A 60,948-nucleotide genomic window follows, 5' to 3' on the forward strand; every position below is an offset into this window, starting at 1 on the left:
GGACCTGAAGATGATAAATCTGTTTAAGTCACTGTCTTTACCTGATGGTGGCCAGTACCAAATAATCGTGAGAAAGAAACAGTGGATAAGGTTACTCAATGCTGCAAGAAAATGTCCACTTAAATCCCAGGAGATCAAATCTAGCTCTTGTAGACAGCACAAGAAATACATGCTGTTCATCTATGACATTTTTTTCCATCTCATATTCCTGTCAACTTGACAATAAACCTCATCGGTTTCACCTTTGAGATTGATTTTCCTCTTTCAACTTTCCTTTTAATTCATTATAACCTCAGTAGCTTTTATGTTGGTGACGGTGCTTGCAGTTTGCTTTTGTAAAATACTAATAGTCAACAGCAGCTTTTAAAGCCTTATTTTTGTAAAACAGCATGAACCAAAACAACCACACTCCATGCAATCAACTGAAATAGAAAAGAAGGATTAGGGAAGCATGGAAGTACAAGTTGCTAAAGCACCACTTCCTCCCCCTCACAGGAGGTACTCAAGTGGGAAACCTTCATTACAGTACTTGCATTTGCACTGTTTTCCTGTTGATGCATATTACTTATTACATGAACTGATATAGAGAAAAGAAACTCATTAAACAGTGCGCTTTTAAATTTATTTGAATGTAGAAAAATAGGCAGCATTTCCATTCTTTTCTTCAGAACATGATCCAATTAAAAATTGGGGGTGGGGGTGGGGGGGTGCTGGAAGCAGCATTTTAAAGCATTGTTTCTCACTTTGAGATAGAAAGCCAGTTTCCCTGACTAAAACTGGCTGGATAATTCCAGGCTGGAGAGTCCCAGGCTGCCAGTCTGTGAAAATGTCTCCATCTACTGTGTTTCGATCAAAGTCCAGCTAAACATTCTGAAAAAGGAGTTTGAAGACCATCTTGTGAAGTGTTGCCATGGCAGTTTTGATTTCCAGCCAAATAAAAATAAGACTACTTTTTGGCTGTTCAAACACTGCTTTCATATCTCCCTGTTGTTTGGTTTTTAGCTTGCATCCATGAAAATATACATGTATGACCTTTAAGAAAAAAAGTTGCAGTGATTTCATTGACCATGTTTTATTGGCTTACCAAACAGCAGCTGCCCTGGACCCCAGCTTGAACACAATTCTGATTTGCCATTTCCTTCACGTGTTTAGGGGGCTATTTAGTAGTGTCAAGAGGGAAGCATGACTACAGTTCTGCCCCCTCATTGTTCACATCTGATGGAAAGCCATGGTACTAGTCAATATATATGAGAATAGCCAGACCAAAGAGAAACAAGGTCTTCAGTGAGCAATAAAGGAGATCTGTTTTCTTGCAGTTTTGTGTCTCGTGGTTGGATTCTCCTGTGTGTAAGAACAAACTCCCTCAGAAGCAGGAACACTGGTAATAGTGCTCTCCAAGGGGATTCCTAGCTATCCACTTGAACTCCTACTACAGCCTTTCTACTCCTACTACAGGCTTGCAGGGGCATTCATATGGTATCTCTCTCCATACAGCTGTGCATTTTCACAAAACATAACTTCATGTCCTTAAGCCTGCCACCCCTGTATTCGATTTGTTTGAAATTGGCCCAACAGTAATTGCAAAGGGACTGAGACACACAAATACAGAGACAGCAAGATCTCATAAGCTTTGTATCCTTAGGAAACAGGCAAACAAGACCTTTCTGGCTTGGGATTTGGCACAAAGCTGAGTTACTTGGACTACAGTCAAACTGACAACGTAACAAATGGAACACTTAGGGGCTGCAACCGTTATGACCTCACTAGTCTGGCATGTGCTTCTGGTTCAGCCCTGTTCTGCTACCAGTTTTCTAACTCTGGCCACCGTCACAGGAATTTTGGAACTTGAAACCCAGACTGCTAACCAAGACAAACCTGTCAAGGGCTGACTGTTAACAAAAAGCAGACAGTGGCTTGCCCTTTTCTCCTCCTCCTGTGTAGTTTAAATGCTAAAGTGACATGGATTGTTGTCAGTGGACAAAAGAACTTACTGGAACAGCTGCACAATAGCAAATACCAGCAACAATCCAGGCTCTAGATTCTTAGAATATACTGGAGCTAAAGCAAAAGACTGAGGAATCTGGAGATGAGTTTCTGTGAGAAGAATACAGATAACACGTGATTCACGCGAGAGAAGAGGGTTCTACTCTGAGGACCAGTTCTCAAATACAAACTCCTAAATTTCCCTTGGAAAATACCACAGCCACTTGAAGGAGGCATCTAAGGGCATGAGAGACAGCTGTGACATCAGGATAATTCAGAGGGGTTTTCCCCATATTTTACACTTCTAACAGTGGGACCATTTACAAAACTATGGCTCCAAAGCCTCCTCAAGAAGTGTCAGATAATGATGCCACATCATCAGCCTGAAGGAAAGCTCAGAACATCTAATATCAACCATTAGATGGCAATCCCCAAACCCCACATTTTCATCTTAATTTGGAGCCCTACACACACTTCCAATTGCTAATGTGGGAGAAAATAAGAAACCAAAAAAACCCCCAAGTAGCTCTGTAAAAGTGGAACTAATGAAGACTGCTTCCCTGGGGACATTTGTCTCACAGCTGATTGGTTTGAAAATTAAATGGTAATATTTTGGCAGCAGGAATTCACCCCTTTCTAGACATCAGTGAATCCACAACAAAGAGCAATATTGTGAATGCCCTAGGCACAGGAAAAGCCAAAATTTACTGCTTACTGGACAATGAAGAACCCTGAAAAGGGAACCTTGACCTCACCTGCTTTCCATTAAAGGTTGAGCTCAGCTTGCACTACGTTTTCAGGAGCAGTAACAATAAGGTCTCTCCTGTCATTTATTTTCAGGAAACTTGTATGAATTTTGCATACATTTGTAATTCATTTTGAGAACTAACCACCTCTGCCTCATGTAAGTGAAATGGTTCAACTCTTTCAAAAGATTGTGAGGAGACAGAATGAAATCCACAGTATGCCCACAGTATGGAATCAACCTTCATTTCTTCAGGCTAGAAAATAAAGCAGCATTAGGGCTGAATGCAGAACAGTGTTCACATTCAATACAGCCTCCCTGCGGGGACTTCCTGAAAAAAAATGCTAGTGTTATCTTGGCCGAAGAAGCTGTCTGAGTGGCAGAGTAGTGCTCCCAGCTTCTGAGGTAAGTCATCACCTTTGCCTGACACTCCCAGTCTTCCACAAGCATAACATGGGCAGCTGTAGCCTTGGCTCTAAAGCTTAAAATAGGATCATTTTTACTTCTTAAAAAACTTTGAAGAAGTTTGCTACCTACATTCCTTTATAGTGAATCAGACAGGTCCAGGACATACAATTGCTGTTAGTAAATGGGTGTAACACCTCAGTGTAGCGGGAAAGAGAGCAGTGTTAGGATGAATAAAGTTGGAACAGCATACATCACTGCAAGAGTTTCCTTTTCACTCTCTCCACAATTTCCAAAGGGGATGTTCACTGCCAGTATTCCCTGTTACTGCATGCACCCCAAGATTCCCTCCTTCTGATATGTGTGTGATAATGGGCTCAGGTGCTGAGTGGTGGAAACTTTACAGGCAGTTTTACAACCATGGAAGTGACAGGAAGATTCTGCCATTTTTACCAGAGGCAGAACCATTCTGTGGCAGAACAGGAAAAGAGATTCTGAAAGAGCCCACCTAGCAACCTTCTGTCTGTAACATGGTACATTTGTGTGTATGGGATGTGTTACAGAAAGACAGATCTGGATTTGGAGAGGCTGCAATTGTTCAGAAAAGCCTGGGATGTTAACCAGCCTACAGAGAACATTATTTCCATGTTACTTCTGCCCTATTGACTAATTCTTAGAACAAACAGACTTTACGAAATTCAGACTTCAGCTGCGTAAGTGGGTAAAAAGTGGAGCTTTATGAAATCATGAAAACAAATACAGCTTTAAATGAAAAGCTTGTCTCAGTCTGTGCCACTGCCTCCCTCTCCTGCACAATGTGATTGTACTTGACATTCCTCTTTCAACCTCTACATTTTAATTGTAAATTAATCACTGACTTGGACATCTCTCTACTGTGCATTAATATGGTTGATATTAACAACAATATTGCTCTCCAGGCATTTGGAATGTGCAAGACTTTTTGTGCACCAAATGGCTCATATTAACTTCTGGAATAGCCAGGTGCAAACTCTATTGCAGTGTTTCAAATTAGTTCAATTTCTCTAACTGCTTCTCCAGTAATTGATGGCTCAAATTATAATAAAGTACAGTTCCTCTACATGATATATGTTACAACTACTACCTGTTATGCTGAATATTGCATTGCTTTGAAACTGCATTACCATCTACCTACACCGATCAGATCTTTCCTTTAAAGGAACTACTTATGAACCAGAAAGTGTCTTCAAATCATTCAGAAATTATACATATGCTCACGCACTTTATCAGTTGCTGACAGAATGGGGATGGCAAAATTACTGTCAGTCATGTTGCATTCAATGTCACATAAAGACCTGCTTTTTACTATACCTTAAAATTGACAATAAATGCCAGTCGTCTCTCCTTGCCCCATTACTGCATCCAGACACAGCTAGTAATGCTTAAAAGATATGCACCTTCATCTTAACTGCTTTTAAATTCCAGTTTCATTCTTTCTTTCTTCTGCATACAGTTATTCTCCTATGCCTGCATCTAAAATACTCTCTACTATTCTCTTTTTCTGAAGTGCATGATTACAGTGGGTTGTATTTTTTTTCACATGGAAACAACATGTAAAAAACAAACAAATCAACCAAATCCTGATAGCTTACTGACCCTTAACTGTTTCAGTTCAAATGTCATGCCTGTTGGGAAAACAGGGAGGAATGGGTGGATTTGACTTTGGGGATATGGGCACCTTGAGGTGTGGCTAGAGTCTGGACCCTGTAAACTGCCTCTTGCAGCCCATCATGAATTGGCAGATCTGTTTGGGCACTCTGAACTCTGGGAGCTGCTTGCAGCTGCTCAAGGAAACCAGCACTAACAAGAGCACCAATTTCCTGCACCACAGCCAAATCTGCAGTTCATCAGAAATATATTTAGAACTTTGATTTTGATCCAATATGGACTGAAGCCAAATTTAAAAATAACAACATTTCTAGCAAATCAGGTAAGTTGTGTTTCTGCAAGCTCCAATTATAATACTTTATATTATTTCTTCTTTAAACAGAGATTATAAATGTCCTCTTCTACTCCTGAAACCAATGTCCTCAGTTTATTCACAGAAAAAAACTGAAGGGCAGACATCAAAGAGCAAGAGTCCTCACCCAGCTTGCTTTGCCAGGTGTTACAATATGAAATTAAGGATATCCATCCTCCCAGTCTGCAATGCAAAGGGCACACCCACATTTGTAGGGGTCACAAAACTGATGCTGAGTTCAGTTAAACAACCATAGTCACCATAGATGTTGTGCTGCAGATTAAAATGTCATCTCAGCATTCAGTAGCATTCAAAAAGGCAAACTGTGTTGAGAACTCTTGAGAGTAGCATTCAAAAAGGCAAACTCTTGTTGAGAACTGTGTTGGGAACTGAGAAAAAAAAACCCATAAAACATCACTAGGCTGTTCAGTGTCTTCACTACTGCATGCAGTGCCGGTTCTTCCCGGTCAGTTTCAAAAGCTACAGTAGAATTGGGATGGCACAACTTCTGAACAAGGAGAAACTGAGTATACTGCAAGTCTACAGTGTAGTAAGAAATCTACAGATTTCTGAATTCGCAGCTGACAAGGAATTGTTAATATACAACCTTTGAACTAGTAATGCTATTAAGCAAAGAATGTGAAACATACAAATTCAAATGGTTGTTATATCGCCGCATTCATTGTGTTGTGTAAGTTAATCTAAAAGGATTCAAAAAGCAATCAGTTAAACTCATAGAACAGAAGTCCATCCAGTGGTCCTAAAAAGAAAGCTTTAGCACCAATACTCCAGAACCAAGTCCCTAAGTTACAGAAAGCTGAAAATGGGGAAGATGTACCCAGGGACTGGTCCATCCACATTCACCAGTTCTTACATTCTTAACATGAACATTTAATACTTACCACTCTTGGGTGAGATGATGCTGGATTTGATGATGTGTCCAGGATGTTCTTATATTCAAATAGATTTCATTGAGATATTCAGGAGACAGAAGCCATGGAAATACCTATGTAAAAAGGTATAATGGGATGTCAGAAAACAGGCGGGTGATCAGCTGTTTAGCTTTCCTGAATAGTTCAGAGAACCACCAGCTTTTAAAAGAGGTGACTGTTATTTGAGCAGCAAGTGCAGTTGCAACTTGTCTTTCTCATGACATTTTTTGCTTGCTTAGGCTAAACAATTAAAAGGCAAAAAGTTCAAAGATATATGTTGCCTTTGGGTAAAAGTTTGCAGAGGTGTAGCATCTTCAGGCAAACATGTTCATTTATGACAGAAGCACACAAACAACAAATATATATCAAGAACATATTATGGACTAACTAATACCCAGGCACTCTGTTCATGTCCTTCAGCATGCAAAGAAATAGCCAACAGACTTTCACTTCTCTTGAGAAGAAAATCCCTCCATTATGACTGAACATTCCAAACTCACATTAAAAGCAAGTTGATAGAGGACAGAAGTAAATGTACATAATGAAACTGTCTGACAATCCTGATTATAAAATCACTTCACTGACTTCAGTTTTCATTATACCCAGGGAGCTGTGATTTCTGTTCAATACCCTGCATAGGCAATATTTGAAGATGGTCTTGAAATGCTTGTTGACAAGTATGTTAAACCATTAATGTTCTCCTGAGGCAGCTTTAATGTACGTAGCTGTTCCTTGGCATTTTGTCAATTGACTTGGTCTTTCCCAAGAAGCGAAGGCATGGTTCCCACACGTGCTGTGTCCTGATAAGGCTGTGCTACCTTAGTGCACATGCTGCACCCTTTCATGGGCTTTCATGCGTGGCATTTCTTGCAGAAATCCATCTCGACCTGCAGAAGGAATCCAGAAAGTCCACTGCAAATTCACTGTACTCTGTACACCATGATCAGCAAACAGGCAGTCATAAAGACAGAACGCTGCTCTTAAATGAGTTCTTTGCAATAAAGCAGGACATAAAACCATATTCTAGTCAGATATGAGTTTTACACCTGTGTTTTGCGCCTTAGCCAGCTATTTGCATAGACCTTTCTCCCTCCTGTGCCTCACCGCGCTGCTGGTCAAGCAATTCACCACAGGCTAGGTGCCACAGTGGCGTCAGGGTGGCTCAGAGCCAAGCTGTAACCTGCACCCCAAGCTGAGAAGGGCACAAAGCCTCGGTTCCACAGCTTGTGTGACAGTTTCCAGGGAGTCCCCTCGAAGCAGCCTGGCGAGGTGAGACCCACCCGCCCGCCTCCCGCTTCCGCTCAGGGACAGACGCAGCACTACAGCTCCCAGCAAGCATTGCGCGCGGAGGCGGCACCCTTCACTGGAGACTAAAATTCCCAGCAGGCCCCGCGCCCAGCTCCCAGCAGGCTTTGCGCCTCCCCGCCCCGCCGGCGGGAAGACTACACCTCCCAGCAGGCCGCGCGGCCACGAGACCCTCCATTTCCGGGAGCGGTGCCGCGTCCCTCGCTTGGCAGAGGCGGCGGCGAGCCGGAGCGGGCCTGGCGCGGCGGCGGCTGCCCGGAGCGCGGCGAGCGGGGCCTCCTGGGCCGGCGGCGGAGGGCAGCGAGGCCGGGGGGGTCTCCAGACGGTCGGCGCCATGTTGAACATGTGGAAAGTGCGGGAGCTGGTGGACAAGGCGTGAGTACGACAGGGCGCGGGCAGGCGGGCGGGGCGGGGGGCCGGGGGCTGCTTGGTCGTGGCCCCTCGGCCGGGCCCGTGCTCCCCCCACCCCCCTCACAACATGGCCGCTGCCCCTCCCCCTGCTGAGGTGGCTGTCTCACACCCATTCCGTGCCCAGCTGACCCCTTTCCCCGCTCCTCTCCCCGCCTCTGTCCCTGCTTCCCGGGTGACTGCCCGGTCTGGCCCCTGCTCGTCCTCCCGGGCGGCTTTGGTCCCTTCAGCAGGCGGGGGCCGCTTTCCAGGTAGCCTGTGGCCTTTCCATTATGGCTGGCTGCTCTCCCGCCCCTCTTGGGCTTATCTGGGCCCTCCCAGCTCTTGGCGAGCTGCACCACTTATGTGGGTACCCTGTTCTCTGCCAGGGTCCCAGGGTGTGTGTGCCCGTTTTGGTACATGAGCCCTTAAAATCTGTCTGTGCTGGATTGGCTCCTGCCATTGGCCCCTAGGCCCCTTAGGAAGAAACAGAGAAGTCACTCGGAGAGAAGAGCCACCTGTACAGCAGTGAATTTTCAGAGTGCTTCTAAAGTCACCACATACTCCCTAAGTGTTTTTCCCTCCTCCCTAAGGACAGGTTCCTGCTGTAACTGCCATTGATTCACCACCCCTGGGCCTTGCAGAGGGAGCATGACAGAGGACTGAAAGGCGCTGTCCCACCCCTTAAACATTTAAATAACTCAGTTACTTGCAACTTTGCTTCCTTGACTAGAACCACCTCCCACTGCAAACTTGGCTGCAATCTTGGTTATCATGATCACTGTGATGTAGCCTGAGTATGTGATGTTATGTTTCTCAGCCACTCCTTTATTATTTGGTATGGTGGAGAACTTAACAAAGATTATGTTTTGCTCCCTTAAATAAAAAAAATCTAGGGGGCAAACTTCGAGCACTTTTCCATGAATTGTGGACCACTTAGAGGAATAACTGGCTGAAGGTCTGTGCATTAGTATGTGCCAAATAAATTACATGAACTAAGAAGTCAAAGGGTGAGCCTTTCAAAATTTAGGTTCCATTTTCAACATTTTTTTTATTTTTGGCCCTCTAAATAGTTCTTAAACTGGCCTGCTTTATATATAGACTTAAAGACAGCAAACTGAAGGGGAATGACAGCTTATTCATGATAATCAAGTATTTTGCTTATGGCGCTGTATACCAGCTTGAGACTTTTTCTAGGCCAAGAATCAGATGACATTTAAAAACTGCTGTGAATAAGACACTTCCTGAGAAGGTTGTTTACTTTTTACAGCTTCTTGCATGCAGAGTCAATCCTTGCTAAAGTGGTCTTAATAATGGGCAAATGGGGTGTATAGTAGGACAACCCAAATAGGCCTGTCTTGAGTTCCAGGACCTAAAAGGACACTTTGAGGGAAATCGAGTTGTTGTAAGTTTAGCTTGTGTATGTTTGTTTGTATAGGATTAATGATCACTATTGCATTATAATATTGTAACTCTTTTTAAAATGTTTACTTGTAATGGTATTTCGTAAGTTACTAAGCCAAACAGTACATCAAAATCTTGTTTGGACAAGGCATTCAATTTCCAGAGCAGGTGCAAGAAGTGGAGGTGTTTTGTTTAAACTTCAATTTCTGAGAATAACAATATCAAAATAAAACAGATTGTTTATGTAAACAAAAAACCCAAACAAACAAAAAAAGGGGAGGGGGCCGGGCAGGGGGAAAGTGGAGCTTGCAGAGTAAATAGTATTTAGAGACCTCAAAATCAATAGTCCTATTGTGTGTGGTGCAGATTTGTCATAATGTCTTCTGTCTTAAGGCCATGACTTACACAATTCTCTGAAGAAGAGACTGACTGATATTATCTACCTCATAAATATCTGCTGATGCTGTCAGGAACATACTGAACTTCAACAAGAAAGTCCCTTTCCTTAAAAAAGGAATATGGTTATATGGGGATTTTTAAAATGTGCAGATTGCTTGCAATTTTGCTAGTTCAAACTTTAATTGCTTTGTAGTGGTGGTTAGCACTGCAGCTTGGTTCCATATTCAGCTGATACTTATCATCTTAGAATTTCAACTTATCTGGGGTTTTTGAACCTCATCTGGGCTTCAGGTGGCTGAGAGCTTGGTTAGGTTAGAGGTATTTCATGGTGGAGGACTTCTGTTAAACAATTTTCAGTTTTTTTGGTGTATTGAAGATCAACAAGCGATGATACATAGTTAAGCTATTATTGTTTTTTCAGTGTCTGTGGACTACTTTAACAGCAAAAATACTAAGTAAAAATGATAACCTATTAAAATTCTTCAAAGTTTTAGAACTAAAAGTACGTTAACTGCAAAATGCACAGGAAAAAATCAAGTTTATATTTATTACAGAAGTACTTGGTATTTGTGTTTTCCTCGGTTTCATAGCAATTGAGCAATCAAGTTCATTAGGTCAGTTCTGCTCTGTAGTTCTCTTCATGCTAATTGACCTCTATTATTTGTATTGTAGCGTTTTCTTGTCACTAAAAAGTATGGCTCTACATACTTTCGTGCGTAAGACAGGTATTTTTAATACTGAATGGTGGTCCTATTTTCTATGGAATCTAGGAAGAGTATGTGATAGAGTAATAGATTTAGACTGTTCTAAGATGTGGCAAGATACTTTGTGTGTTGTTCTCCTCTTTAACCTGATTGTTCTTAGTTCTAATATAACTACCTGCCCTTAAAATTTGAGTGCCTCAATTAGTTGAACAGTAATACCTTGTTTCTAACTGGACGTTGTGAAGAAGTTTGGAGCTTAAACCGAATAATAAAGCCTGTCTATGCCTAGTAAAATTTGCTTGTCCTAAGCTTTATTCTTGCAGTTTCTAAATGAATGTTGATCTTCTTCCACCGCTCAGTTTCTTCCCAGGTGCTACAACATGTGTGAGTTCTTCAAATGTGTGGAATTATATTGAATTTCTGTTTCTCATTAACTTGTACTTTAGAAAGTGTAGGTCTGCATTTTCTTATTTCTTCTGGAATAATTCTATTTCACATTATTATGTGAATAAATTAACTTCACAAGGCAGCATTTCACTTTTTTTTTTAGATGTTCACTTGTTATGGGTTCCTTTTACCCAGTAGGTCAAAACTGAATTGGAAAGTAAACAAAAGAATTAGAAAATAAACGCAGCCCTCTGTGCACAACTTGTTTGCTCGGTAACAGTAAACTCAGTTGAAAGCCAGAGGTTTCTGACGGCTCAAGATCAGGGTGGTGCTTGATGCAAAGCTAGTGAGTCAGGTGGCAGTTCTGAGTCACTCCTGAAGTAATGCAGTAGACTTTTTTTTTTTTGTTAGATTCTCTTTTGTCATAGACTTAGGTTAGATCTGCGGCATTACTATATGCAAGAGGTAGCCAGTTTTTCTCACCTAATGAGCTGCATACCAGCATCTTAACGTGACGGTCTGCAGAGGCATACATCATGTGCTTCAGTAGCTGGTGGGAGTGTGAGCTCTAGGAACATTTGGCAGGTGGAAAGTGTGCTTGTCACCAGCTTTCCTACTGTACTACGAGTTCTGCAGCATTGTCTCTGGATGACCTGGTGACAGTAGTCCCAGCTGTTCTGCAGCTTCCCATAGCAGCGGATTCAGGTTACCTCGTGCCTGTTCGGAAACACCCTTGTAGTTGTGATGAAACTCGAGGGCAAGCATTGCATTTGAACTGCTTGTGAGCTGTATGAGACAAAGGATCTGTAGGCTGGCCAGTACTGTGTAGAAGCAGCCTTACAAGAAATGATGTGGTTTTATTGGTATAGGTGCATCTGTACTTTGATAATCAAACCATCAAAGGCTCCAACCAAGTATTTCCTTACTGCTTGATAACAGAACTGGCAAAAGCTAGTGTAGTCCCTAAGATATGGTTCTGGAGTCCTGGCAACGGAGATCTAGAGAATTATGCAACTCTAACTTCCTTTATTAATCTTCATAGACAAATATATGTTGTGTTTTGTGTTCCCTGTGAAATTTCTAGGGGAGTTCTACTAAGAAAACCCCATAGCTTTTTCAAAAGAAGGAATATTAAGAAACCCTGTTAAAAGATTTTTTAGTTTGGCAGAAGGAGGAAGGTGTTAACCTGGTCTTGTGGCCAAGTTCAAAAGCCAGGCCATATCTCTCTCTCTAGTTTTGTTGAATTCTTTTTTCTTGAAGCAGAATCTGCTGATTATTTTCCTGACATGTTGCTCTATGTCGTTAACCTAGCACAAGGTTTAGCACAGCATTGCTAAATATATAGTTAGCAAGGCTAGTTGGACTTCTCATAGCAGTAATTCCTCTCTTAATATGTCATTGTAACTTAATGTTTTTGCTAACTGGTTTGTCACAGACATGTAGGACATGCAGTAAGCAGGATGGAAGACTTTTGGGCCCATTGAGATGAGATCACTGCATGTTTCACAATGTGATGAGACTTTATGGCCACTTTCTTTAGAATTTCATTACCATTCTTAGTTTTTGTGATCTTCTACATGCATCAGGAGAGCTCCTTTTAAGTACCTTCCACATGTCAAAGAGTAAGAAACAGTCTAATTAAGAATTTGGTGGTGTCAGATCTGTGTGTAGTAAGGACAATATATTCCAGATGTTCATCTGAATTACTGAAGTTGGGTGAGAATTGTCACTGAATTTTTGAGCTTCTTGGATGTATACTTAAAAAGGAGAGGGCCTGTGACTTTCTTGCCAGGATTAGGAACATGAGAGCACAACCCTCCTGTTTTTTCCATGCTGCTTTCAGTTCAGTTGTTTGTCCACCTAGTTGAGTCGTAACTTCTTTGCTAGTACTGCGCTTAGCCACACCTTTCTAGTGACCAAGCAGGAATGTATTTGCACTCCCTCATGTTGCAGAGTGGAAGTGTTACAGAGCTATGTTTTCATACGTTTTGCAAGCTTGATGAATTGCCCAAGTGTGTAATATTTTAAGCTGTTTTTAAACGGAGAGCAAATTATCTTGTTTAGAACCGATTGTAATGCTCATATGGATACTAAATGTTGGAAGCATTTGTAATACTTGAGAATTTATTTGTAGAGTTAAGCAGTAGAGTCCTCTCTTATTTGTTCTGATGTTACATCTCTGCAAGGAGGAAGGATTTTTAATGTTAGTGGAAAATGAGGGATTAAAGGAGCTGCTGTTATCTGCTCCAGTGTGACTAGATAGGGGAGAAGTTCTCTTAGTTAATAAACCATGTTTTCTTGAGTACTTCTAATTGTAAAAGCTGTAAGAAGAAGGGTAAATTATTGGTAAAATAGACTGAATTACAGCTTTGATTGTCATTGCAATTCCTAGCTGTTAGTAGCCTGAAGCATGGCATGTAAATTAGACCTTCAGCTGATGAGTAGAGGTTTCTGGACTACCCTCACCTCATGGATGAGGAAAACTAAAAAGATAATTGTGTTGAGTAAACCCAAATCACAGTGAGTTTATAACAGTTAAAACTCTGGATTTGCTTACTTTCAGTCTCATGATGTTGTGTGCTAGCTCACGCTATGTCTGCATTATGCTTATTAATACAGTAAATGCATACCAGTAATTTACCCTACAATTATGTGGCTTACAGTTCACTTTCAGTTGCTTATTGCCTGTAGTATGCCCATGTTTGACTAACACATAAGCAGGATCCTGTGTATGCTTAGCTGGGAGTTTAAATCCTCTTGCCTAACTAATTTCTTTCTTTTTTCGTGTGCCTGTAATCGTTCTTGTTTACAGGCGATTTTCTTATGGTTCATGGATTTGTCCACCCAGACTATTGAGCTCTTCTGTAATGAAGTGCTGTTTGCTGGTTTAATAATAGCAGGTATTATGGTAAATGATCCATCATATGATATATCCAATGAAAGGGTAAATAACTGTCTAACAAAAGTCCATTGCTATCTGACCTTCCCATAAACTCCCTTGCTCCAGTTCCAGGATCATTTAGTTTTCTTTATATTTAAGATTTATTTTAGTTTGCATAAGCAAGATCTTCAGAGCAGTGAATACTTCCATCATTTTATGTAAGGGACAGTTAACCCTCACTGCATGAGTTATCCTCCTATTGCTGCTTAAGAGATGTCCTGCTGATAACTGCTTTAAGAACAGCATTTTGTATCATTATTACAAGCAAGGTGATGATTATTATCTCCAGCCCTGTAAGGACTTGTCCTCTGCCTGGTTACCAGAGAGAGAGAAGAAATAGTCTTTGCAAAGGAAGACTGTATTTGAAAATATTTGGCTCAGCAGCAGTGTGTGGTGGTGTCTGCCAAGCACTTGTCACAGCACTTATTTCTTAGGGCCTTCTTCCTTTCTTTAAAAAAGCCTCCAAAAAGTTGCTGTTCTTAATAAGGATTAGAAATAGCAATAGTCTTTGGGCCATATAATCTAGTATTCATGATAAGCATCTTTGAAAGCATTATGCTCTCTTTTCTCCTGTTTGAATATTCAGCTGGTGGAGTAATCCAAAGAAGGCAAATGTTACAAGCTGAAGTATATACTAATAGTTAGAATAAGGTAGTTGTGACCAAACATGCAAGTTCGATCAACACACTCCTTGAAGTGTTGTTTCGTTACTGCTCTTCCAAATGTCTTACTGCCTTTTTACACCCTATGGAAGCTAAGGATAGTTTGTGTTACATAGTATAAGACCAGCTAAGGTGTTGACCTTATGTATTTTCAGGGAATCTAAATGATGTGTGTATGTGTGACAACAGCTATGTCCTTGAAGTATTTTAAAACATAGCTTCGCCTCACCTTGCCAGAAATAAGACTAGGCTTCTGCTTGTAAGTAGAAAGGGAAGTAAATGAAGCTGGTCAAAGATAAGAGCCTTACCTACATCACTGTGTGCCACTGTGGTCAAAAAGATCAAGGTGCTTAATTCAGTTCATGCTAATTCCTCTTGGTCATGTTGCCAGCTAGTGTATTATAAAATAGTAGCTGATTTGCATGATTATTTCATATACAAGGTATAATTACTTCCAAAGCATTGTGCAAATGTGGAATACACTATTGCTTTCTCTCCTCAGGCTTGCCTATTTCAAGATGCAAATCTGCATTGCAGTGGCTCTAAAATGCAATCTTGAAATTGCAATCTGATTCTTGCATCTCATATTTGCCTCTCTTAATTTCAGGTTTTAAATTAATTTCTGGATTTATGTGAAAATGATAAGCTTTTGTAAAAAGAGATGAGATGGTAGAGAATGAGTAAAGCATTGTCTTGTAGGATGGTAGGTTTAGAACCCAATATATGATGATCTTAAGAGTTACATGCTTCAGCTTGGAACTTCTGGAATTTTTCTCATTGGTTTGTTCTGAAGTTTGGAATATAGCTTGTCCACAAGTCATAATATAAGAAATCCCATCTGAAGCTGGGAAACTCATCTCCAACATGCAAAACGTGACCTGTTGCTTCAAGTATGTTTCAAATACTTTGCTGGCATGTGCTTGGTGTGAAACTTCAACTTCCAAATTATCACTGCGTATTCCAAATTAATCCTGAAACAGTATTTAAAAAAGGAGGGCAGGAGATTGAGACTCCTTGGTTTTGGAAAAGGTGGGAGAGCTGTTCCCTTTAAGTGCTTTATTACTAAAACAAGTTGTACAGTATCTGTTTAAATGCTTATCTCAATTTTTTTTTTATTCATAAGGCAAAACTAAGGGCAAGAAAATGAAGAACTAAATTAGTAGCCAACGTACCCAGTGAATAAAGTACTCAGTTTTGTGGTTGATTTTTTTCCCAGCTCCTTATAGTGTGCTGGATCTTACTGAAATTGGTCAAGTATGGGCCCAGTTATAGACAAAGATTGACAGCTGCTGTTGTCTTTCATTTTACATGTTCAATTAGGAATAAACGGCTGCAGTATAGCTAAAACTTTCTTTTCAGGGTGCTTGGTAGTCTCTTTAGAAAAGAACAGTTGTATAGGAGAGCATAGCTCTTTCATGACAAAACGATCCCTCTGTTCTGCCTTTCTGAAAAATAAGGTCTGATTCTAACTGGAGTGCACTTTTTTTTTTTTAAGGTACAAGTGTCTTTTAAGATAAGGTCATGGAAATTGTTACAAGTTGGTAGTTTGCTTCTTTCCAGAAAGCTGTGTAGACTGTGGTTCTCGGAGTATTTTTTCAATAACCATGTTAGAAAAAGTGTTCATTATTTATTGTATTGTGTGCTGTGTAGGTATGGTGGTTTGGGTTGCTGTGTAGTGAACTGGATAGAGGAACAGATCTAGTTGGAAGCATTCTCTCTTCCATTGTTTCTTCCTCCCAAGAGGACTTCGTAGGTTATTTGTTTTGAAGTTAGATTAGTTCCCTAGATTGGTTTGCCATACAAATGCACAAGTGTTTGTGTTTTACATCTGCAGAAGCAGTGTTGAGATGGGAAGGAAAGGGAGAGAAGGGACCGTTAAAGCTGGTGTAAGTGGAGGACAGAGCGACACGTGGCAGTCTTGCCTTGAAGTTGCCCTGAAGTCTCAAATGCCATCAGCACTATCACAAATATGAAAACATAGCCTAAGCCATGAAATCTTAGGTTGTAGTTTCACAGTCACTGTAAGCGTGGGCTGATGGTAAAAGAGGTTTCGCAGCCTTCCATCTGCCGCAGACTGCATGCTCTTCTCTCTCACTTTGGCTGGCACTAGCATACTTTCTACTTGATGAGAGAATGTCTTTCTGACTAACCAGTTGTTTTTGCCAGTTTAATTCTCTACTGGATCAGTTCCCTGGTGCAGTTAACTCCATGGTCACACAAATATTTGTACTGGCATAAAGGCAGGCATGGTATTTGGGTAAGAATAAGTGACTGGGGGCAAAGGAGGGCGAAGTACAGGTTTAGTGATTGAAGTACGCCCTTAGCATGTGGTTTCGCAAGCAGGTTGAGAAGCTCTAAGATTATTCTTCCACCACTAAAAGAGAATGTCCTGCTTTTAGACCTGGCCATTCACTGTCTTTGCCTTCCTTATGCTGCTGTTGTGTAGTTCAGTATTTGCTTGTGCTATGTTGCTGAAAGAGCTGAGAAAAACCCTGTTTTTATGGTTTATAACTGGTTTAGCAGTGTGCTGCATGAGCAGCTGCTTGTGGCACCACAAGCACTTGTGTTGATAGGGGAAAGGACGGGAAGATAGCCTGGCACTCTTGTTCGATGATGATATGTTTTATCATAACTTTATTATTTGAAACTTCACTTAGTGGATTGTTAGCTGCTAAACTGCTCTAAAAGTTAACAGTTTAATGTTCTAAGTTTAAATTTAAGGTTGCTCTTCTGTATTGTTTATCACTACTTCAAGCTCCCGAGCTAACCTTTCTGTGTTTGTATCATGTTGTGATGGGGGATATGCATCTATTTCTGGTTCCACTCTCAGGGCCCAAATTTGGGATAAAGAATATAAATTGAAATGTAGTTGTGTTCCTTGTATGGTGCTGCTTTGAATGATTCAGGCTGGAAGTGATGTCAGGATCCAGCAGATCTTCATATGAGATGCTTTCAATTAAATTTAAAAGTGCAGGTAATTATATTAGGAATACTGGTGGTATATATTTCAGTTATCACAAAGTGATGGGAATGGTATTCTGTGTAGACTGTAATTAAGTAGATTTTTCTGAACGTTTGGTTTGCCACTAAAAATTAATGTGACAAAATAAGTATTATTAGTGTGTATTTATGTATTTTAAGGAAACTACCTCAAAGCTGTTGTACTCTTCCTTTCTCTCATCCGCATAGTGTGTCCTATCCTAACCAGTTACGTATTGACTGCATGCTTAATAGATATTAACTGGTTCATTTGGGATACAATTAGAAATATTAGTGTATGTTCAACTTGTTTAATGAGACTGACCTGCATTTTTTTTAATCTGTTGTAATAATAATGAGACCTATTGGGAGTTAGGGAATACATTTTTTTTTTCCTCTGCTCCATTCTGAGTGGTAATAATAAATGTTTTTCTTGTTGGTTGCTCTCCCCGTCCTGTCAAGCTGTTTAGAAGCATTCTAATGAGACTGTTCAATGTTTCCTCTCAAGACATAACTTTATATTTGGTAAACAAATACATCCCAATGATTCTTGGGAGGTGTGTGTTTTGTGTTCTATGAGATTACTCAGCTGAACGTTTTTCTAAGGCCATTTTGAATGTAAAGAGAAGAAAAAGGCTTTTGATAACATTAAATAATTTTACTGGAGTTGCAGTGAGTGGATGTATCTTCTGAAAAACAGATTACATTCTTGATATGTTACATCTGCAAATAGAGCCAATACCTTAATGATTACTGTCACTTCTAATTATTCTTTGTTTTGATGATTACTTAATTATTTTAACTATTCTTCCATATGATCATGCAAAGAGAGGTGGGGAAAAAAAGCCCTCTGTTCAGATGTGTTTGTCTAAATGAGTTAACTTCTATCACAGTGGCTTATCTCTCCTTGCCACCAAACAGATGATTGCATTTGAGACAGCTTGAAAATTTAGTGCTAACAGACTTCTAATTAGAAAGTGAAGTTTCTTAGCCATTAAACTTCCAGTGTCGGGTTTTTGTTAATTACATGGTAACTGTAACTTCTGTGGCTGCAGGCATTAGATCATAAAAATCCAGTAATCTTAACCATTAGTGAGTAAATAAATAAGTAGTTCCTGTATTGAACAATAGTGAAATTGTTTGTTGTAAATACATAGTGTAATTTGAAATTATCATCTATTTGTGGACAGGAACTAGAAACTGGGGCTTCAAGGCAAATGAAACCTCTCTTGTTACCTTTTTAGGAGGTAAGAGTTACTTGATCTCCTGGAGGAACCAGTTTAACAAATGATACCTATGAAAGGAGAGGAAACATTGTTGTCCTTCACAAATAAACGTGGCTTGGCATTTTGAAAATTAATTTGTATGTAATTTGCCAGAGTCATTCTGCAAAAGAACGCTTGCTTTGAGTGAAAATCCATGTTTATGAACTTGTGGGGTTTTAGTTTACCAAGCTACCTTTTTTATTTAATGTGAGATACCAATCTGAAAAATTTAATGAAATAATGAATGTTACTATAACATTGAAATCATAATACTTGTTCTGAATGGTGTATTCTTACTGCTTATGCCCATTTTTGGACAGTCTGCTGTGAACTCTGCCATTAACTACTAGCCAAAGTTAATTTGTCCAACTGCTTAATACAGTAGTAGAAGGATTTCTAGGTTATGACCTGCCTTCATAGAAAATGGTGTAATACCTGTTTTCTTTTGTTATTCAAATATAGTCTGTTTAGGATTATGGTGGATGCTTTTTATTCTTGGATACCTTGTACCAGGAAAGAAACATAGTAATTAAGGTTTATTAAAGAATAAACAATCTGAAGTAGGAAAAGATTATATATTTTTTTAATGCATTATACATCATAGGCACTGGAAATACGTAACTAATACAAGGGAAAGCTAACTTTTTGTCAGTCAAGCTTACATATATTTTTTGAGAAGGTAGTGCCATCCTCCCTGACCAGCTAGCACTGAGTGGCTGGCAGGGATGTCAAGACCCTGAGAGCTTTAGGACCATTTTGGGCAGTTCAGAGCAGAGCATCTCTCCATCCTTTTGTTCTGCTTTGCTGTGGTGAGATGCATTTTTTTTTGGTTAACTTACTGGCTGCAGTATAATAAGCTAAAAACTAAGTAATTGTGCTATTCCTTGGAACTGCGTTTGACTTAAATTCTATGTGTAAGTGTTTTTTTTTCCCCAGTGTGTCTTGGAACAGTGATGTTTGCTTTTCTCATGCGCTTTTTTTCTTTTTCCTTTTAGTAATTTTTCTGGCATGGTTTAGTAAGAAACTTAAATTTTGTCTTTATAAAGAAGCACTTGAAATCAAAGATTTTTTTTTTTTTTATAGCAAAAAAAAGACTAAAGCATCATATCCCAGTAATAGTCCTAGAAGACACAGTAAATAGTAATAAAGCTTGACAGGACAAGAGGTAATGGGCACAGATTAAAACACATCAAATCACATCTGGACAGAAGAAAACGCTTTTTTTATTACTGTGAAGGTGGTCAGACAGGTTGCTCGGAACTGCTGCGGGGGCTCCATCCCTGGTGATATTCAGAACCTGTCTGCACGTGGTCCTAGGCAACCTGCTCCTACTGAGCCTGCTTGAGCAGAGCGGGTGGGCTGGGATTACCCAGCCTCAGCTGTTCTCTGGCTCTGACTCGACTCTCTGGAACTGTAAGACTCTTTACAGAATACTAAAATGAAGATCAGCTAGAATATATCAAATGAAAGTGGACTAAGAAGGTATGATGGCCCTGTATTTCAGTTTCAAACCAGTCAGTTTTGGTGGGGAAAAAAACACTTTACTATTTCTGCCAGCAGAAATACCATAAGTGACACAATGTGCATTGTGCAGCCCTCCTATAGTATTTTGTTATTGTTTCATGTGCCATGAGCCTTATCTCTAATTCTTGTATCAGTTAAACTATGTTGATGTGCTTTTGATTATATATGGAGTGCTTATCCCATGTAATAAGGTGTTAGAGAAAGAAATAGTGGGGAAACAGCTGATTGTCAGAACTGGTTGTCAGCATAACTTTGTTATGATTATACTAAATTAGCTTGATCAGATGAAAACTAATGGGAGGAAAGCCTTCAGTTTGTGAAGGGTAAAATAGTTCTTGTGGGTCTATTGTATGAGGTGTACATCTGTTACAAAGGGTATCTGTCTTGGTGTAAGACAGATTTTAAAAGACTGAAGAATAAGGTGGAACCTGGAATATTTTTTTCAGAAGATTTTGAATAAATCTGTTCTGTCAGTGTCCCATTTTAAAACAGTGTGGTTAGCAGGACTCTGTTATAGGCCAAGCACAAAATAACACAGGCACGACTGAAGATGAGCAATACACTGAAGAAAACTTTTTCAGACCAAATTAACAAGCAAACTGTGTCAACCAGTCAGTCCCAATGAGCTGAAAATTCAGGACTAAAGGCGTGAGGGCAGAACAAGAACAGGAAGAGGACTGTATTGCTTGATATCCTCCCACCCCATGTGGGTGGCAGAGAGGTGATGTGGGCAGGAAATGTGATAGCGGTGGGTGATTTCATGTATCCTATGTAGGTTAGATACACATTGCATCAGCGTATTATACTGAGAACAGTACAAATTTGGATGATGAGTGATTGGTTCACCAAAGAGCTAGTGAAAAAAAAGTGGTAAGCCTTGACTTGATTCTGAGCCATGCATTGATTCTGGTTCAGGATACTGCTTTCAGTGCCACTCTGTAATAGTGAACTTAAAAGTACTTGGATTAGAAGCCTTTTTGTGAGCAAGAGAGGTGATGTGGAGATAACAAAAATACTATATTGGTGGCCCATAATGATACTTATCGCTTCTCGAAGATGGTGATGAAACAAACATCATTGGTAAAGAGGAGGGTTAAGGAAATAAATCAAAGCGGAAACATGTTTCAGAAAGCTGAAATGTCCATTTGAAGAACATGTAAAGTTCAGAGTTGCTGGTCATTCTCATGTGAAAACAAAAACAAGACAGGTGAGCAAGTTTGAAGAACAACTTGTGAAAGGCATACACCCTAGTTCAAAACAAATTGGAACCAAGTTAGGGCCACTGAATGCTGAAGGAGCACTAGCAAAAGGGGAAGGTATAGCAGGAACTCCCCCTGAATTCTCGGCCCCTAGCTTTAAACTGTTGGATACTCATAGCTTTTTCTGTGGAGTTACTACTGCGTAGTTGCCTTTTTTATATGATACAATAGACATCTTTTGACACTGTCGGAGATGACAATACCAAACAGGTTTACCTTTGCACAGTCCCGTAAGTACAAAGTACTCACTGGGAGACTGCGAAGTCTTAATTGTACTTCTGTTTATAAGATGTTGAATTTCTTGTTCTTGTTAGCAAGGTGATGCAAGTAAAGGCTTAGTTTGATAGCTTCCTTCCTAGGAAAAAGGAGATACCCTTAGAGGCACTGAACACAAGTTTCAAGGGCCGTGTGTAGTAAAATCAAGAAATAAGGTTCTTGCATCCAGATATACTCTGTGCAGTCTTACTTATAGACAGCATCTTCCTTAAGTCTGACAGATGTAATGGTCTTTTCTGGATGGAATTTCAGTAATGTGTATGAAAGGAAACACTGCAGGTGCGTTACAGCTACTGAGTGTAGCAGGTATTGTAGCACTGCATGGAATAGGGGAGTAGTTCTTGCTTTTGGCTTCAAATAATAAGCAAGCAAACGGTAAGGAACCAATTTTGATAAGAGAAGCTGGCGAGCTTTTCTGTAGTGACATCAGTATTCATGTTCTGATTTTGTATTAATTCTTTTCAGGAAATAAAAGGCCTGAAATCTGAATGTTGGGGTTTTTTTGCAAACAACAGCAACTATAGAATTAATTCCAGTGTGTCTAGAAGTAAGATCAGCAAATGATAACGCAGTTCACTTTAAAAAAACAAAGATGAAGATAGTAGTCTCAAATGGCCGCCTCTCCTACTGAATACCTCCTGCATAGCAATTCCACTGAAAGACACTTGGATAAATGAAGGAAAACCACTGATTATGAACATGTAATTTGATAAATTTGTGTAAACTGTTGCTTCCTCTTTCTCCTACTCTGAAAAGTGCAGTGCAGCTTCTGCCTCAGTCCTAAGACATTTTCCAGGACACAAGGGTGTATTAAAACAAGAGCTGAAGGTTTTCTTGATTAGTTGCTTTACCTGCTATTTGTACCATTCTTCTAGATTCTGTTGCTGATGAGATGCTCATCTCAGGCTTTTTGAGTTAGTATGTTAACACTTTGCTACCTCACAGATGAAATGTGAAGCTGTACAGAGCCATAGCTATGTAGTTGAAGGTAGAAGGAAGCTGCAAGCCCTTTAAAGCTAGGCTGGGTGTTGGGGATAGAGGACAACTGGTGGTGTAAAAATTGGGCGTTTGACATGTATGGTTTACATGCTGTTGGGATCCTGTTGTCTGAGTCTGGTTGCCTTGAGCCTGAAGGAGCAAGGAGAGGAGCTGGCAGGAGCTGGAGCCCTTGGACAGGCTGGAGAAAACGGGTTGTGCTTTCAGAGAGGGACTCCGGACAGATCTGGTAACCATACCTGTACCATGCCTGTGGATCTGGTCAAAGAGCATGTGACGGGTGCTCCTGCTGGGGAGTTACCTTACTCGGGTTTATTCCTCTCAAAAGGATTGCAGAAGATTGATACTGCAAAGTACAGGGGTGCATGGGATGTCACAGTGCCAAAGTGATTATACAGTAGCAGAGAATGATCAGTTTGTGTGTTAAAAGCTTCAGCGCCTGCATTGTTTAAACTTTAATCAGCCCTCCCTAGTGGAACAGCTAGCATGTGTTTATAGAGTAATGCTTAATTTGTAATAAATGTGGAATTAGGGCAATGTTTTAATGGTGCTCGGCTTGCAGTGAAGGGATAGCTGAAACTACAAGGATCATTAAGCGCAGTCCATTAATGTTGGGGGGAGGTGTTTTTTGGCAATATTAAACTCCGTATTACTGCACGTGCCGCCTTCAGTCTACACCAAATACCTTGTCAGTTGACAAATATTTGAAACAATTATTTGAGTAAGGAAAGTCTGGATTATTTAGAATATAGTGTGATTTGTGACGCTGAATACACCATTCATAGGTATAGCAACTACCAGGCAGTGTTCCAGCTTTCCAGAGTGACATCTCTTATCTGTAACTCTTCAGCTAATACACTTCAAGCATATATAGCATCAGGAGGCTTCCTTGACTAGTTGTTGCATTACTGTAAACTCACAACTGGTACATGCTCTTCATGGTGTCAGAAAACCCTGGTATGAACTTTTTGGTAAATGCATTTCACATAAATAGTGAGTGAATAGTTACAAAGAGCACAGAATTGCAGAAGCTTTAGAAGTGAGGGGGACTTATCAAAGGAGTAATGCCTTTTGGGGATCATGCTAAAGCACTAATGACACAGCTCTTTTGATGCTCTGAAAACTTAAGGTTTGTTTTGGGAGTAGGAGAGAGTCTTAAGTACAGAGGCCATTATGCAACATTCTGGAGGGTTTGGAGTGTTGTAACTATTGTGAAGAGTATTCCTTTTACTGTGAGGTTGGTTTTTTGGTGGTTTGGGGTTTTTTTTCTTTCCTCTCCCTATCTTCCTCTTCCATCCAGGGGGTCTCAAAAATGTTTATGGTCAAAAATACGAAGTCTGTGATGCACAAGTGGGTTGAAGTTACACAGCTTCAAAGCTGATTGCTGTCTGATGTTGAGCCTAACTACAACTTGCTTGTCCTCTGAAAACTTTTACCCCTTGTATTTATTGTTTTGAAAGCAGGATGACTCTTCGTTCTTCTTGTAGATGCTTCTCTCAACATTTAAAATATTGTGCCCCGATCCTCAAAGCTCACTGACTGGGAGTACTTGAGTCTCTTTATCTGTTGAAGGTTTCTGTAAACACATAAAATACTTGAGCTGTGAGCTTGAATATGGTATCTTAATACTGTGTGCATATAAAGAAGCAGGTAACACTTGATACCTTACTCAGAAGGTGGCTTGTGCAAGACATTATGAACACCTGAAAGGAGCATTATGTTTTCAGGGGAAAGTTAGTCTTGACGTTCTATGAATGTAGTAAAGTACAAAGACACAGTTGATCGGAGGGTGTAAGCTATACTGAAGAATGTTTCAGTCTCTCCCACAGCAGTGTAAATTTTGGTTGTGTGCTATAGTCTGACAGTGTTTATTGGGATTGACTTTTTTGTGCTGGTATATTATTCATATAAAAAGTGCTCTACAGAAAGTGTATTTTTAATTAGATTTCTCTTGTTCTTTGTCCAGCTTCGTTAAACATTTGTTTTCAGCATAAGTAATGTTAACCTGACTGGACTACAAATATCAAAAAATTGATACAGCTCTTGATGGAAGATATGTTAGTGGCTCTTGCTGAGTCTTGAAGGAGGAAGTGCAATCTGACTGAATTCTGTAAAGAAATATGAAGTCTAAAAAATATTTTTAAAATTGTTGTAGCTTGTTCGTTACAGAAGAAGAAAAACTGAAGTGTAGGGAGCAGAGTAAGTGAGAACTGAGCAAAAAATAAATTTAGTCATGTGATTACAACATACATATGGAAATCTCTTTAGTTCTGCAGTCGCAAAAGGTTATCCAAGTTCTGTAATTCCACTTCTTTTTTGACTATATGGCTGCTATTGTTTCAACATAGCATATTGAACTTTGAAAGTAATTAAATCCACAGGAATAGGAGCTATGAAGCAGTGACTTCAATCTGATATGCCAGATGTATACTTACATGAGTGCAAGGAGACTGAAAACTTGCAAAGGGCAGTAACGGTGTCGCCTTTCTGTCTGAATCAAAACCAGAGTTGCTGTTTTAGCGTGTAACTATCCCACCAAAGTGTCAAATGTTGCCTGAAAGGCAGCTTTTTTCCCGCTTGTTTGTGAAATCCATTTTCATGCTTAATCTTAATCGGATTTGTCACAAGAATGCATTAGGTTTAATTGTACTGTAATGTCAACTAAAAAATGTGACCTGAAAACTAATACTGAAAAACAATGGAAATACTGTTGTGGTGTTCTTACATTGTAAGTTAAAAGGAAGTATTTAAATTCATCCTATTTGCTGGAGTATAGCATTTATTTTTGGCAAGTCACCTTTTTAAAGAAGGTTGAATGAAGTATAATAAGTGAATTGACAGGACTTACTAAGCCTTTAAAATGGAACTGCAGAAGTATATATTTGAAGTGAAGGTAGTCTATCCATTGAAGAACAGAGGATGCTAACTGCAGAATGTTAGGGTGGGTGTTTGGAACAAAAAGATAATCTCATAAAGAATGGGGAAATAAAAAATAGGCCTGGGCTTTAGATGAAGTACTTTATACAGAGGTGGCACAAACCCACAATTGATGGCAAAATCCTCAGTGAGTTCGAGAAGTTATTTACCACCACATATTGCCACTCTACAGTTGTTGACAAATTCAGATATTTAAAGCATCCATGTTAGTATAAACCACAAGGGATTGTTATATATAAGAATATGAAAGATTGATACATATTGCAGGGAATCTGTAGTAAAAGAGATGAAATCAGTCTTAAATCAGCTTGGGGGGGCAGTGTTCATTCATTGCACGAATAGGCTTTGAAACTACCATAATATTACTTGCTTCGTGTTCCCAACATCTGTAAAAACTACTTCAGCTGTAGCACAGCAATTACAAAAACATTAAGAATATAGCAAAGTGCAATTGGGTAACTTTGAGAGAGAGGGAAACTTTGAAAGGGAAGACTTCAGCAATGTGCAGTGGTGGTTTCTGTGAGTGGGAGATCTTCTGAGTTCTCCAACAGACTTCAATTTAGTTCTTGAAGTCACTGTTCTTTTTGAAAGTATGTGTGTGGTGGATTTTGGGTTATCTTGTTTATTTGGTAGTCTTTTGTGATTAGAAGTTGTAAGGCACAGGAAATAGCTTTATAGTTCCTTCCTCCCACAAGTCGTAATTCATTTGTGGCCATCAGGATGTTTTTCTTGGCTTATCTCTTTCTGTGCAGTTTGCCTTGCACATCTGCCACGTAAATTATGAAACTGTTAACTTGAAAAGCTGAAAATGTATTTCAGATCCTACTGTACCATAATGAAGATGGTATTGTTGGTCAGAAAGAGCATAATTGCAAGTTGTGTAGAAGGTCTGTAATAATACCCAGTATTCATATACTAAACTGACCGATGTCATATTTGTAATGCTTCTGAGGAGTGGCCTAAAAATAAGTAACTTCAAATGGTCAAGCATAAGCTAATGTTGTGCTGTTACCTCTGTGTAACCTGAGGTATTTCACCAGGCATTTTGGCAGATGGGTACCCATCTGTTTCTGAGTTGATTGTGGACTGCTGGCTTCATATTTGGTATCCATATGTTTCATCTGTAAGTCTCTAAATCTAAGCTGCGTGTTTTATAACAAAAGTGACATTACTGACAGGAGCAAAATGAAAATGCATTAAGTCTGTTACATGTTTTTTAGTTTGTCTTCACCAAGCAAGGAGAGAGACGCTGGCTGAGATTGTATGGGTTCACTGAGGGGAAGAGCAGCACCGTCTTTATTTTGAAGGCAATTAACATCTTTCTCTCGGAATACTTTTTTAGGTACACTGAATGTCTGTTATATTATTTGGGATAATGGATGAGTAATATCTTATCTTTCTGTTCTGTCTATGAACCAGTCTGCATATTGAGCTTTCTAAGGTAGTGACGCAGGGCGGTAAAATCTGGTGCTGAAATGCGTCTTTTGGTTTAACTTTGTCTTAAATCCTTTCAGTTTCTTGAAATGCAGGTTTGCACCAGTGATCAGCTTTAATCCCTCAGAGCCCAAAGGAAACAATACTAACAGAAATATACAAAGGGGCGTCGTGTATTAACTCTGCTTGGGGTGCTGGCCCTGCTTCTTGCCTGGGGTGCTGGCCCCTGTGCTGGTACGGTTTGGGAGGTGTTGCTGTGCACATCGGGATAATTTCTTTTTTAGCTCACCAATTCAAATACTCGGTTGAACGTATTTCATGCCCAGATGGATAAGTATTAAATGATTTTTTTAATTGGCAAAAATGTTTCTGGAAACTAATTAACAATTTGTCATAGATGCCAAGGTTCCCACACCTGGGAGTGGGGGAGGTGTAGCCTGTGCTCAGACAAGTTGCATAGCTTTTTTATTTACTGTGTACTCTCATTAGTTGAAATTAATTTCTGCACACAGTTTAAAAATGGATCATTTAATATTAAAATAACTTTTTAGCATTCTCAGAAAGCTTTCCATCTATTTCCACTCCTGCTTTACAGGGACCTATTAATCTAGATACTAAAAATAGTGCAGATGTGTGACTCATAGAAGTTGAATGGTGGGGATAAGGTGGTGTGTTCCCTCCCTCCAAAGGCTTCATCTTAAATGCATGGGTGTCTATGCTTGAGGGTCTTAGTATTGTGAAAAGGTTACTGGGGTCTGCCTTATATCTCTACTCCAGATGTTGAATGTTCACTTTGCTCATATTATTTTATAGTGTGTGTGTGTGTGTTCTTTTTTTTTTTTAAAAAAAAATATGGTTGCAGTCTCAAATGTCTAAAAGCAAAGCTACATTATACATATTCGTTCTGCCTTAAGTTGTCAGCCCCTCTACTGGTTTTTGGGAAATTGCTGTTGTGTTTGGATTATATTCCTAAAACGTGCAACACGGATCAGATGATCAATAGGTAGTGGGTCTTACAGTGGAAGACTGCTGGCTTCTCAGCTGAAAGGGAGCAGACAGCCTAACTGTTCAGAGAAAACAAGCTGCTGGAAGACAAAGCCAGCACTTTAACTGTAAGCCAGAGCTTTAGTTCAGCCTCCAGATGTGAGTTACTGCTGCCTTTGTTCAGAGGTTTATGTTGAAGCTACCGCCACACTGGTAACAAACCATCCATACGAGAAAGCACTCTTGTTGTTAATCTGTGTGCCTTTCCATAAAAATCATAGTGATGTTTAGATGGAGATCCGAAAGATGAATAAACAAACCAGCTGTGCATGTTCTTCCTTGTTTAGTTAGAGTTAAGGCAAACTTCCCTTATGCTGTAATTTAATGATTTCTTAACTATTTTTCATATGCCATTTATGGTCCCTCCTGGTTGGACAATGCAATCTATTCTTCCTGAAATCAAAGCAGCACATCATAGGGCTGTGCAAGTGTATTCTTACTGGGTTTTGTCCATGCAGACATCAGAGACTGTTACAGTAACAATCTCCTTTGCTATGTCACCAAGTGGGGTGACAAGATTTTATTCTGAGTCGGTAACATCTGTCATGGACCAAATTTAAAGCTTCCTTTGTTTTATTCACTTTGAAAGTCATAGGAAATGTGGAGATTACTTTATAAAAATAAAAAAGCTGGTAAAAAAATTGCAGAAAGAATGACATAAAAGTATTAGTATATGAGACAGCCTATTGAAAGGAATGTTAAACCCATAGTTATTTAAAAGCTAAAATTATGTCGTGGCTGTTTTGGCACCTTAAATAACAAAGGGTTAAAATACTTGTTTCTTGCAAGACTTTGGTAGGTACCACGCTACATAGTGCTGTATAGTAACAGCTTCTGTTGTCCTCTGTTCATCCAGACCCTTCCCCCTCTAACAGACTAGGTTTTTTCTTTAAAAATAATATCATTTCTTTAGTGTTACTATTTGTTTGAATAGCATTAATGTTCAAACTTTTATGTGTGATAGACATATATGTGTGTAACGCTTGCCTTTTTATTTTTTTCTTCTGCACTTAGTCTTTAAACAGATATTTGCAGAATGGTGTCTCATTGGAAACTGTTAATGGTGGTAAAATGTAGAAAGTTTCTCATCTCAGCTTTTAGTATTTTAGTGTTCCCAGTTGTAAAATTAAAAAAAGGAAAACAGAAGGTGCATAATCCAGTGATGTCCTTGGAGTAATAGTTAAAGGCATAATATTATGCACATAGGAGTCCCATGTATACATGATATTGTAATTGGTTTGAAATATACATTGAAAAAAAAATTTAACTGTGTAACCAGGTTTCTTGTTCCTGCTGCTCAGTCCCTCAGCACAGTGGGCAGCTTCCCAGAGGTTTGAGAAATGTTTCTAATTAGGCTTACCCTGTCCAATCCAATACCCTTATCATCACTATAAAGAAACTGTTGTAATGTACCCTCTCTGTGACTTCTGGTTATTTTAGTTTTCACAAGATTAGACATGGCATTTCACAAATCTTCTGTGGATCTCATGTCCAGAATTGTACTGGCTCCTCAGTGACACCACCCACATCAATAGCAGCTCTAATCCTAATGGTGCTTTTAATGGAGTGGTCTGACTCTTGCCCCAGGGCATATTCAAGGCTTTTAAGTTTGTGCAGAAACATCGACTAAGATCTGTTAGGCTTTCTGATTCCTTAATATGTTTTAAAGTAAGTTCCACTTGGGATGGATGGATGGATAGATATTTATTATTCTTTCATTATCTTTAATGTATAAATACCTTCTTTTCTCATGGCACTTATTTTCTCTATTGTAGGTTTCCTATGCATATGCTATTTAAAGGTTTCTGCATGTTTAAGACTGCTGCTATTTGGGCATTAATACGAAATGCAAAGTTTACATGTTGTTTGAAGATCTGAAACTTTGTGAGATCATACTCGACTTCTCTGATGAATGTTTATCTTGGGAATACTTCCTTGAAAAGAACATTGCTCCCAAAATCTAGCAGTGAACTGTAAGCGTCCTTTGTGAATTGTGATTTCATGCACTTGAATGTACTGTTAGGGTGATGAGGGAACAGAACAGCATTGACCATGGAAAAAGTCTGGAAGATACAGGAGATGCCAGGGAGTGTGAAGTAGAAATATCTGTGGTGTTCTTTTGGGAAGATGGTGGGTGTTGAAATATTTACTCTTACTGGTGCCATATGCTGCACCCAAGGTTCTAACAGAAATGTTGAATCAAATGAACAAAGACAAAAATCTTGCACCTTTTTCTTTAGCAGGTTTGCTGGTAGTGTATGTAAATCATTGTTGTGAAATGTTTGAGGTTTAACTTTAAGAGTTAGGTGGTTAATTTCAGAGTAGAGATTAGTTTAGCAAAATAGGCTCCTTCCATTTCTGTTGCTATGTTCAGAGCCTTGTGTTTCCACTTCCATGTTTCCAAATTGTTCCTGGTTCAAGGGATATGCTATAGAGAGATTTACGTGTGGTTTTAGCCCAGTGTAGAACCAGCAGTGATTGATGTGGGATAATTAGTTCAGGCACAACAAAGCTGGTTGTAATGTTACCAGTCAGAAGCTATTACTAGAAGCAGTATAGTTATAGTTGTGTAATACTTTATAGGAGATGATAATCCCCTAACAGATAATTGAGCTGACTTCAGTTACAGCATATGAATCTGTAGAGAGCACCTTGCGGTCCTGAACAATGAAAAAATCTTCATGCTGAAACATTTTGATTTGTGATGTTGTGATTATTTAATTTTTTAATAGAATGTTGGGTGGAAACCCAGTGATTTTACTTTCCTGCATAAAAGTGATTTTTCTGAAGTTTTTTTCTTACTCTGGAAGAGGAAAGCTTTCTCAAGTATTTATTTTGTGGCTATTCTATGGAAAAAAACACTGAAAAAGCATCAATACGTTACTGAGCAGAGTAAACCGCATCTTCACTAATACCGCCCTTCTGAGCATTACTAGTGTGATTCATGTATTGCTATGTAAGTTCAGAAGCCCAAGCAGAGTAGCCAAAACAAATCTATTGTAGCCTTGTACCAGAGTATGTTGAAATTAAACACAAATAGAGGTTTTCTGCAGATATTTATCACTCACTAGTGTTCATGTGTATTTATTGTCCACGTTGTGGGTTACATTTAGTATCTGCTGATAAGGGAGGGGGAAGAAGACAGGACCCCTCTTAAAGCATGCCTTTTTTGTATGGCATCCTGTGAAGTGTTCCTTCAAGTTCCTTACAAGTCTGTAAGGTTTTGTTTTCATGCAAGCCATCCACAAGCTATCTTTTCATTTTTGTCTTTTAAGGAATAGTGCTCAGAAGACAGTCTCAGACCTGAGGATTTTAATCCTCTTATGCCTGAAAGCTGAAGTGGTTTTCACACTGTTGCAATGGTAAAGGTTGAAGTGGCAGATTCTCGATAAACTTTTTGGCTGGACCTTGGTAGCCTCTCTGATCCCCTTAGTTTTATATGGGTAGGTACAGAACTCGTCCTGTCTTGCTTGTCTGCTTATTCTTCCTAACACCAACTAAACGTTAGTTTTGCCTCAAATGTACAATTTGAGATATGTGCAATACCTCCTCTTACCCCTCACCTCCCTCTCCTCTCCCTCTCTTGCTTATTTTGTGGGGGTTTTTAGCACACTATGGGATATGGCACCTGGATCCAGATGACAATTTTCTCAAATTTACAAATGTCAAAATGTAACTTAGAACAAAATTTGAAGCTATTTACAATTGGTCAAATTCTTTGAAAGGTTTTTCTTTGAAGAATGCAGACAAAATTGTGGACAAAGTACTGTTTTTGGGGTACTTAATCTGTGGTACACCTATTAAGTTTATAAAAAGTATGTGAAACTATTTTTTTAAGAGGAATTGTGTCTTATTGTCTGCAGTCAGACATGACTGGATATTTGCAACTATTACTGACTTTTCACTAGCAATATGATGCACCTGGAGGAATTTAGTTTCGGACTTGAGCTACCTGTTCAGTGTTGCTATAAATTGTAGGTGCGAACATTTAAAGTTGAGGATTCTCTTGCAAGAAATTAAAAGCTAACGTTTTCCTCACTGCCACCATTCTTGCTGTTTCACAGAGGAGTGACAGTGCCCTCTCTTGGCTTTTCTGAAGTTTTGTTTTAAAAGAAACAATACTGAAATAATTTTTAAGGGCTACAATAAAGAGTAAAAATCATCTGTTGACACTCATCTGATTTAATAGACTTAAAAGAAATGCAAGACACAAACCGAAGAGAATGCAAAAGTTTGTAATGTTGATGTCAATCCATTTATTTGCTCTGCTGTTATTTTGGATGTAACTTTCCAAATAACACTTGTGTTTAATGCCTTTTTCCGTATCAGAAGTTTCTGTAAATGTGCTTGTCACAGGATTCCAGTTGTTCAAGGTTTCAGTTAATGGTTTGGGGTAAATCCACGTGTAGCCTTGCAGCTGATAGGGTGTTGTACGCACTGACTGGGAAGATGCTTGCTGTCAGTCTTGACTGTTGTATGTCCATTTGTTTGCAAAGCAGCGTGTCCATGCAGTCCGGCACGATTCCCTGGAAGCTGCCCAGTATAAGCTAATCAGAGAGCCCCCCCTGGTGTCTGAAACGGTCCTCGGATATTAAATTTATATCAATCACAGGAAGTCTTGGCAATCAAGCTAGTCACTTTTTCCCTTCACATCTGGACGTAAATTATTTTTTTGTTGCAAAGGTCACAGGAATCATGGGTAGGGCATGGAATGAGGGCCATAGAAAACATGGGAAAGGAAGAATAAAACTGTATTTCCACCTTTTTAGAAATGGTTATTTTTAAGTGACCTGGAATGATGCCAAACTATACAACAGTTGGGTTTTTTTTTTCCTTGAAGTTTACATTTGTTGCTGAATTAAATGCGGCTTAAAGATACTTTGCTTTGGAACACTTTTTGCCATTAGATCTCATCTTGGCATTTACAAAAGAGATTTCTTCTAGTTGCTAAGAACAATAACTTTACTACAGGAGGGTTTTAGAAATAGAGCATGTTTCTGTACTTACAGGGGTTTAACCGCACCTTCTTTCTTTTGGCATTCCTTGATTGCCCTTGTATTCCTTCCATTTCCCCCTTTCAACCCTAATGCCGCTTTAGCCATGCGCTCTGAGCTCTTCCTTACCTAATGCTGGCTTTTTTTTTTTTTAACGGTAAGCTTGCATCTTTTCACACATTTTTCCATTCTTAAATTATTTGCGCTAAGAAATGAGGGAAAAGCTTCATTTTATGCTCTCTCCACCCCCACCCCCCCTCCATCAAGTCTCTCAAACAAGCGCTTAAGGAGGGGTTATAAAAACAAACAGAACCTTTCCATTCAATCCCTGCCTTTCCTTGCTTCGGACAAGGGAACTAGTGTGCTGAAAGCTGCAAAGCACTGGAGCCTGTAGCTTTGGGCTTGTGGGGTTTTTTTACGTTCTGTGCATATGGGAAATAAAGATATTAACTTACGTGTGTATGTATGGTAAAGAAAATGTCAGAAACAGAAGCTTGAGGTGTATTTGGTATAAATGAATTTGTAAAACCTTAATTGCTGTTGTTCAGAGCTACTGCTGTGATCCTACATGCTTTTTTTTTTTACTTAGATAGGTTCTGTTAGCTTACTGATTATTTATTCAGACATGTAGCTTATGCTCTCTTTAGACACAAAGTTGAATAAAATCATACATCAGAATCTGACAGCGGGAATTTTCATGCTGAGAATCCAAGATTAAGTCCAGGAATTTTATTCTGTTATAACAATTACCTTCTGTGTCCCCTTTCAGACTTGAGGGGATCTCATTCTTGTTTCTGCTGTTTATAACTCCCAGTTCCAAGATCTTTGCTATCCTTATGCCAAACAAAATTGAACGGGTATTGCTTGAATGCAGCTTTGTGCCAACTCCTACGTGGACAGAGGGATGACTATTAAGCATCTTGATTTCTACCCCCTCTAGTCCTTTCAGGTTCAGAGGAGGTTTTTAAGCAGCAAATGCCTTTTCCATATTGTATTATAAGACCATTAGAACTTTCCTACAGTTTAAGCAATTTGACTTTATGGGATAGCTTGTATTGAACGCAGTCATCTTACGGGGTTTTTTTTTTTAGCTTCTGAAACCAGTTGTATAATGTATTTTTAACAGTTAAGTAAACTTTCAAGCTTCTGATACGATAGTTGTAAACATACTATTACAGATACACTGCAAAGTATGTAGGGAAGGCAGAGGCTGCTGGTTTTCCTTTGGCTGATGTTTTCATTACTATTGTGTGCTATATTGCTCCGTGACTAGAGAGCTGGTTTGCAAACGTTTTGGATGAATGTTTAGGACCTGCTTGCTCACCTTAAAATATGAAGAGAATAGTGTTATGAAATTTATCTGGTGCTTTTAGGGATGCAAAGGAGGTTGATGAGCTTACAGTTGAAGGTTACCAGTTTGAGAGATTCATTAAAAAAAAAAATAATTACCAAATCTCATATTTGTTACTTTAATATAACTGATATGGAAAAATTGCTTCCTTTTTCCAAGTTACATTTTTCTGTGAACTCTTGTAGAGACAGCCTGAGCTCCTTATATTTGCATTGCTTTAATCATAAAACAGAGTGCTCTGCAGCTTTTCTTTTGCTGTTTTCCCTTAATTAAATAAATTCAAGCTAGGAAACAGACTTTTTAGTGACTCTCATCTCCCTTACTTCAGTCTTCTGTATGGATTTTTTAAAGTATTTTTTACTAACACCTTTTGGTACTGATATTCTTGAGTTTCTCTTGTAGCACTTACTATTAAAAACCCCAAAAATCTGCTTATGATTGAGTTACAAAGTGTCTTGCAAATAACTGTACACTGTACAAACCTGTAAGCAAACAGTATCTAGTTTGGGAAGCTGTCAGCTTTGACTCTAGTGGTTTGGTTTGGATTTTATTTTGACCAAAAGCCATTTTTACTAGACTGAATCCAGCTGTAATGTAATCGCTAGTTTCTCATCTGTATTCTTGAAGACTAATAGAATAGTAAAACCTACTTAAAGGTAACTTAAATGTGTTGTCTAGTGTCCTCAGGGTAACTTCTGCACTAAAGATGTTTTCTTTCCCACCCTGTAGAGGTATCTCATTAAGTGAGAAACACACTAGTGTCATTATTAAGTTTTCATGTGTTTCTCAGTTTTGATGCTAATCTTCATGTGTGTGAATTTTTTTCCTTTGCAGCACCAATGTGGTTATGAATTATTCAGAAATAGAGTCTAAGGTTCGAGAAGCAACCAATGATGATCCGTGGGGACCTTCGGGGCAACTCATGGGAGAGATTGCCAAGTAAGTGATAATTTGGCTCAGTGATGAAGAAAAGAAAGGTGCATTTTATACCAGAATGTGAAATTTGCTGCTAAATGAACTCTGCAATATGCTGACTGATAATGCTGAAAAGTTGCTGTAATTTGTCTTATTTTTTAAATGCATAATCTTATAATGTATTGGAACTGTCAAACAAAAAATGAAGTCAAAAATATTTTTTATAATTCTTGATATTTTTTTTTTGTTAGCCTTATAATCCTTTCAATATATCTGACTCTTTTGGAGTGTCTTTTTTCAAGCTGCTTTCTTGTGACTTTCCAAATAGAGCAAAACATGTCATTCCTTCTTGAACTTTTTTCTGTTAAAATGTGTTTGGAAGTTGCATGTTTAACTAGTTGCAATGGTTATTAGGGTATTCACGTTAAACGTTATTTTTGTTATAAATTGTAATGAAGGTTCTTTTACTGCCTCAGATTTTTAGAATTACTTTTTTCTTTTGTAGTACTGGTATGTAAATTACTTCTATATGAGTAAGAAGCAGGGATAGATTTCCCCTTGTAATGTCATCCAACGTGAGTGGGCTTAGATCAAGCCTGCCATCTACTGTCAGCCCTGAGTCTTAAGAAGCTATTGTGGCAAACCACGGAGAGTGAAGTATCTTTACTCTTTTTGTTTAATTCTTTAGGGCTACATTTATGTATGAACAGTTTCCAGAACTTATGAACATGCTTTGGACTCGAATGCTGAAAGACAATAAAAAGAACTGGAGGAGAGTTTATAAGGTGTGTATGTATATGAGCTGGAAGTATTCAAGACTTTGTATTGGTCTGCGAAGGACTTAATGCTTGTTGCTAGTGTAGTGTCTTGTTTAGATGCTGCCGTACTTACTCCACTAGCAACCTGAAATTTCTTTCCTAACTATATGCTTTATAATTCTGTTACTGAAGTCAAAGATGTCTTTTAGTGCTGTATACAGAAAAAAAACCCACCAAAATTTCTGGGTTTAGAAGTTTGTCTAAGATGCTACTTAACGAACATAATAAAGCAATTACATTCTTCTGATATTCAAGTATTGGAGTAGCGTTCACATTTTGAATCTACCTAAAGAAGTTGTGTGGTGCTGCATGAGAAGTAGATAAGTTACTGTGCTATCAGGAAAATGGCTTTGAAGGTATTCAGGAATACCTGAAATAAAACAGAAACTCATCTTAATTTTTTGCTAATTCATAATTCTCTAAAAATTATAGTTCAGCTTTGAGTGGACCAAATTTTCTTGCAGCTCTTATCATATCAGGCTTTTATGTCCTACTGGCATTTTGTAAAAAGAACTGAATCATTTGCATTTTTCTTGTCTTTGGCTAATTAGCATGGTACAGAAACTTTTTGCTTAAGATTATATCATGCTGCACTTAAAGTGGTGTTCAGTGTTCACTGAATTATGCAAATATAACCTCATTTTTTAGTTTAGTTTAGTATTAGACTAGTTTATATTTTGTTTTTCTTGATGCCAGGGCTGTAACAAGACAAAATTAATTCTAAGGCATAGTTTGTGCTTTTCACAGGTGCTTGATGTTTTGTATTCATAGTAATTGTTTTCCCTGAAGTACAATATAAATTAATATTTAATGCTATCACACATTGCTACTTAATGTTATAAAGACTGCCTGGAATTGCTTATCAGGTTTGGATAGGTTGAAATATAATGATAGTTTTAGCTGATAGAGGCACTACTTTGGAAAAAGCACACTTATTTTTTTTCTAGATAGAAATCCTCAACATAAAAAAATTGCAATTAAAGTACTACTTAAAGTTCATTTGTTTTGTTGCTTGCTTAAACTTGTCCTGAAATGCAGTTTTGTATTCATTGCATCCTGCAGAAGACTTCTTAAATTTCTGTAGGAGTTACTTTTCAGTGAAAACCTTTTGGAAAATTGTGAACAAAAGAGGCAAAAGAAAATGCTTCGTTTAGCTGGGTTCTTTTTTCTTGAGTAACTATGTGTTTTAAAATAAGCTGTAGCTGATGAAGGTAGCTACTTGTGATTTAGTAGTAACAAATCAGAGTTTGACAAATACAGTTTTGATATTCGAAAGAGCAAAACGTGCATGTGGGGAAAACTTTTTTTTTTTTAGCGTGAACCCATATAATAAGCATTTATTTAAAAGGTGTAGGTCTTTATTACTTACTAATTTGGGGAGGGGGGTAGGGTTGGTTTGCTATTGCTTTTTTTTTAAAGATAGAGCTTTTGTTCATGCAATCATAAGGTGCTTTGTATTTTTATAGTCTTTGCTGCTCCTAGCTTACCTCATAAGGAATGGATCAGAGCGTGTTGTTACAAGTGCCAGAGAACACATTTATGATTTGCGATCCCTGGAAAATTACCACTTTGTAGGTGAGCAATAGAAAAATCTTATAAGCAAATTAAAACAGTAGTTGGAGTTGTCAGTCACCTGAACCAGCTTAGAAGCTTCCCCAGTCTAATTAGAATGTGACTGTTGCCAGTTGTGTGAAGAGTGCAGAATCCAAGACGTGGGACCCTAGAGTATTAATTAGTGAAGACAAGAACTTGCAGAAAAGACTGGCTAATAACAACAGAACCAACACAACATGAGTGTTCGGGTTTATATTAAAATATGCACTAGAGACTGGTCCCCTGTGGTGTCCGTAAAGGAATAGCTTTAATCATATGGGAAGAAAAGGTTAGAGCTCCAAAACACACACATCTGTTTGAAGCTGGGGTTTTTTCCTCCCACCAAATAATATTTACAGTGCAAAGGCAGCAAGGCCAGTGTGTGTTTTGAATGTGAAAAAGGCTGGGAAAGGAGCACGTTTAGCTTGTAGTACATCCCAACTGAAAGCAATTTTTCAAAAATTCATATTTCCAATAAAACTGAGTTCTTGCAATTAAACTTGCAAAAACTATACTAAAAAGACTGAGGAAAAGGGGTTATATTTTGAAGAGTTTAAATCTTTCAAGTGGAGAATATAATTTATGTCTCAGTCTGGTTAATCTTTTCAGTGTTTCAGCAGCATTTAGATGTTTCTAAATGCACCATTCAGTGAAAACCATTTATCTAAGGATGAAAGTTTGTGTTAAAACACGACATTTGGTCCCTTTTAAACAAATGCAGTGGACCTTACTAGCCATATAAGATCTTTCTTGGACTTTTGAGTTTGTAATTCAAAATTTCTTATCAGTTTGATGCTCAATATTGCTGCCTCTGATATATTCTTTTCCTTTTTCTCCTCTATTCTATCCATTGTCTCTATCCTGCATTACCTGTACAGATGAAAATGGCAAAGACCAAGGTATAAACATACGCCAGAAGGTAAAAGAAATGGTTGAATTTGCTCAAGATGATGATCGACTTCGGGAAGAGAGGAAGAAAGCAAAGAAGAACAAAGACAAATATGTTGGGGTTTCTTCGGACAGTGTTGGAGGGTTCAGATACAGTGAGTACTAGGCTTTCTTGGTCAAGGGTTGGCAATCCTGACTTGCAGCTTGGCTTAGATAACACAGATAACTTAAGGAATTTCTAAGATGTTCTTTAGATGCTTTATATTTCTTTAACTGTCAGTGTTAACTATTATAAAAGGAATCTTGCACGTTTTCCCCCACTTAAAAATTTAAGTGAATTACTTTAAAAATCTTTAAGTTAGTATTTTTTTAGATAATAACTAGAAACTTATACAAATGATATTAATGCATTGGCTTAGCCAAAACTTAGCTGCCTTGCTTTTATCCATAGGCAGAGTCTCCTTGTGAAATGAATGCTGCTGTAGCAGAAGTAGGTAAATGCATGCCCTTTAAGTCAGGGTTTCTTAGTTAAAAAAGGCAGTATTTTGTACCCACCACATCACAAAATTGCTTCACTTACCCATGCCAACCTCCTTTTAGAACCATTGATTAATTTGGCTTAGGGCTTTTAAGGGACTAATACTGTTTGGGTGAAACAATGTAGATGATATATGCTTTTAAACTTTTTGGTTTCTGGAGTCTGTTTGGACTCTTGAAAGATATCTGTGGATTATCTGTATGGATTCTGATGTCTGTCAGATCTGACTTTAAATATATGCGCTAAGTACCTTCTAAGTGATGGAGTTTACATTTCAGGAGTTTACCAATACAGTTGTTACTGTCTCAGTTTGTGAGTTATTAAAATCTTGTTTGATACTATAGGTCACATGTGCTTTTCAAAGGAGGGCTTTCAGAGGTAAAAAAATTTGCTTTGTGTAGACGTACTAAGCTTGCAGCTGGATGTTGGTTGCACAGCATACCTGACCTGTATGCAGGCTGGAAATCTGATGCACTGGTGTTCATCCCTAAAGCCTAGGGAACTGCAGCTGCCAGTGAAAAGATCATAGCTAACAAAAAGCTTAGAACTTTCTTTCTGGAATTAAAAAAAAAAAAAAATATATATATATAAAAAGATATATATGTATATTAGAAGATGATGTGTGTGAAGCGTGACCTGGTCATCTGCTGCCTCATGAAACACCAGAAAACCTGCCATCAGATTTTCAAAAATCAAAATTCCAAAAATCTTCCAAAATAATTCAGGTATCATTGCACAAGGTGCTAGTCCTATATCTAGCTTGGGTCTGGTACTTGCAATAGGACTTTCATTACTAAAGTCCTTTACTAAGAAACACACATACAAAACAAACCATCCGAATGCTGTTGACAGGTAGTCTGATGTACCCTTGCTTCTGGAAATGAAGTCATTCATTTTGCTGAGGTAACTGATGTTCTTCATGTGTGCAATGAGTTCTGTCAGACTGTTTGCATCTTCAACATAGTGTGTTTGTAAGATCTTTGCTTTAGAGGATGAAATGCCAGCAGCTTGTCTTTGTTTAGAGAGGACATGACAGCCTGGTTAGATAAAGGCACACAACCAATACTATGTTTTGCTTATCCAGTCCAAGTGTGCAACTTCTTCCTTGCTCCCCAGTCCCTGCCATAATGTGTAGCAGGGTTCTGAATTTGCACTGGCTTTCACATCTGGTGTATCCCAGCATGTTGTCCATGATCCGGCTGTCAGTCTCGAGATGTTTATCAGTGTTTTCTTTGGCCTGAGTAAATCCTTGGCCACTTTTGGTAAGGGATGAGTCCCAAAGTCACAATGGCACAGGGCTCTGGTTTGCTAGTCTGTTTCTTCAAGAGAAGGATTTGGTATAAGATCTGAGTAGTAACTGTGCAGTAGTAACTTAAACTTCACCTGTCCCTCTCTGGTGCTATGTATGTTTTTTTACTCTTCTCTGTAAGCTTAAACTTAATTTGCTTTCTTCTGTTTATAACATGTTACTTCTCTGTGTTCCTCTGTTCTCTCTTGTTCCTGGTATGCAGAGGAGTTGAAAATCTCTATCTCCATGGCAGGATGTGTTTTGTTTTGTTTTATTATATTCTTCTAGGCTTTTGCTACCTGCTTGGAATTCTAGTGATTTTCTTTTTAGGAAATGCTTATGAGTCATTGCATTTATACTTAAAGCACTTGTCCCCCTGTTCCTTCACCGAGCCTATCTTTTGACTTGCTCTGTACAGAGTCGTGATCTATCCCTGCATGCTGGGGAGAAGTCTTTCTCCATAGGCTCTTTGTTCATCATTCAAGTTTTTTAATTTAAAGGACTCTCTCCTTTGTCTTGCATTTAATTTTTATGGTAAAAGGGTTTTAATTAAACCTTCACTTGTTGAGTAATTTATTTATTTTTTTTTAAAATCTTTCTAGCAGCACAAAACATACATTTTTCCAGGTCAGACTTCTAATGTAAAAGATTTGAGTTATTTAAATATAAAATTATTATATTTTTAGAGCTTTCTATAGTTTTTTGGTCTGAAAATACCAAGGTCTTTATTGGTTGGGGTTTTTGTTTGTTTTATAATTTCTATTGCACAAGGAAACCTAATGGAATCTACATTAAGATGCTTGAGAGCCTGACATAAACTGAAATAAGGCCATATTATTCTCCTGCAATATTTAACAGTAGTACATTTTTTTACTATTGAAAAAGGAGAAATTGTTAAGGATCTCACTGATTTGTAACAGGTTCTGTACTTCGAAAAAGCGTCTGTCCTTTATGGATCTAAACAAATATCTTTGGAGACTTGCACTTATGTCTTGAGTAAGAAAATACATCCTCTGGTATATGATATTATTGGACAGATATAACTCAAATTTTGCAGCTTGTGGCACTGAAATCTATAGTTTTCTTTTTATTAAAAATTACTTAATTGAATACATCTTGAACGTTATCTGAGCTACAACATAATTTGTATGTAACTTGAGGTAATTAATTTTTCACTGTTCTTCCTTTCTGCTACTCAATTTTACTCAGCTTAAGTAAAAAAAAAAAATCTAACTGGTGTTTCACATTTTTTCAATAATACAAAAAATGCCTTGTTTTATATGCGTGGCCCAAAATATAAAATGTTTGTCTAAAAGTGTTATCTAGAAACTGAGCTATATTGGGTTGTTTCAGATACCTATATTTTCAGCAGAGGGTCTGATACAAGATCATAATACAAGTTAGTAAAGTGTGTTGTGCTTCTGACAGTTAAGTCTTTGTTAAAATGTGTGATTTTTTTCCTTTAAAGTAAACTCAGTTTAGCTGAATGTGTATAAATAAACCCAAGGTTAAGGTTTTTTTCAACTTTCTTAATGAGATTGTACAGCAGAAGTACTTATTTCAAGTAAAACCATCAGCTGTTTGTAAGTTACGACACCTGTATGGAGGTCTTGAATACTTGATTAGAGAAAAAAAGTTTTTCATTCATGATTGTAGTGTTTAATAAAGATGTTCAGGGTACTCAGTGGCTGCTGAAAAAGTGAGTTGCTTTACTGCCTGTTCTTTTTTTCATCTCTTTAAAATGTGTTTTTAATCACCAAGTGTAGTAAAGAAACAAAGCTATCATGCATTGCACACCTACATCTTTCAACATTTTGGTACTATGCTTTTATGTGTTCATGAATGTCAATGCATAAAAAACCCCCACTGATTTACCTCTGAGAACACAGCTTGGCCAAGAAAGGAATATCATGCATTAAGTGCCTGTTACAAAACTGGCACATATCACTTGTGATAAGCTGCTTATGCAGCCAGGGTTGATTGTGCCTCTTGTGCTTCTCCAGCAGAGTCCAACAGTATCCTGATGTGCTGTGCAGTGCATTAAGATTGTGGTGTTGTCATAAACAAAAGTCTTTGAATCTGCATTCCTGCCACTTAATGACTGGCATTACATGCTGTGCCTTGCTGTAATAGTGTTGATTCAGCACGGTGGGAGCTTTCAGTTTGCTTTGAAAACTTGGAAGGTTTTATGTATGTAGGGCAGGGGGGCTTGAGAGTCTTTCTGGAAAGACCACAGGCATATTTTTTTCCTGTTATCTTTAGTATTTCTTATCTTAATGCCTTACACAGGTGAAAGATACGATCCTGAGCCCAAGTCAAAATGGGATGAAGAATGGGATAAAAAAACAGCTTTTCCATTCAGCGATAAGTTAGGTGAGCTAAGCGACAAAATTGGAAGCACAATCGATGATACCATCAGCAAGTTCCGAAGGAAAGACAGAGAAGACTCTCCAGAAAGATGCAGGTACTAGAGTTACTTTAACATGAATTTCTTCTGTAAAATTGGTATTATAAAATATTATAAAACTCTTTAACATTGCTGATTATTAGTTACAATACTCTCTCATTCTGTCTGTCTGTATGGAAGCATGTTTGGGTTCAGTACCTGCTTCCAGGACTTCCTACGCAGCTCTTACTGGCCTTGGGGAATAATGTAGCTCTGTCAATTGTTAACTGCTCTTGGCTGCCTTCCATTACTGCCCCTAGCTTAGATAGCTGCTGGCAAAGCAGGGAATTTGGCTGAAATTTCCTAAGCTTTTCCTTGTCTCAGCAATTCAGTGGTCTTCCTTGCACCAGTACACTGAAGGCTGCCATTTAATGCTACACTTACTCTGAATGCTGAAATGCCAAAGAAGAGGGAGATACAAAATTGCTTAGACCTACCTTGACGCAGTGCTTCTTCCCTGAGATGATCTTGGGAAGAACAGAATACAAGTGACTTAAAAAAAGCATTTTTAAAATTACAAGTCAATTTCAATTGAATCTTCTCATGAAACTCATTGTATTTTACATCTGGCCATTAATTTTTTTTCAGTAAGGAAGAAAACCTACCCTGTGCTGTCTTCAGAAAGAGCTTTATGTACATCGCACTTCAACAGGTGCATTGGATTTTATTATCTGGAGATCAAATTTGTGCTTAACAGAATCTGAAATTTTTGTAAAGAAAGTGCACAAATATATTGAAATAATTCCCTTTTGGGGAACAACTCCCAATTCAAATTTGCACTGAGATTTGATTAATATTTTTTGCAGGAATATCTTCAGATACAGTCACACACATTTTTACATATATATTTGTGTGTATAGAAGTAAACATGCACACATGTGTATATATTACAAAATTCAAGCAATTTTGCACAGAAACAAAATAATTATAATGGTAGCATCTCTGAGAAAAAGGCAGTATGGTCTTCTTGCTAGGGCATTAATAAATCATAAAACTGGTATTCTTTGCACACATCAGGGTTCCCTCTTAGAACTTACTATCAATAGACTACAAAGAGAAGGGATCAGAAGAAAAGTAAACAAATTTCAAATTTAACAATGTTATATTGCTGTGTGCTTTTCTGTACATACCTTTCAAGAGCAACTTGTCACATGATGTCCATAAAGCTCGCTATCCACATTTCATGTAGAGGATGTACAGTAAACATTTTTTTTTTAAATCTTATTTCCTTTGCTTTATATCTGAATGAGCTCCTGGTCTCTTACTTGTGCTGGTATAAAGTCTTGCACCTTCCAGTGTTTTAGGCAGTCCTTTCTACAGTCTGATCTTTATCAAAAGCATTGTATCTTGAAGACTTATCCGCAGGTACACATCTCTACCCCAAGTAACACTAGTTCCTTCCCCCTCCCCAGCCCCACTCTGGCTTATAGTATAATTTTCATTTTTGTTTTGCTCTTGTAACCCTTGTCCCTTGTTTCTAAATTTCCCCCCATTTTCTTGGTAAATGTCAGGCGCAGAATTTGTCTCAAAATTGGTGAAAGTAATAAAGTTGGGACTTGAAATAAAAGAAGGATTTTTTGGGACAGACATGAGCAAAACCAGTTTGGTAGTTACAGGTTATCCTGCCTTAAGCAGGAATCCAAGTTGCAGCAGTATGGCTTCTCCAATATTGCTTCAGCTACCAGCCTGGAATTTCCTTTTGGCTTTTCTTGGCATGGTGATCTGACAACATGGGATGTATTTTATCAGTGTATTGAAGTGAAGGGGTTTCTTCCTACAGAAGACATAAAAGGATCGAAGAAGATTGAACTCAAGATTATGGAATGCCTGTCTATTTATATTTAAAGATACTGTAAATACAAACTTTATTCACATTGTATTAACAGAATACGATATTTAAAATATTGAAACTGAAAGAAACAGGAAGTTTTATCTATCATGTGACAAGCTCATAACAATGTAACTTTCTCTTGTAAATACTTCACAAAATCCGTGCATTTCTGTGTTTTCACACTTATGCAATTCTTTTTTTCTAAAACCAGAAAAAAGCCTCCAAAAATGTATTATTTTTTGTAGCCTGCTGCTATATAACAACATTGAATTAAGTTGCCATTTCCCTTGGAGAAGTGACTAAATGGTGATACTCGCTCAGCTGGCAAATCTGCTGTAGTATGTTCTATTGTGTCTATCTTAATAGCTTTATAAATCATTATTACTTAGTACTGTAAAGGCAATAAAGGTCTTGAAGCACAAAGAATAAATGTGACTTGCACATCTTCTCAGTGATTGATGAAGTTTGGATGACATAATCTTTACTTCCAGCATACACACAAGAAGAACTTGACCAAACTCCTGTATTTCTGACTCTACTTGCAGAGCTAATAGTTAGCATAGAAGAAAAAAAACGCTTGAAGTAACTTAAGTACTTAACCTGTGATATAGCTGGCTTGAATTCGCGGTAGATTTCAGTGAAACTGTGGTTCACACAGCTAACTGGAGAAGCCTAGTTGGGAGAAAAATGTTAGTGCTTCTATGGGGAAATTGGATTCTTTTTTCCAGTAATATATCCCTTGGAAGTAGGTACGGTCAGAAACAATACCATGTGGCATTGGAAAACCTTAGTTTTTCTTTCATTGTGCTTGTTAGTTCTTCAGTCTTAGGTGAGTGAGTAAACCAATTGCTGCCCTGAGTCTAGCCTTGTATACTGAAGTTCTATTTTCAGATATACAGAGGTTTTTCTGAAAACACTACACTTTTTTCATAAGAATTCTTAAAACTGGCAATCCTTTTTTCTCCAGTATTCAGGAAGGTTGATGCAGGTAACAGAATAGAAAGAAAGCAAAACTTTTAGTATGCCTATAAAAGGGTGCAACAGCCATGTTCAAAGGCAACTTCCATGGAAATTATTTTGTACTAGAGTATAATTCAGATAGTCTTAAAGTATCAGTAAACTATTTTTATTGCGTTAAAGAATGTTCAACAAAACCCCACACCACAAAAACCTTAAGGCAAAGAAAAAGATCGTTTGACTTCTGGAAGTTGCAACCATGTACTTCCTTTGCAGAAGTGTTTTTTTAATTATTTGGTACAATGGTAGCTATATTTTTTTATTTCATTCTGCAATTCTCAGATGAAGCACAGCAATTTTACTATTCTGAGCACAATAAACACACTTAAAGGGAACATTAATCTGTAATACTTGTTTCTTTTTGTTAATGTGACCATTAAAAAAACCCAAAAAACCAGATCTCCTGAGACAGTCTGGAAGCAGTACAGGTTGTCACAGAAAATTGAGTGTAGTAATATTTGCCCTGCTTTTTGGCATATGTGTTTAATTTCTTATCTCGAAAGCTTTTAGACATTTATTTTGCTGTAGGTCACCAAAGACTCACTTTTCTCATTCTTACATTAGTGTGATTGGTCTGTACCGGTTCCTCAACCCACAGATTGTGTTTATGGACTAGGCAGACTGTGTAGCGATGACAAGAAATACGTTGCAGCAGGTTTTAAGAGACTGAGCCCTAGTTGTGATTGACCTGGTCTTGGGTATTTTCATTACTTGTCTAAAAGGCAACATCATCCATGCTCCTCTGAGGCTTTTAGGTTGGATGTGCCATATATTACCATGCTAATGTGATCAGTCTTCTCTGGGGGCTTATGTTAATATCCTGATGTCACAAATGAAAATGTGGTTAGTGGTCCCCTCTGTACCTGTGCTTGTAGGTAGGCTATCTGCAGAAATCCAGAACGGGAACAGCAGGCCTGTTGTTGCAAGTTGGGGTTGAAGTGCCTCGGAAGGATAAAGTTAGGTTGATACCTTTTGAGCTCGCTTGTCTCTGTAAGGCTGGCTCAAGCAAACGCCAGTAGTCACTAGGTTGGCTAGCAGCTATGATATTTTTCTTTAAAAAATAAAAAATTAAAAAAGGGAGTCAGCATTTATATTCACTGATGTTAATGAATTGAGGCATCCCCAGTGGTGAGCAGGTAATGTGCGTAGAGGAAATGACACATGCAGTGTATTCCAAAAACCCACTATTGTTAACTGAGAACAAAGGCTACCCTCCAGAGTATATTGCAGTTACTGTCATATTCCCACTGACAAAGGGACAGCCTGTCTTAAATTTTGTGCAGTTTTAGTATTCTAATGCATTATTAACATACAAAACCCTTCCACTTTCAACTATGTTGCTAAGGAAATTATTATATCAAAATACATTTCAATGTATTTAAGCTTTCTCTACAGCAATTTTCAATGTTATGTACAAATCTTACCTTGATGGTAAGAAGCAATGTGACGGTTGGGGGGAGGGCAATTGGTTGGTTTGTGAAAGATTTAAAATAAAAAAGCAGAAATATTATGCAGGGACATGTGATTTTATTTTTTTTTTTTTTTTTTTGCCAAAAATGGTGATGCTTTTGTTCTTTTACATGTTAAGAACATCACAGAACGGTTGGGGTTGGCAGGGACCTTAAAGATCATCTAGTTTTACACCCCTGCCGTGGGCAAGGACGCCTTCCACCAGGGCAAGTGCTCCAAGCCCCGTCCAGCCTGGCCTTGAGCATCCCAGGGATGGGGCATCCACAGCTGCTCTGGGCAGCCTGGTCCAGTGCCTCACCACTCTTGTAGTGAAGAACTTCTTCCTTTATATCTAAGCATATGATAAAATAAATGTGTGCTCTCTGAAAGAAAATAGTACTGTTGCAGTGCCTAATTCTGTAAACATTCTTTTTCCACAAATATTTTAAAGAATAATAAAGCCTGGTCGTCTGCAAAGGGAAATGAGCTGAAATAGGCATGGAATTCTTGAAACCTGAAAGATAGTACCTGTATTTGGCTCACTGCTTTCTGTCTCGTGGTGTAAGTACTTAGCAGACCTGCTAACTTAACTTTTTGTTGCTGAAGTGTTACATAACGTGTGGGGGAGTTCCTGTCAGAAGGTAATTAAATGTACTGGATTTAAACACTTATTTCCTATTATCCTTTGCCATGGACTTGCAGTTAATGTTTAACAGAATAACTTGCTTTTTTTATTCATCACTTTTGTACAATATGTGCAATGCTGTGTTATGTAGATGCATTTTGTCAGGGTAAAACATTTCTTTTCTCAAATGTACGAAGAAGCAGGTTTTTTTATTATGAACCGTTGCTACAAGGAACTACAGTAACCAAAATTTTTGTGGCTTAAGCCAAATGTTCGCTTAAATACTGAGAAGTCCATCACAAATGGTATTCTGTTGCTTTTGTTTTTCTAGTGACAGCGATGAGGAAAAATCAAGAAGAGGTAAATCTCCTAAAGCTGAATTTAAAGATGAAGAAGAGACCGTGACAACAAAACACATTCATATTACACAAGCTACGGAAACTACTACCACCCGACACAAACGCACAGCGAATCCTTCAAAAACCATTGACTTGGGAGCAGCAGCACATTATACAGGGGATAAAGCAAGTCCAGAACAGAGTGTTGCTGCTCATACTGCACAGCCGACAGCAAAGGTGAGACAGACAATAAAACATGATTTTGGAAACTGTTTTCTTCTAAACACAGACAGTTTCTGGTTTAGGGTCAAATTTTTGTTATGCAGCCTTCAAGGGAACTATTATCAAAAATGGGGTTTTCAAAGGCTGTGGAACAGTTTAATTGTAATTAATTATGTGATTGGTTTAAGATGTTGAATTTTTTAAATATAGTCATTACCATGTTTTACTCTCTTTAGGAAAGCAAAGAGAAAATCTTGGCCTGAAGTGTGAAGGATTCTCTGAACCTGCACGCTTATTGAAAAGTTATCAAATTCATGTTATTGTAAAAAAAACCAAACAAACAGAAAACACCAAACTGAGCCACTAGCTTTTCAGTATTTGGTTTCGAATTTAGCTATGCTCCAGTGATTGTTAGCCTCAAAGCCAGATCTGCCATCTCTCCAAAGCAAAAGAAAACAAATAAACCTCCAAAAAACCAGACAGCTTCTCAAGGTCATTTAAGACGAGTGATGATATCATGAGATGAGATCTGTTGTGTAATTTCTTCTTCAGGCTTCCGTACCCTCTAGCAGCAAGTCGTCTAGTGACCTGGTTGATCTGTTGTTTGATGGATCTAGTCAGCCAGTTTCAACAGGTAGGCGCGTTTTGATTTTTATTTTCTTAATGCATATTTTGTACCGATTCTGAGGATAAGCTTGTTTGTTGTTATCTATAGAAAGTAGTAGAAAAATTGAGAAATGAATTCTCAGAAAATTTATAGAGTGGCCTGGAACCTTTTGTAGCAAGGTAGTGTATGTGCTATTGCACAGGACTAATAAATGTTAGCAGCACAAAGATTAAATGCCAGGTCAGTCTGTCAGAAACTGTGTTTGTAATGCAGTTATTTATAATTAACTCTAAAAGCAAGTGCAAGCCATTCAAATTCAGGCGTTTCCCATAGTGCAGTTCAAAGGCTATGCAGTGGGAGATGGATGATCTTCATATAACCTGGCATCTAAAGTATATGGCAAACTTGTTTCTTTTTATCTTATTTTGTCTTGGCACTTGGTTGATCCCAGTCCTAATACCAAAATGAAATCGCTACCTAAAGGTAAAATGATTGTTCTAAAACACATCCCTTTGCTCTCTAAATATGCAGTTGAATTTTAAGTCCATTAACCTTTGTATGGGCTTACCCTTATGCTCTCAAAATGCAGCTTCTCTTTAGGAGTGTGTTAAATTCCAGTGCATTGCATACAGGATTGATAGAGGAGTTCAGGGGTTTGGTCATTTGCTTTTCAAAACCTAAAACTTTAAAGACTTACTGTTGTGCTTACAGGTTCTTAATAGCAACAGGTTTGATTGTGGCTAGCGTGGAATAGAAAAGGGATTTCCATGCTGCTGTGCTCTAATGGCACAGTTGGGAGTGAGGTAACTGTGGGCAGAGTTTTAGTTTAGAGTTCACTTTGAATAGCAAATAAAATATGAGCATGTGCTTTTTCATAGATAGAAACCTCTCGCGTAACTTCTCTCCATTCCAAATAAACAAATTCTCTTGCATGGTGTCACTCACGTTGGTAGAAGTGTGTGTGTATCTTGGGGATGACAGACACTCAGCTCCAGTCTTTGTTTTAAAGACAATGTAAAATCACCAAAAAATGGCAGTCCAGAGTGGCTGGAGGTCCACATGTGTGGCAGTGTGGTTGCATCTGTAAAGACTACTCTGACTTCTCTCTGAAGTTACGCCACTTCTGGGTGTACTGTAGTGGGAACCCCTGTAATACGTCACAGTAGGTATCTTTATTAGAATGTATAAGCAAAGCCAGTATTACAAACGCTCTGTGCGACACAGTTCCTTTCATCACTAGGCTACCAAAACGCTACCTCTGTACGTATAAAATACACCAAAACTCTATTGATGGGGAGGGAAATTGTCACGGTAATTTAGTCTCAAAGATGTGTCTCAATCTTATCTTTCTTATTTCTGGTAGATCTTTAAAACTTTGTTCGCTTTTATCTTTAGTAAAGTAGATAAAGTTTACATGTCTGTTCTGAAATATGTGTTAATTCTAAATGGTTAAGAAATAAAATTCATTTCATGTACCTGTTCTTTCATGCACAAATGCCCCCAAATTTAAGGAACAAATTTTTTTTCATTATTTTCTATTTTATTAACTCCATATACAAAGGTGTTCACTGTATATTGGAGTTACCACAGTTCCATGGAATTTTAAGAGCCTGGATCAGAACCACTACCCCAAATCAATACTGAAGCTTCTCCTATCCAATTATTATGGGAAAAGAGATTAAAGCATTTTTTGGTTTATTTAAATACATATGAGTATGTTTTTATTTTTGTGTATAAAAACAAAATCACGTGGAGAATAGATGTTTCCACTTCAAAGTGAGCCTTCTCACACTTGAAACAGAACTATGGCAGCTTCCATATTACAGTGTATTTGAATCTTTCATCAGTTTGGTTCTTTGCTGTAGTAAGCCTTTTTTCTTTTTGCCTTTTTTCTTCTTTTTCCAAAGCAGCATTTAGAAATGGTGTTGAGAAGAGACATATTACCAGCTGGTCCTGCTAAATAACCTCTTTGCTGACCTGGGAAGGCAGATGGAAAGGGTTCATTTGTAGTGACAGATCTCGCATGGGAATCTTTGAGGATAGCTCATGTTGAGAAGATTAGCACTGTCCTTCACGTGCAGGTCACTTGTTATGACCACTGTTCCTTGCAGCACAGGGTGTGGGAACATTCCCAGTGTCAGGCAAGGCACAGGGAAAGGGTCAGATGCAGCCTTTGATCTATCTTGTGAAGCAACTGGCAGGGAAGTCATGTGAATTCAGGGAACTCAGAATTTGCTTATCTGTGTATTTTCAGGTGCTGAGATGTGGAATAAGGTTGGTGAGGCTTGGGGGGGTTACACGTTACTACAGAAACACAGTTTGTACATGAGGGGGGCGGTTGGTTGCCATAAAGGAACAATCAGTTTGAGAAGGCATAGAATCTGTGATTAGACCTGCTGGAAGGAATTTTTTGTTGTTACTGGAGATGAGGTTCTTTAATCTTAGCTGGTGATACCTTTCTTTAGAGTGTTACTGCATTCAGCTTAAGCTCTGCCAACTCTCTGTGAAACTGTTTCATTTGAAAACAGGCAATAGAGGTGGAGGAAAAGTTGACTTGACTGAAAATGTTAAGGAGTTATTTTGGGTTTGAACCCAGTTCCGTTGTTAGAAGTAAATTAATCTCCAGATACTTTATCAAACAGCCCAGGGATAATAGGTGTAGCATGAGAGCACTGGTTTTGGGGTTTTTTTGAGGATGTGGTTGACAGTATGTTATCTGTCTTACTCTCCTTCCCTATAAACTCAAACCACTAACCTGTTCTGAACTCTGTAAGGACACATGCAATGAAGAAAATTATGTCAAAATGTTTGTTGCAGTAGGCAGAGTAAACATGATCTGGACAGGTTTTTTAGCTTGATCTTTCACTGGCTTATCTTACCCTTTTTCATTCTTAGGTTGCAGTCAGTATAAAACTTGTATATAAACCTATTTAAGATGCTTCTTAGACCAGTTCAGAACTTGTATTGAAGTAATTTCTTAACTCTGTGTGAAATCTTCCTCCCTCTTGAAAAGGAGGTAAAAGGATTTCAGTAGTGCTATATTTTGAAAAGTCAGAGAGACCATCCTTGCATTCCCTTCTCACGTTTGATATCATATGCTACATGCTCGGCAAGTAAAGATATTTCCCCTTGGAAGAACAGTTGCCTTCCTGGCAATGTCTACAGTAAAGTAACATTAAAAAGAAATACAAGTACACATGTATTAGAAAGTGAATGGTTCCTTTTATTACTGCTAGCCATTTATTAAAAAGGAGATGGTTCTAGTTTAATTAACCCAGTTGAGAGTAGCAGATGGGGCAGAATGTCTTGCAGCGATAAGACAATTCAGAAATGGCACCAGATGTTGGAAGCTGTCCCTGGTGGTGTTTGAGTGCAGCACAGATGTTCCAGTCCCACCTGGCTAGTTTCTAAGCACTGCAGGCTAAGCAGCTGTGATGTAACCTATATAATGTATGCATAACACTAAAAGCAAAATAATTGAACTGCTGCAGCTTCTTCTAAGGGTGGGACTGCTTGGAGGTGAAATCTTTGAGGACAAACAATTAAGGTCAACTTAGCTTTCTCTGGTCAGTGAAATACTTATTTAAAAGCAGTATCAACAATAATCAGATTATTTTTCTTTGTAAACTTTGTGTGTGTGTTTTAAAAAAAACAAACCAGCTTTCCAATATAGTTCTTAAATCTTTCTTCTGTTTTTATACCTTGGCTGTATTTTTAGTGAAAAATTGTTACTGTGCTGTATCCAGAAGTTAATAATTTATATGCTGTATATAAATGTCTGGTTGAAAAACTTAATGTTTCTGCTGTAGAAAGGAAGCAAACTTATAAAAAATGAACACAAATGCAAGCTCTGTCCTTGAAATCCCAATTCAAGATCATTGCAGAATCATTCATGCTTTAAGTAACACAAAAACTAAATATAAAGTGACATGTGATTTTTCATAGTAAGCATAATAAATTAACTTTTACACAATAAGAATGTTTGGCTTTTATATATTATGCTTCCCAAGTTTTAATTTTACAAACTGCCAAACTAGTAGCATCCCTCAGTATTTAAAAACTTGTTAGCCTTCTTAATATTTCTAAATGCATTTTAAAACTTAAAAACTTGCGTCTTTTAGTTCTTTCCTAGGAAAAGAAAATTCCAAGATCTGCAAAGCAGTTGGAAATAATCCAGTTTATTGTTGCTCAGGCTTGTATAAATATAGTATGGTGATGAACAGGAAAAACAGTGCCGACTTAAGGAGCAGAATCAATAAATCCATTTTACTGAATACGGAGCAGCTTTTAATCGTAAATCCTGCATGTAGTTGTTGCAATGGATCTTTGCACAATCCTGTAACAGCATTTGCCTTCCTTCTGTTTCTAGGTGGATCAACTGACCCATTTGGAGGATTTGCTGATTTTAGTTCAGCTGCTGCTTCAGCAAGTTTCCCATCATCACAAGGTAGGATTAATTTACAGATTGAGATGCTGTTTAAGGGCAGAAAGAGGGGAAGAGATGCCACATGGCATTATTGAAAGTTACTTCCCTTTCCAGGGCAGACTGTGTTCGTGTACCATGAGTGCTGTATTTGAGTAAGGAAGACACCTATTGTCTGGCACAGCACATGTCTCATTGGACCTGAAACTTTTCATGAATTTTATTAAAGAAAAATGTTAGTAGGAGTTAAAAATACATCACTGTTCATCTAGTAATATAATAGAAGCATATAATACAACTTAAAGCATACCTCTGAGTCTAGTTTTGAAATGCACTGAAATATGATGTTACTTTTGGAGTGGAAAAGTGAAATCTGAAATAAACAAGTGTGGGTCTGAATGCTAGCTGAAGAGCACTCAATAACCAATTGAATAAAGAGCCTAGCACATCCCAGTTTTGCAGTCGTGGGCAAGGAGCTATATTAATTTGAGTTCTACAGCAATGAATGCTTCAAGGTGACAGTATTTGTGTTTCAAAAATGATTGGAAAATTGGCTGTAGTGATAGGACCATTCACGTTAATAATCATCATAGTCTTCCCAGTGTTTTATGTAAGGTTATTCAGCTATTATATTTGCAATAAAAAGCAGTCATTTTTCTAATACTTCAACTAACAGTTTGCAAGTTTTTCAGATAGAGGTAGTTATTAATTATTTTTTAAAAGTTAGCTGATCTGGTGGGATAAAAAGACTTGCTTCATGTGCTTGATAGTCTGGTTTGCTTGCTTGTGATAATGCTGCGAACTGGAATGTTGTTAGAAGGGTTTTATGCTGTTTTTTTATAGTTACTGGACATTGCAGAGGGTCCAGATCAGTCTTAAGAATTTTAATGTTATGGGCAGGACAGTAAATTAAATGGGTAAATTGAACAAAACCAAAAGATGGGATTATGTTCAGTGGAGAATAGCAGCCCACCTGTGCTAGAAAAAGAAGAGTCCCTGAAGATCTCCTCGGCAACCTTCCTTTTGGTGGTGTGTTTTTGGAAGCTTACAGCGCTACCCAGACAGAACAGTGCTGCAGACAAGCACGGAGTAGAGGGAGCTGGCTGGCTATCTTTTGTGCAGTCAATTTGGGTAGTAGTGGTATTGGGGACTGGGGGTTCTCAGCCAGGGTGCAGGATTAAGTCCAAAATATGAAAAGAGTAGCAAAAAGGTTGATCAGCAAATCGACCTGTGAGTCAGCTTTTAGTCAGCGTGTTTATATCTCCTCCTCTGTTTTGCTGTGTTAGGAGAGCTGTACTGGGCATCGATTAGTTCATATACCTTTAATTTGCTTGGCAGGAAAGAACTGCTCTAATTTTTTCACAGGCTTTCTTATTCAAAACCAAGTTGTTTTGCAAACAGAAAGCCTCCTACTATGCAAATAATTTCTGTGTTAATACAGTCTAAACTGATACAATCCTTTATCTGCATTAACATGATTAATCTATTCCAATCACCATTATGCAAGGGACAAGGAGTCCTGTGAAATGATTAATCATTCCTGAACAGCATAAGCCCCTCTAGAAATCTTTTCCTTCTTGATTAATCATCTTTGAAGTTGTACTGAAGGGGCAAAATGTGATCCCTTTTACCCCCGCTTCCATTATTGCTGCTCAGTGCACAGGTCTGAACATAGAAGGAGCACACTCAGCATTTACTTATCTATCAGGAATATTTAAAGTAGGTTTTAATTTTTAATATGTGATACTAATTGAAACATTCTAATATAGCCCCTCTTTGTGAGGGAGATCAAAGCAAACGTTCCAGTAAGGCCCTAAGCTAATGGATATTAGTCCAGTTTCGTGCACTGAAGTTACTGGCAATACTTGGATTTTGTGAACAGATTTACTCTCCTTCTATTTGTTAAATTCTAATGTATTGGAAAAGTTAAAAAAATGAATAAATGTTGAAGGTGTATATTGATGAATATTTACATGAAGTGTAAAAGACTACTGTAGTTACCTTTTGAGTGGGTAGAACACGGTTGTAGAAAATTGCTATGGATGGCCAGCATAGAAGTAGCCGTCGTATAGGTTAGGAAGTGGAAACTGGCACTGCATTCATCTGCTTCAGTGTTTGAGTCTTCATTCACTCATCTAAAGAAATTCAAGGGATGATTTAACTGTTCGTTAGAACTCAAAGTACATTTCATATGGTAATGATGCTGCTTGTGATTTAGCTAAAGTACCAAAAGTATATCAGTGACATAATCAAAAAGCTGACCTGTGCAATGGCCCAAACTTGGAACACGATTCACTGTGTAGCAATGAGAGCTGTTTAAATGGTGTTGCTTTATTTTTAGCATCTCATATAGATGTTTTTGTAAGCTTTTCTTCCCCTATCACTCCTGCAAAGTAACCCTTTTCTTGTTAATAGAAAAACATGTGGTTTTAAGGGAGATAACATCTCCTCCCATTTGACTCAAAGGTTACAACATATTCTCAGTTCACTGGTTTGTGTCTCTGGACATCTGTGATCCTGAAATAGGTACCCTTGCAGTTGTCTGCAAACCGCTTATACTGTTAGTCTCTTCACAGTAAGATACAGAGAGAGATGTAAGTTGCTGTTTTACTTTATATGTTTGTCTACAAAAACCCTGGTATATTGAAATGAAACAAAGCTTAAGCGGTGAACTAAGAATTCAGCAAAGCTTCTGCTGAGAGAATCGCTAGATCCAAGACTGAATTTCTGCTTCAAGGCAAAGCATTTAGGTCAGGATTCAAATATAAAAAACGTAATGTGTTTTACATGAGTGCCTCATGGGATGGGAAGAAATTATTTCATACCACCTCAAATAAGAATTTTCCTGGCAACCTGCTTCCAAAGTTCTGGGTTTCATTCTCTGCAGCATTGTTCAATACAAAGATCTATTAATTGTATATAACCAAATTCTGAAGTAGTCGTCTTTGTTTTATTGTGATGGAATTTGATTTGTCAAGCAGCTCATTCCTGATAACTTTTCTCTTGGCAAATACCAGAGTGCTGAAATAGAAAGTGGATAAATTATCAAAGTTCCAGGTGGTGTTTTGACTAGAGCCTCCAATCTACCCCCCTAAGTTATCTTTTGAGTTGTATTTCAACTAAAGAAAACCTGTCCCTACTTGTCCTGCATCCACAGGTGACATGTTATCAAACATCCTTCTACTTTCTGTGCATAGATGTTCCATATTTCCTTTGCTACCTTGTAAAAATTGTTGGAATATTCATGAGAGGGAATGATGTCCAGATGGAGGTTCTACCTGCAGATGTTAATCTGGACGGACACAGATCAGCTCTCATTTGTTTCAGTTCATAGAGTGTGGCATTTGCTCAGTGTCTTTCTCTTAAGTCTTCTGCCTTTCTTCTCTCTGTCTTCCTTTTTCTCACACTGTCACCTTCAGGTACAGCAACAAGTGGAAATGGTGACTTTGGTGACTGGAGTGCCTTCAACCAAGCTTCTCCTTGTCCCAGTGCTTCATCTGGCGAGCTCTTCAGCAGCACGGCACAGCAGCCAGCTATAGAGCTCTTCAGCTCACAGCCACCTTCTGGACAGCCTCCAACTGCTTCAAATTCTACTGATCTTTTTGATTTGATGGGCCCCTCTCAGACAACCATGACCTCTTCACAAAGTATGAATTTCTCTATGATGAGCTCCAATGCTGTGGGCATCAGTTTACCCATGTCAAGGTCACAGGTATGCTGCTATTTGTACAGTTTGCTAATGACCTTTCTTAATTAAATCTTTTGCCTTCTGCTTAATCACAACAGTGAAAATTCATCTGTTCCATTCCTGGAACCCATACCTAGTCACTCAGACGTGATCAGCATTTTGTAAGAAAGTTTTGTCCAAAAACGTTTGAGTAGCCTCCTAAAAAGAAGGTGTCAAATGTTCTTGAAAAGCCTCCTTTTATAAGTTAGTGTTCTCTGAGATGGTCTTCATTGTTCTGTGCTTTGTTGGGGAAGACCAAGTTGGTATTTTAAACCTTAAAGCCAGCCTCCAGAGAATGTTACAGGTTTCCAGCCTTAAGTAGATGGAGGGGACGACTGGTCTGTTCGCCAAAACACGGAAGGTGCCTGCTTCAGTGGAGAGTGTTTTTGGAAACCATAACAGGTCGGCGTGGTGTTAGGAAGCAAAAACCAGTATGTTTGAGTCAGATCTTGACTGCAGATGATTACTGTCATTCCACGTATTGATATGAGAGCTTGATGCTAGCTTAAAAAAAGACTCTTTTAACCCACTAATGGTGTAACAGCACATGGCAACACTGCTTTGGAAGCGCTGAAGTTCATAGCTTAAAAATCTCATTGGCTTTTTATTGTCTTCTGTGGAAAAATTAACACTTACTATTTAGTCCTGATTCATACTGGTGATTTTTTTCAAGTGGATCCCAACAAACTTTTCTTTTTTAGCCACTGCAAAGCATGAACACTATGATGCCGAAGCCTAACCCTCTTTATAATGCAAGCACAGAGATGGTCCAGAAGAATGCAAGCAAAACTCTACCCTCAACTTGGTCAGATCCCAGTGTAAATATCAGTTTGGACAATTTAGTACCTGGGATGCAGCCTTCCAAACCCCAGCAGCCATCACTTAATACCATGATGCAGCAACAAAGTAAGTGATATTGCACTGTTTTGCATGTGTGCTGAGTCCTGTGTGTGTTCGCTAGGTTGTCCTTGAGCTGGTGTATTCTGTCAATTACTGTTTTCCTACATTTAGTCATAACTGTTTCTTAAAATACTGTGACGGTTCTGACAAGTGGTATTTTCTAAATGGAGACTGACATACTAGGAGGCTGTGTGCATGTTTTCACTGTAGTTTGCGCCATTGTTGTACCTTGATTTCAGGCTTCCTAATCTCTAGCACTTCTCTAGAATATGCATAGTAGCTTGTATTGTTATAAAATGCATTTGAAATGTTTATAAAAGTTTTCTGAGTCTTCACATAGAAACAGGGAAATGAGCAAAATAGCCATGGTTTTGGCCATCATATACTTGCTCATGGCAGTTACCACATCAGTTTCTTAAAATGCGTGAGCACTTTCAGCATCACGTTCTGATTAACGATTTTTGCATCCTGTTCTCTTCTTTGCAGATATGCAACAACCGATGAATGTCATGACTCAAAACTTTGCAGCAGTGAACCTCAATCCTCAGCCCAACATGATGCCTGTTCGACCCCAGACAAGCCCACTGATGGGAGGGCCCGTTCCTGCAGGGATGGGAATGCCCAGTGTGATGTCAGGTACGATGGGAATGACCTCCGTGGGACCCATGCATATGATCAACCAGGGAATGATGGGATTAAGCGTGAACATGGGAGTGCCGGCTACAGGAATAGGTTTGACAGGCACAATAGGAATGGGGTTACCCAGTATCCCTATGACCTCTCTGACTCCTGGGACTGTGCAACCCAAGCAAGATGCCTTTGCAAATTTTGCCAATTTTAGCAAATAAAGATTGTAAAATAAATAAATAAAACGAAATAAGAATAAAATCAATGGGCAGAGTGAATGAAGGATTTTTAGCTGCACAAATATAGCTGGGAACGGGATGGAAAACACTGATCAATACTTTTTTTTTTTTTTTTCTTCTTTATCAGTTAAAGTGTCTACATAAAGAACCAAAAGCTATTTTGTAAGTGTTGAAATAACTAGTGTTCAAATTCTGGAGAGGTGAAAGGTTCTTCGAAGGAATGTGTTAGATGATTTTGCAAAATAATTTGTATTGAGACCATAAAAAAACCTTTCCTACATAGAAGAACCAATTTTAACTTTGAGACTTGATGGAAGACTGGAACTGGGGGTTGGGTAAAAATGTTTGAATCTAATTTTATACTTTTCTTTTTTCTTGAAGAGCTTGACTTTCTTTTTCCCTCCTCTCCCTGATCGCTTTGTCATAATTGGATCATTCCTTTTACTACTGCTGAGTCCACAATTGAAGTCACTCAAGTACTATGATCAGTTTTTTATAAGAATATATATTTTTGTCCAAAAATGGCTTACATATGTGATTATGGCTAATTCAAAGGGACCTGGAATGTATATATACTTTTGCTAATGTTCCAGCCACACTGCTATATTACCCAAATTTTTATTGTAAAAATCCTCTCTTAGCAATTTGGTGATCAACGGATTTTTGGAGTCTGAACATGCTTCTAATGTTATAACTGATATCCTGTGCAAGTCTGGGAGAAGCTTTTTCCAAGACTGCTGGAAGGTTTCCTTTCAGAAAACTCCAGAAAATGCACTTCCTTGCAATTCTTTTACAGTGGCACTTGGCATCCTTTGTACCACCAATATCCCTATGGAGCCACTGGTCTAGGGCATTGGCAGCAGTCAAAAAGCAAAAATAATTACTTTTTGCATCATTACAAAAAAATAACATGAATTACACTTAAGTTGTGTAAATCTATAACCCTGCCTAATCCAACAGCATTGGATCTTAGCTTTTATACAACACTTGGTGATTCTTTTGTGTAAATATGGCATTAGCAGCTGTGGAATCCAATAGAGGAGTAAAAAAATATATATATTAATAAAGGAAACCTGTAGCAGTCAAAGATTTTACTGATTTACTGAAAACAAAAGAATGAATTGAAGTTTTTGAGGTTTTTGTTTTTCCTTCTGTAATTCTGCATTTAAGTTCACATGAATCATGATTCTAGAATCTGGAATACAAAGGCATTGTTATATTCACAAGCTGGGAATATTGTTAAGAATAAGCACTATACTATAGGTATGAAATTTATTGCCTCCCTTTTCTTATGTTGGATTTCTTTTTTATTATTAAATTGATAAAACTTTGTTTCCATTGTATTCATAATGTTCTGTTATACATAACATTAAAATGTTCATTAAAATCAATGTTGGGCTGCTTTTCCTTTCATTTCATTTGACGTTTATGAGAGCATTTGGGAAAAAAAATAATTATAATTTGGGCAAAGTAATTTTTATAAATAATTTAAAATTGTTTAATGACTTCTTATCTGAAGCCTTTCCTATCTGGCTCTACTGTTAGGAATTAAAAATGAAGCAGGCAAGATATCCTGACCCGCTCCAGCCTTGCTAATGCTCCATCTACAACATTTCTAATTAGGCAGAAATTCATGTACTTCAGCTAAGTGGTAATGAAAAGTGATTCATTTGCTGAATAAGAGATGAGAGTGAGTGTAATTAGCTGACTGCGGTTTTTAATCTTTCAACAATTCAATGTGTTTAAATTAGTTTCAAAGAATAGGAGCTTTCAAGTGTTGTTACATCAAAGTAATCAAGGCAGGCTTTAACGGCTGAGTAGGGCGATCGCTCTGGTTCCTGTTCTGAAACCTTTAAACTTATTTGGAATAATCATCTTCGAAACCTCTTGTTCTAACAGATGGGAAGCCTCAAACTGGTTCAATACATGTAAAATTATGGTGGGAAGAAAGCTGGTTCCTAGGGTGGTAGATGGGTGGCAAGGAAAATGAAACCTGTAATCAGTGTTGCACTCTGTCGTGCTGAAGGGTGCAGTGCTTCTCGGTAGTCTTTAGAAGGTTTTCTGAGGAGCAGATATTCATAATGCTGGCCTTTTAAAGTAAGTCCAGCTGCTTAAATAATCAGCTTGCACTTGAAAGATCATGTC

At 38.2% G+C, this 60,948-nt stretch overlaps 1 protein-coding gene across 2 annotated transcripts; it reads left to right on the plus strand.

Moving 5' to 3' along the window:
• The first annotated feature begins 7,537 nt into the window (after positions 1-7,537).
• CLINT1 (clathrin interactor 1) lies at positions 7,538-60,194 on the plus strand. 2 transcript variants are annotated; one of them, XM_056348047.1, is made up of 13 exons: positions 7,541-7,744; positions 31,243-31,410; positions 35,147-35,251; positions 35,916-36,012; positions 37,512-37,620; positions 38,517-38,681; positions 42,642-42,816; positions 48,052-48,295; positions 48,833-48,914; positions 53,257-53,334; positions 56,730-57,022; positions 57,739-57,943; positions 58,424-60,194. In XM_056348047.1, exons 3-13 carry the CDS (start codon positions 35,160-35,162, stop codon positions 58,783-58,785), a joined length of 1,902 nt encoding a protein of 633 aa, XP_056204022.1. In that variant the 5' UTR covers positions 7,541-7,744; positions 31,243-31,410; positions 35,147-35,159; the 3' UTR covers positions 58,786-60,194. The 2 variants fall into 2 exon arrangements, with proteins under 2 accessions (XP_056204021.1, XP_056204022.1); XM_056348046.1 differs by lacking the exon at positions 31,243-31,410 and having other exon boundaries at positions 7,538-7,744.
• The last annotated feature ends 754 nt before the right edge of the window (positions 60,195-60,948 follow it).

The sequence above is a fragment of the Falco biarmicus genome, chromosome 8, assembly GCF_023638135.1.
Source record: "Falco biarmicus isolate bFalBia1 chromosome 8, bFalBia1.pri, whole genome shotgun sequence".
Lineage (NCBI taxonomy): Eukaryota > Metazoa > Chordata > Aves > Falconiformes > Falconidae > Falco > Falco biarmicus.

Excerpts from the sequence above, each read along its gene's own strand:
- CLINT1 (XM_056348046.1), top strand. The coding sequence starts at position 7,704 with ATGTTGAACATGTGGAAAGTGCGGGAGCTGGTGGACAAGGC. Across the intron at positions 35,252-35,915 it reads CTCATGGGAGAGATTGCCAA|GGCTACATTTATGTATGAAC; the intron begins GTAAGTGATAAT and ends TTAATTCTTTAG. Across the intron at positions 48,915-53,256 it reads TAGTCAGCCAGTTTCAACAG|GTGGATCAACTGACCCATTT; the intron begins GTAGGCGCGTTT and ends TTCTGTTTCTAG.